Source organism: Nicotiana tabacum, chromosome 3 (genome assembly GCF_000715075.1).
Source record: "Nicotiana tabacum cultivar K326 chromosome 3, ASM71507v2, whole genome shotgun sequence".
Taxonomy (NCBI): Eukaryota; Viridiplantae; Streptophyta; class Magnoliopsida; order Solanales; family Solanaceae; genus Nicotiana; species Nicotiana tabacum.
This window is the reverse complement of record NC_134082.1, coordinates 50,142,869-50,214,957: the sequence shown is the minus strand read 5'-3', so window position 1 is coordinate 50,214,957 and position 72,089 is coordinate 50,142,869. Positions and strand designations below refer to the sequence as shown.

The window sequence follows — 72,089 nt, the reverse complement described above, 5'->3', positions numbered from 1 at the left end:
GATAATACTGAGGCGGATTATATGGAGCTCGGGGGCAGGCTTGGGCATGATGGTCTGAAAAGAGTGGCTCTGATGGTGGGTAGTAGGGTTGTGGAAGGTTGTATGGAGTGTGTGGATAATTTGGATGACTGGGCCTGGACTGGTAGTGAGGGGAAGGACCTCTGAATTTGGACACAGTACCTGCTTCGACTGATGCGACCTCAAGCGCACCTCCCGCGCCGCTCTGAATAGCCTGGGTCGTCGCCTTGAGCGCTGAGTAATTTAGGATTTTGTCAGACCTTAGGCCCTCCTCTATCATGACCCCTATCTTTACCACTTCATTGAAGGATTTCCCAACCGTTGTCACCAAGTAACCAAAGTAAGTTGGATCAAGCGTTTGCAAGAAGTAGTCCACCATCTCCCTCTTTCATGGGAGGATCAACTCTGGCCGCTTGTTCTCTCCAGTGGAAACCAAACTCACGAAAACTTTCCCCAGGCTTCTTTCCAGTCCTCAACAATGTGAGACGGTCCGGGACTATCTCGAGATTGTATTGAAAATGACTTGCGAAAGCCTGCGCCAGATCATCCCAAGTGTACCATCTGCTGGAATCCTGCCTGGTATACCATTCTAGTGCCGATCCACTCAGACTTTGGCCGAAATAAGCTATCAGCAGCTCATCTTTGCCACCTGCCCCTCTCATTTTGCTACAGAATCCCCGCAAATGCGCCATGGGATCACCGTGCCCTTCATATAAATCAAACTTAGGCATCTTGAACCCAACCGGGAGTTGGACATCCGGGAAAGGGCATAGATCCTTGTAGGCCATGCTGACCTGGTTGCCCAATCCGTGCAGGTTCCTGAAGGACTGCTCCAGGCTCTTGAACTTCCTCGTCATCTCATCTTGTTCGGGGATTTTAACCGGCTTTTCAATCTCTGCCGGTACCTCTAAGTGCGGGTTGTAGGTATGGGGTTCTGGTGCATGAAATGTGGGCTCAGGGGGATAGTATTGCGTATCAGGAGCCTGAAACAATGGCTCGATGGTCGTTCTTTGTAGGGTGACTGATGTGGGTCCCACAAAAGTGGGAACATTTGGTGTCGGGAGAGGTTGAAGGGATGGTGGAGCTTGGGAATCATGGAGGCTTCTCTCCTGAAGACAACGGTGATTTGGGAGGCTTGTTGAAGGGCCGGAGTGGGGGTATTCGGGCACGTGCCCTAGTGGCTCAGGGCTCCTTTGTGCTTTGGCTAGAGCTAGCTGCATTGCGTTCATCTCTAGTCCCATCCTTTCCATCTTTTCCATCGCTTCCTTTAACAACTGGCTCATCGGCCTTTCTTCCTCGGTACTATTCTGTGAAGTAGTCATGCTTGTTGTTATCGGTCCTTTGGGTCTAGTTTGGTAAGGGTGTGTTGCCAGAATTCTTTAACAACTAACTGTTTGAGATTCGGAAAACAACAAACTTGTTAGCGTTTAGAGTTTAACAGATTTGATAACAACACATTGAGGATGCAATGCTCCTAGGCAGTTAACCGTTTCTAACATGCTTTGCTTCAAACAACATGAAGTCATCCCGGCTTGCTTGTTTGCCCCTTTGAAGTACTTTGGGAACCCCTGTATTTTATTCTATTTTGTATTTTCTTTTTCTTTCGATTTTTCATTTTTTTTTCTCTTTCTTTTTTCAAAATTTTTTGTTGTGGTCGAATCTTATGGAGATTGCCTACGTATCATGACCCCGCATGAATCAGACCTTGCGTAGTTCGGCCCAATAAAGATAAACAATACTCAACATTTTTTTTATTTTCATATTAAAACAAACTGGGTTTCAAAGGTTTAAAGATGACCTACAAACTTGAAAATCAAACAACCCGCATATTCTAATCAAAAGATTTACAAACTCAAAAACAAACGCTAGCTTCCTTTCCCCGTTTGTCAAATGCAACCAAACGGCTATTTTTGCAAATGTGGCCCCTTCCAAATTTCACATGAATTTTGAGGCCGAGGAGGATTATTTTATGACACTTTACAAACTTGTCCGTTATTTTACGAAAATAGCCTTTCCACAACTGAAAGATACTCTAAGGCTATTTCGGCAAGAACGGTTTAAGACGCGGCTGAAGCTGGCTTGGCTTATTTTTGACAAAACCCAAAGGTATTCACCTGACCGCTGACTTTTTTCCAAACTACAATAAAAACGTGGTGTTGCAAACACGGCCCTTCAGCGCCTCGGGGACGAAGATTTATAAGGCTGTGTGGGTCGACTAGACCAAAAATACTAAACATGACCCAAAGGTGGCTATTTATGCAAAGTCGGCCTTCCGGCGTCCCTTTCGGGAACATTCGGCTATTTATGGCAAAACAACATCACCCGACTTATTTACGACAAAAATCAATATTTGACATATTATTTGTTTTTTTTTATTATTATTAATTAATTGTTTTTGGCTTTTTAGCAAAAGATGGGGTTGGAACCGATGAGGGTTGCCTACGTATCTCACATCCGGTGAGAATCAAACCCGCGTAGTTCGGGCTGATCATGAATAAGTAAATGAACTAACATTTTTTTTAATTGAAATTTGTGAAAGAACTGCTTCAAAAGAAGAAAGGAAGTATTTTTTTTTGATTGATTTTCTTTTTAAAGAAAGACTTGTAAAAATTCCTTTTCTTTTGATTTGAACTTTGAGAATTTCAAAAGTAAAAGGAAGATATTTGTTTTTCTGAATTTTCATTTGTTTTTATTCTAAAGAAAAAAGAAAATATTTTTGGAATTTTACTTTTAATAAAAGAAATGCTTCTAAAAGTATTTTTTGAATTTTGAATTTTCTTTTCAATTTTGAAAGAAGAATCAAAATATTTTCGGATTTTTTTTTAAAGAAATTTTTATTTTTTTTTAAAAAAAGAAAGCATTTTTATTATTTTTGTTTTATCAACAATGGAAAATAAAGATATTTATATTATTTTTGCAAGACATATCTTTTTGGAATTTTACTTTGAATTTTCTTGGCAAGACAAATACCCTTTGCAGCAAATAAAGATATATATATCTTTCGGAAATAAAAAAACTTTTCGGATTTATATATATATATATACTTTTCGGATTTATATATATATATATATATATATATATATTTGCGACAAATAATGAAAGACTCTTTTTCATTTTCATTTTCATGGCAAGACAAATTATTTTCCTTTTCTATTTTTTGAAAAACAAGACAGAACAACTACTTTTTTTTTTATTTTTCCTTTGCTTTTAATAAAACAAACTAATAAGACATTCTTATTTTCTCAAAATTTCGGCAGAGTTTTGACAGTATTGGGGTATTGTTTTTTTTTTCAAAAATAAACAATCAATTCCCTAACCGCTATTTTTCGATTCACAATATTCCTAATATTCAAAAACCGGTCAGCATGCGGGCGCGAGACAAATAAATGCACGAAAAACAAATAGGATGCATCAGGATGGTCTTTTCATATCAGGTTGCTAGTCCTAGACGGACCCAACCCCTGTGTTGAGTCCCCTAAGTCAAATGCAACGTGATGCAAATAAGCGTTCCTACTAGGGATCCGGCATGAAGTCACGTTATTCTATGTTCAAAACCTGGGTCGGTGTTCTAGACAGTGTACCCGAGCGGACAACTCGAGTTGAGGAAGGAGCTCCTTTCCGGGAACCAAAAGGCCAGCCGACTTAGAAACTTTCCGAGCCTCTTTTATTTAGGGTATGACACTAACAGAATAGGGAGTCTCAACCAGTGAGCACATCCCCGGAGGTAAGAAGAGAAAGGTTTCGGCACAATTTATATACAGTTCAGATAATATCAAAGCGGTAAAAGCAGCATTTAGCACATTAGGCTCAAAACATGTAAAAATCAGATAAAGCCAAATATAACAATTTATCTAAGCTCGAATTCTTAACCCTGAACCAGTGGTTCTGGGTTTTATCCCCAGCAGAGTCGCCAGAGCTGTCACACCTCCTTTTTACATACCCGCAAGGGTACAAGGGAGTTTTTTCCAATTAAAGGACAATCGAAACGGGATTCGTTTATTTATTTCAGAGTCGCCACTTGGGAGATTTAGGGTGTCCCAAGTCACCAATTTTAATCCCGAATCGAGGAAAAGAATGACTCCATATTACAGTCTGCGCACCAGAAATCCGGATAAGGAATTCTATTAACCCGGGAGAAGGTGTTAGGCATTTCCGAGTTCCGTGGTTCTAGCACGGTCGCTCAACTGTTATATTCCGCTTGATTATCTGATTTTATACAAATATGAACTTATGTGCAAAATTTTATCTTTTTACCGCTTTCTTACTTATTGTTATTATTTTACGAGAATTGCAACGTCGTGGAAACATATCTCGAACCACGTTACATCAATGCACCCGTAGTTGTTTGGCATATCTCGACTCGGTTGAGATTTGGATTTGGGTCACATAAATGTGCACCCGAGTTAAGGAAAATAAATTATTAAAGGCGCGCCTAAAGCAACTAGCGTCTTGTTATTTTGGGGAAGGCCGTAAAATTCGCTAAACGGCCTGTCCTCGAATTCTAAGTATTTTAATATATACATTTAGAGGGCCCCGCAGCTTGTGCATTTTTTGTTTGTCGAGGCTCGTCTCATTCATTATTAAAAAGAATTTGCAATGTCATGGAAATACATCTCAGACCACGTCACAATCAATGTACCCGTGATTAGAGACACATTTCGATTTCGTTGAGATTTGGATTTGGGTCACATAAATGTGCACCCGAATTTAAGGAGATAACATTATTAAATACGCGCCTAAAGCGACTAGCGCAGGGTTATTTTGAGAAAAGGTCGTGAAGTTCGCTAAGCGGCCGATCCCGAGTTCTAAGTAATTAACACATACATTTGTGAGGGCCCCGCAATCTATATATTTTACTAGGCGAGGCTCATCTCATTTATTTTAAATGGACAAATCCTAAAGTGACTACATCTTTTCTATTAAAATTAGTCTCTAAAATAAATAAAGAAAATCCTAATTAATTACGAGCTTTTTTTTATTTAAGAAAGCATGGCATACTAATTGCTATATTAATACAAATATTGATGAACAAAAATTTTACTAAAAAAAATTTCGAAATTATAAATAAAATAAAAATTTGACAACTAATATTCAAAAGAATCAAATATAGTTAGATTGAAGCTCGCATTGTTATATAAAAAAAAACTATTGGAATTAATTATTCACAACCATTTGAAACTGGATTTAACCATAATTACTAAAGCTTAATAGAAAGTTTATTAGACTTAAACGTTCTTCTAATTTTGTTTGAACTCAAATCATGCCTTAATACCTAATTCACGAAATTTAGTTCAAATTCATGCCTTAGCTAAATTTAAGTACTTGTTCACAATTAACCTACTGTTGATAATCTTAGAACCTTCATAGCTAGTGAATTAACCCGTTTTGCCAAGCCGATTCATTAAAGACTAACTTATGTTATTTTCTCTTATTCCAATTATTATTCAATAATACATAAAATAGCCTAAATACAATCAATAAAAAGGAACAGAGAAAAAGCGAAATTAAAACTTCAAAATTCGATTCTTCATATGTATTCATGCTTCCACATTTTTAGCTTGCAATAACTAGTATTACATTCGTGTACCTGGTATTGGAAAACAAGAGAAGATGAAGCTGAGAAGCAGCAACAGTAGTAACAATGTAGCACAACAACGACAGTCCAGCAACACAGGAATAGACCAGTAACAGTAGGAATAGTAGAAAACCCAGGAGACTATAAACGACTCCAAGTATAGAGAAGAAGTAAAAGGCAGGAAGGTTCTGACTATTTCAGATCTTAAGCGAGGCAATGAAACAGTAACTATTCTTTTTCAACTTCAAAACTCTCCAAAATGAATTCTGCCCCTGTATATTCAGTGTATCCAAAATGTATATCGGGTGTATACTTCTCACTCCGCCCCCTCTTTTTTTCTTCTCTCTATCTAGTTTTTCCTCTTTTTTTTCCACCCCTTCTTCCTAAATTTTCTCTTCTATTTATAGAAAAATTTTCGAAATTTTCAGATTTGTTTTTTTGTTATTTTATTATTTTTTTAATTAAAAGAAATCCCACTTACAAATTGCTTTTATTTTTTTAGAAAAAGAAATCCCACCTTTATTTACTTTTATTTTTAAAATTCCAACTTTAATTACTTTATCTTATTTAAAATCCCACTTTTTATTTTTTTAAAAGAGAATCTCACTTTATTTAACTTTTCTTTAAAAAACAAACCACTATCTTTTCTTTTTCTTTTAAAAATGCTACTTTCAATTACTTTAAATTTTTTAAATTTTCAGATACCTTTATATTTATTTTTTAATTCCAACCTTATTTTACTTTTAAATTTTTTAAAACTTTTTACTTTTTTTTAAATTTTCTACATTCTTTTACTTTTTTTATTTTTTTATTTTTTATTTTTTTAAAATCATTTCCGAAATTACTATATATATATATTTTTAAAAATAATAAATAAAATAAAATATTTTCGGATTTTTTTTATATATAAAAAAAACAAAAAATAAAACTATTAATAGTGATAATTCACTTTTTATTTTTTATTTTTTCGGTTTTGTTTTGTATTGGACAAAAATGAAGAAGGGGTGTTGGGTTAATGGAGCGGACCGGATCGACCCGGTTTGAAACGGACCGGGTCATGGGGAAAGTTGGGCAATTATTTGGGCCTGTGGTTTGAAATTGAAGAAGTGGCCCAATCCGATTTTTCTTTGTATTTTTGTTCTCTTTTCTTCTTTTATTTTTCTAAAACTAAATTATAAAAGTACTTAAATTATTATTAAGAACTAAATTAAGTTATAAAAGCGCAAATTAACTTCCAATAACAATTAACGCACAATTAAGTAATAATTAAGCATAAAATTGTTCATTTGGACATTAAATGCTAAAAATGCAAAAGATGCCTATTTTTGTATTTTTTATTAATTTAACAAATAAACATGCATAGACAAACATACAAATAGTTACACAAAATATCACAAAAATTGCACACCAAGAAAAATTATTTTATTTTTGAATTTTTTGGGAGTAATTCTCATATAGGGCAAAAATCACGTGCTTACAGTCGTAACATTTTCGGGTTGGTTGACACTATTATGGTTGTCGTGTTGTGTATGAAGTGATAGGGGTATGTTGGGCTGTTTGCTCGACTCGAGTTGTCCTCTCGGGTGCACAGTCTAGAACAAATACACATGTTATGAACCTAGAATAACTCAGATTCATGTCGGATCCCTAGTAGGAACATTTGTTTGCATCACGTGCATTTGACTTTGGAGGCTCAACATAGGGGTTGGGTTTGTCTAGGACAGGTGTACCCAAATGAAAAAGACCATCCTGATGCATCTTACGTGCTACTTGCGCATCTATTTGTTTCGGCTTGCATGTTGACCGACTTCTAGAACAGAGGAAGAAAATAAAAAAAAATCATAAATAAATAAATAATAATAATATAGGAGTGAGAGGTAGGTATTTAGAAAATTCTGAAACTCTGCCGAAATTCCGCAAAAAAAAAAAGTCATCTCCAAATGAGCCAAAGTTTTCAACTGCCATGTTATGTCAAAACAGACCGAACTACGCGGGTCTGATTCTCACCGGATGTGAGATACGTAGGCAAACCTCATCGGTTCCGACCCCAATTTTCAAAAAAAAAATCCAAAAATATTTTCTTCCAGTCCTTTCTTTGAAAATATTTACTTAATTTGTTTTTAAAAAAAAAGAAGTAGTTTTTAAACTCAAAAAAAAAATTGTTTCCGTCTTTCTAATATCTTTCATACAAAAAAAAAGAAAAATCAATAAAAATCAAAATCTAAAATACGGGTTTCCTTCATTCTGAAGTATTTTTTCAAAAAATCAAAAAAAAAAAAGCAGAAACAAAAATCCAAAAAATTCCTCTTTAGCTGTCTTTATTTTGTAAATATCCATAAAAACTTTGAAAATATGAGTCCAAAAAATATTTTCGCTTTTCTTTAGAAGTGCTTTTGTAAATAAATAAAAAACTCAAAAATCCAAAATATTTTCTTAAAAGTGCCTCTTTCGAAAATTAAGAGGCGACAGCCAAAATTCAAAGAAAATATTTTCTTTCTTATTTAGAAAAAGAGAGAACAAATGAAAATTCAAAAAAAAATATTTTTTTTTACTTCTAAAATTCTCAAAGTTCCAATCAAAAGAAAAGGAATTTTTAGAAGTCTTTCTTTCAAAAAATAAAAATAGAGTCAAATTCAAAAATCCAAAAATATCCTTTTCTTATTTTAAAGCATTTTTTTTAGAAAAATCCAAAAAGAAACAAAAATCCTAAAAAACCTTTATTCTTTTTAAAGCATTTTTTTTTAAAAAAATTCCTAAAAGAAAAAAAAGAGTTAGTTTACTTACTCCATTCACGATCTCCCGAACTACGCAAGATCTGATTCATGCGGGGTCATGATACGTAGGCAATCCCCATCGGATTCGATCATAGCTATAAAATAAATTGAGTGAAAAAAATAAACTGAAAAAAAAGAGAAAGAAAATTGAGTGAAAAAAGAGGAAAAGAAAAAATAGTAAAAAAAGAAAAAAAGAACAAAAAATAAAAGAGTAAAAAAAAAAAGAAAAAAAGAGTGCAAAAAATAAAGTAGCGGCAAAAACAAGAGTGATTAAAGAGAGACAGAAATGAAGAAAAGAGGTACAGAGTGAAAAGGCTAGTTAAGGCCGGGATGAAACATGCAACCGTTCAAACACACGGTAGAAGCGTTTAACTATTAGGTGCATTGCATCCCAACGTGCGATTTTCTCTATGTTAAATGTTTCAAAACTAACAAGGTTGTTGGATGTGCAAGCATTTAGCCAGGTTTTGGTGGTTGGTTTTGTTGGTAGTCTAGTCTCCCCTCCTCACAAAGGCACATATGGCCTCCGCTGGAAATCTACCAATCATCGGTCTTGTGGATAGCCCAGCATCGACTATTCTACATCTAGAATCAGTAGCTGTTGAAGAGAACAAGATGTTGCGTCTCCGCATATTGGAAATGTGTGACGCCTAGTCTAATGGTAGGGAACCGCCAAGTGCAATCCGTGGGTTCCCTGAATTGATCCCCAGGTCAGGTGAGGTTACCAATGCCCTTGTGGCCAACCCGCTCATCCCATGTGGGCACCCTCTATCCTGGTATGCCTTCTGTGGTTCGCCCCCAAACATCGGCTTCAAAGGCACCACCTCCAATGTTCATCTTTCAGGGTCCACAACTTCAACCAGAAATGACATATGTGACCCCATGCTCGGGCCATGTTGAGAATCCCGAGCAAGAGGAAATGGCTCGGAAGATGAAGAGCCTAGAACAAATCCTGAAAAAAACATGCAAGGTCTGAGTGGCCAAAAGAGTGTATCATACTCTGACCTCTTTATGTTTCCCTATGTCCACGTGCCAGCTGGCTTCAAGATACCAAAATTTGAAAAGTACGATGGGTACTGAGACTCGGTCGCTCATCTGAAACGATACTATAACCAATTGAGGGGTTTTGGTGGGAAAGAGGAACTGCTAATGGTCTAGTTCGGGAAAAGCCTCACCGGAATCGTTTCTGAGTGGTATATAGATCAAGAAACTACTCATTGGCACGTGTGGGACGATATGGCTCGAGATTTGTTCGCCAGTTCCAGTATAATATGGACATCGCTCCCAACAGAAACACTTTGTCCAATTTGAAAAAGAATATCACGGAAATCTTCCGCGAATATGTTGTCAAATGGCCTGAGCAAGCTGCGAGGGTAAAGCCTTCGATGGACAAAGTTGAAATGGTCACGGTCTTTCTACAGGCCCAAGAGGCTGACTACTTCCAGAACATGATGGCCGTTATGGGTAGGCCGTTCGCTGAGGCTATCAAAATTGGGGAAATGGTTGAAAACGGTTTAAAAACGGGCCGAATCTTGAGTCATACTGCCTTTAAGGCCACATCACAGGTTGCTCAGAATGGTTTGTTGGAGGGTTTGATGAACAGAAATGGGTTCGAAGAGGGAGCCATGATGGTGTCAAGGTCGAGGGAGCCCGCAGGTCATTCAGCCAATCATATGTGCCTCCTATCGTCCCACCACATTATTATCCCCTTCAAGATGATGCTTATGTCGTGGCACCGCCTCCCTATGAGGTGATAAGTGCGCAATCTTACACGCAGCGACAACATTATACACAAAATCGAGCTCCAACTCCCATAAATGCCCATCCTTACCAAGCTCCATATAATCCCCAACCAGATCTTCCCCAGTACAATCCTCATCCCAAGAGAGCCTTTCAAAAAGAATCAGTTCACCCCTATTGGTGAATCATATTCAAGCTTGTTCCAAAAGCTAATCAGGCTAAATCTATTGCAGCCAGTGGCCCCAAACCGACCTAACTCCGAGTCCCCCTCGCACCGAGCTGATGCTATATGTGAATACCATTCTGGAGCAGTGGGACACAGTACAGATGACTGTTGGACCCTCAAAAAGGCAGTTGAGGGTTTGATTGAAGTTGAAAGAATTATTTTTCGGGATGAAGAAGCTCCTGATGTGATGAACAATCTGTGGCCTGCCTACAACATCGGGCCAATAGTCGGAATGATTTGTGAAGCTGAGGAATTTGATCCGGCATTGAAGGCCATTGGAGCCATTGCTGAGGCAGGAAAAAAGCCAGAAAATGATCGCCAAGCATGAAAGTTCCCCATTAGACGGGAGTCTCGGTAGCCAGTCTTGCTATCCTTTCTGCGTCCGGATTATCTTAGGGTGTGATCCGGATGTTTTACTTTATTTTCTTACTTTCTGATGTAAGCCCTTCTATCTTCAAAAATTAAAACAAAAAATCAAAATCAAAACAATCAAACAAAAAATTAATTTCATTGTCTAGGAATGTTTCTTTTTTTTTTAAATCTTGTCATTTTCTTTCTTATTCTCTTTTTAGTTCTGTTAAATGCAGATTTCAAAAACATGACATGCTTGCGGACTTCATGCCCAGATCCTGAAAGCTGTCAAACCTCGAAATAATGAATCAATGATTAGATCGCAATGAAGATAAAGTTTAAGGAAATAAGACAAAGAGTTGGAACATCTGAAGGAAAATTGGTTCTAGATCGGAAAGGTCCATACATTTTAACAAGAGTACTGCCAAAAGAGTGCGTTGTACTTGGGACACGTCAAAGGAAATGTCCCTAAAACAACTGTCAATGCAAATGCAGTCAAAGGGGTTCAGTCACACCAAAACAAAAATCCAATTTTCCCTGAAGTTGAAACTGGGGCAGATACTATAATGGTTCAACCACGGGCACACCAAATGGTTCCAAAGTTGCAATTTCATCCACATTTCTTTTTACCAAAAAAACCAAGTACAAGTCCTTCGGATCAATTGCCAAAGGCGGGGGAAACCAAGAAATATCAGGGTTGGAAGCTGATGCATTCTAAAATTGAGAGAAATAAAATGAGAGAGTCTTGTCGGTGAAAACCTTCGGGCACCACGAGGTGACGAGAGTAGAGAAACCAAGAATGAGAGAGTCCGTTCAGTGAAAACCCTCAAAAGGTACTATCGGGCGATGGTGAGAAGAGAAATAAGAGAGGTCGACTAGCGAAAACCCGCAAAGGGCGCTGTCGGCCGAAAAAATGATTTCACCACAGAAGTTCTGGCAAGGTTCCCTGGTTGGGAAACATAGATCCGTTTTGGTTCATGAGGAAATGCAAGTTCGTAAGGTTCGGGCATCCAGTCCAAAAAGCATGTCATGTCAGTTTGAAGCCAACATGCACCTCAGATAAGTCCTTCTTTTCCCCCGAAAGGGACGCTTCTCTTTTAAAATCGTTTTTTTTCGCTCTTTGTTTACCTTTCCTTGAATCCCTTTCGGCTTAACCCTAAATTCCAAAATGTTTTAGAAAGAAAAGGTGGCAGGACCGGTTTCACAGAGCTCCATCTGGCAAGAGGTGAAGAAAATACCCAGCCTCAGTGGTGCGTCAGTCCAATCCCGACTGATCATGATGTTTGATTACCTCCAAAGTAAAGGCATTGAAAAAAAAGAGAAGAAAGTCAAAGGCAAAGGTCTGGAAATCGGAATGAGAACCAAAGCCTTACACAGGCGAGTCATCATGAAATCTTGAAATCTGAGTCTTATCAGTTGAAAGGGGGTCGCCTTTGAAGCCAATCAATGGTGAAGCTTCTCAACAGAAATGAGGCCGGGACCAAGCAATTGGAATGATCAAGGCCACCGAACCAACCACCATTTTTCAAACTCACAATTGTTCTTTGTTTGGAAAATTGAAACTGGTGAAATCCAAAGCAACCGTGCAAGAAGCAGGTATAACCAAGAGGGAAAAGAAATGCACAAGTGCAAGAAACAGCTTTGCAGCAAGGAATCAACCCAAAAGGGAAGTTTCCTCCAAATTCTTTCCTGCATTTTTACTGAACAAAAAATAATTAAAAAAAACGAAACGAGAAATAAGAAGAAAATTCCAAAAAGGGTTAGTGTAGAATCCCCAATATCAACCTATTTTTCGCCAACATTAGGGCTCCAATCCCTGAGTTGAGATTTTAGACATAGGGCCTCCATTCCCTAGTCGCCTTTTGCCAACATTGGGGCTCCAATCCCTAATTTGAGATTTTAGACATAGGGCCTCTATTCCATAGTCGCCTTTACTAATATTAGGGCTCTAATCCCTGAGTTGAGCGAATTTTCTTTTAGCCGACATTAGGGCTCCAATTCCTGAGTTGAGCGATTTTCTTTAGCCGACATTAGGGATCCAATCCCTGAGTTGAGCAATTTTTTTTAGCCGACATTAGGGCTCCAATCCCTGAGTTGAGCAATTTTCCTTTAGCCGACATTAGGGCTCCAATCCCTGAGTTGAGCGATTTTCTTTTAGCCAACATTAGGGCTCCAATCCCTGAGTTGAGCAATTTTCTTTAGCCGACATTAGGGCTTCAATCTCTGAGTTGAGCAATTTTCTTTAGCCGACATTAGGGCTCCAATCTCTGAATTGAGCAATTTACTCTTAGCCGACATTAGGGCTCCAATCCCTGAGTTGAGCGAATTTTCTTTTAGCCGACATTAGGGCTCCAATCCCTGAGTTGAGCGAATTTTCTTTTAGCCGACATTAGGGCTCCAATCCCTGAGTTGAGCAGTTTTCTTTTAGCCGACATTAGGGCTCCAATCCCTGAGTCGAGCAAGTTTCCTTTAGCCGACATTAGGGCTCCAATCCCTGAGTTGAGAAATTTTATTTTAGCCAACATTAGGGCTCCAATCCCTGAGTTGAGCGATTCTCTTTTAGCCGACATTAGGGCTCCAATCCCTGAGTTGAGCGATTTTTCTTTTAGCCGACATTAGGGCTCCAATCCCTGAGTTGAGCAATTTTGTTTTAGCCGACATTAGGGCTCCAATCCCTGAGTTGAGAGAATTTTAATTTAGCCGACATTAGGGCTCCAATCCCTGAGTTGAGCGATTTTCTTTTAGCCGACATTAGGGCTCTAATCTCTGAGTTAAACAGTTTTCTTTAGCCGACATTAGGGCTCCAATCCCTGAGTTGAGCAGTTTTCTTTAGCCGACATTAGGGCTCCAATCCCTGAGTTGAGCAGTTTCCTTTAGCCGACATTAGGGCTCCAATCCCTGAGTTGAGCGTTTTTTCTTTTAGCCGACATTAGGGCTTCAATCCCTGAGTTGAGCGATTTTCTTTAGCCGACATTAGGGCTCCAATCCCTGAGTTGATTGATTTTCTTTTAGCCGACATTAGGGCTCCAATCTCTGAGTTGAGCAATTTCCTGTTAGCTGACATTAGGGCTCCAATCCCTGAGTTGAGCGATTTTCTTTTAGCCGACATTAGGGCTCCAATCCTTGAGTTGAGCGATTTTCTTTTAGCCGACATTAGGGCTCCAATCCCTGAGTTGAGCGATTTTCTTTTAGCCGACATTAGGGTTCCAATCCCTGAGTTGAGCGATTTTCTTTTAGCCGACATTAGGGCTCCAATCCCTGAGTTGAGCAATTTTCTTTTAGCCGACATTAGGGCTCCAATCCCTGAGTTGAGCAATTTTCCTTTAGCCGACATTAGGGCTCCAATCCCTGAGTTGAGCAAGTTTTCTTTTAGCCGACATTAGGGCTCCAATCCCTGAGTTGAGCAATTTTCCTTTAGCCGACATTAGGGCTCCAATCCCTGAGTTGAGCAATTTTCCTTTAGCCGACATTAGGGCTCCAATCCCTGAGTTGAGCAATTTTCCTTTAGCCGACATTAGGGCTCCAATCCCTGAGTTGAGCAATTTTCCTTTAGCCGACATTAGGGCTCCAATCCCTGAGTTGAGCGAATTTTCTTTTAGCCGACATTAGGGCTCCAATCCCTGAGTTGAGCGATTTTCTTTAGCTGACATTAGGGGTCCAATCCCTGAGTTGAGCAAGACTTCCTTTAGCCGACATTAGGGCTCCAATCCCTGAGTTGACCGATTTTCTTTAGCCGACATTAGGGCTCCAATCCCTGAGTTGAGAAAGGTTTCCTTTAGCCGACATTAGGGCTCCAATCCCTGAGTTGAGCGATTTTTCTTTAGCCGACATTAGGGATCCAATCCCAGAGTTGAGCGGTTTTCCCTTTTTAGCCAATATTAGGGCTCCAATCCCTGAGTTGAGCGTTTTGCCTTTTGCAAACATTAGGGCTCCAATCCCTGAGTTGCGCCTTTTAAGACTTGAGGTTTCCAATCCCCTCATCAATTCTGTAGATTTTTATGGCAATTAACTCACGAAATTTTCCTAGTGAAACTGGGGCAGAAAAATTTCGTTCGTTTGTTTGTTTTGTTGTCTGAGCAGGTTTGACCTCGAGGCTCAGGGATCGAGATGACCTACGGAGTGAGTCTCAATCCAGAATAAAGAAAGGAAGAAAAGAACAAAAAGAAGATGTTCCCAAATATTGGAGCAAACAAAGTGCAGATCGCTCAAAATCTGATTGAAGTCACGAGCTCCACCAATCCCGCTTCACTCAATGCCGCAGAAATAAACAAGCGCCTACAACTTGCGAGCATTAAGATTCAGATCGAAGTCTACAAGCAGAATCAGCTAAGACTCAAGATCAAGTTGCGAAAGAATTATAGATAGGAATCTTGTAACTAGTAGTTGATAGGCATAGCTAGCTTAGCTTTGATTTTTCTTTTAATGAAATAAGGAGGTCAGTGAGCAGTAGCAGCAGCAGCAACATCAGTAACAGTAAAGTCGCAGCGTCATGGTAGTCCAGCTACCAAAACTTCTCGAACTACATTGACCTGATTTCTGTTTAGCCCAGGATATGTAGGAAACCTCTGAAGCAAAGGTTCGGTCAAATCTTTTGAAAAATGTTTCACACGGAGTATTCCAACGGGCAAAAATCGCTCGTATCCGCTCACTTTATCTTTGCATGAAAACTCTTCTTGTCTTCGGACAAAGAGGGGCAGCTGTAAGCACGTGATTTTTGCCCTATATGAGAATTACTCCCAAAAATTCCAAAAATAAAATAATTTTTTGTTTGTTTGCAATTGTTGTAAATTTTGTGTTATTTTTCTTGTATTTTTTGCTTTTGTCTGTGCATGTTTATTTGCTAATTTAATAAAAATACAAAAATATGTCGTATTTGCATTTAGGATTTAAGATTGCAATTATGAGTAATTAAGTTTGTTTTACAAGAATGAAAATTAAAAAAAAATAGGCATCTTTTGCATTTTTAGCCTTTAATGTCCAAATTGTGTGATTGTATTTTAATTGTCATTTCATTTTGTATGATAATTGTTGCTAGGAATTAATTAGTATTTTTAATAAGTTAATTTAGTTTGTAACTTAATTTAGAATTTTAGTTTTATAAAATAAAAGAAAAGAAGCAATAAAAGAGGAAGAAAATCGGATTTGGCCACCTTCTAATTTAAATCAACCATGGCCCAAACCAAATAACTCCCCACCGGGTCGACCTGACCCAGTCTGCCCCATAACCCAAACAAATCCCAACCCACCCCCAATATTCATTTTTTCAACCCTAAAAAAAAACCCTAAACTGTCCGCCCCCCTCTCTTCTCTCTTCTTCTCCTTCTCCAAACCAAGCTCCCTCCCATGGCTACCCCTTCCCCTTCACGTCCCAACAGCCCTCTCACCCCCATGGCAGCTACTGCCCAAGCTCCTTCGTCTTCTTCGTCGTCGAGCCCCCCTCGTCGACCTCCAGCCATGCAACCACCACCAGTTTCGTCCAAACGACCACCTCCCTACCACCTCCCTTCACATAGCCCAGCCTCACCGTCGACCCATCTCCAGCAGCCATTGTTGTTGCTTCATCTTCTCTTCGCCCTCTCCAGTCGCGAAGCTCCATATCCAGCAGCCACTACTGCTGCTTCACCTCAACACACACACACAGCCTCACGTCCAAACAACCATAAAACCAAACGTAGCTGTTTCTTCTTCAGCCCATCGCACGAGCAAATAACCAGTCCGTCTCCCGTCTCCATGCCAGTTTTGATTTCTATCTCATCATGGAGTTCGTGTGTGCTTTCATTGGTTCGAGCCTGACTAAAAGCTGCCATCCGCTCAAGGGCTCGTTTGGTTTTGTTTGAGTCCATCGTTGTTTGTCGTTCACTGAGGTTCAGTCGTGTTCATCGTTGATCCGATCCAGTTAGTTGGTTTAAGTTTCATTTCTGTCCGTATTTTGTTTGATATTATCAAATTTGAAATCAGTATATGTTTGATTCTTTTCTTGTTCGTTGTTTGTCGTTTCTTGATTATTTCTTCAGTTTGTTTTTATGCATTTGTTCTTGTTTAGTTTTAATATAGAAGTGTGTTAGTTTAATCACTTGAGTCCTTTATCTTGGTTGTAATGTTGTTAGATTTAATTTGAAGTTCAATTGATTTTTGAGTTTAGTGATTTGAATCTACTTGTTTGTTATTGTTGTTGAATCTGAAAGTAGGTTTGTTGTTAAAAGAAAAAATAAAAAAATATTGTTCAGTCAAAATAATTCCAGTTTGTTTCTTTGCTGTTCATCATTTAGTTTGAATTTGTTGTTTAAATTTGTTTAGGAATTGGTTATAGTTGTTGTATTTTGGTTAGAATTGATTAGGCGAATTGGTTATAGCTGATGGGGGTAGAATGGTAAATTGCAGTATTTTCAGGGTTAAAATGGTAATTTCAGTAAGTTCGGAGGGGTATTTTTGGAATTGAAAATTTGAACAATTATTTAATCTGAGTGCTCCGTCCATTAGGCATTAATAATATTACAATAGTACATGGTGGGGGACAAGACATAATGGAGTGAGAATAATGTATTTGTTTAATATAGTGGGGGACAAAACATAATGGAGTGGGAATAATGTATTTGTTTAATATAGTGGGGGACAAAACATGTAGGCATGGGGAACAAGGGAAATAAATAAGAAAAACATTAAGTAGTAAGGGCAAGGCATGCAATTATGGGAATATTTCGGGTTAGTGGTTCGAGACAAGAGTTTTGGTTATAAATAGAGTCATTTTTGCACATTGTAAGAGAAAAAAAGATGAAAGACTGATAGAAAAAAAAATTGAGAGAGTTGACTGAATTTTGAGAAATCATAATTTGAGAGCAAAAAGAGAAAAACAAGCTGAAACTTTACTTGAATAATTTCAGGCTGCTTTTCCTTGAGTGTCATTTAAAAATCAGTAAACTACTGCGTCTTGTATCTATCTCTCTTCTGCTTTGACTGCGATTGCATTCTGGTACTGCTGGTTTTTCAATCTGTTACTGGATTATTCTACTGGTCGTTACTTTGCTGTGTTGCTGAACCTGTTTGTTGCTGTGTATTTACATTATTGCTGCTTCTATTGATCTTCATCTTCTTTCCTTGCTTTCCAAATACTAGGTACACAAACCGATACACTGGTTCATCTTGTAAGCTACTCGAAACATGAATGCAAAAATGGGAAAGATTTGAAGCTGTCGTTTAATGTAGTCTTTTCTTTCTTTTACTGTCTGTACTTAGAACATTCTATGCGTTGCCCATGTAAACTCTGGTTATATACTGAATCTCGGTTGTATATATGTTAGCTAGTTGCCTTCACTAGAATCAGGTAGTTGTTGGTTATGTATAACATTGGCACTATCCTATAGCAGTTTAAGTTGTAAACTTCTTCCCCGTAGGTTTTTAGTTTAAAAGGACTAATAGTGTAGTTGTAACATTCTGCTAGTTCAATTTGTTCGATTAAACAGCATGTTCCAAATACACATTGTAAGCACGTGATTTTTGCCCTAAGAGAGAATTACTCCCAAAAAATCCAAAATAAAACAATTTTCCTTTGTGTGCAATTTTAGAATTTTTGTGGCATTTTTGATAATTATTTGTATTTCTGTTTGTGCGTGTTTATTGATTAAATTAATAAAAAATTACAAAAATATGTTGCATTTGCATTTAGTATTTATTTAAGTTTATTTTACAAAATCATAAAAATAATGTACGTTGCATTTTTAGTATTTAACGTCTAAATTGTGTGATTTTTATAGTTAATTGCTATTTAAATGTGCGATAATTGTTATTTGGACAGATTTTTGAAGGTATAACAGATTTTGAATCAGGGCAGTAATAGTAGTTTTAGGGGTAATACAGGAATTAACCAATTGTAGATTATTTAATTATGGTGGGGGACAAGACGTAATGATAAAAGCAAAAAGGAAAAGGTGGATAATGATGTCTTCTTTTCAAAAAGAGAGGACAAGGGGGCCCATTTTGACAACTTTTCAAAAAGAGGAAACATGAGAGCCCACTTTGACTACTTTTCAAAAAGAGGGAACACGGGGGGCCCACGTTGACTACTTTTACTAAAGTAAAAGTGTGGGTAATGATAAAAGTTAAAGGGGAAAGGGGTAAAAGGGGGTCTTGCTATGTATAAAAGAGGTAAAAGGAGGTCTTGCTTTGTATATAAAAGGAGGAGATTTTGGAAGAATTTTGAGAGATAAAAATTGGAGAAATTTCAAAACTAAAGGAGAGAACAAAAACTGAAAAAAAAATCTTCTACTTTCCTTCATTGTTTGAAATCAGCATTAATTGTTGTTGTTTCATCGAAGCTTGAAGCTTCTTTTTTGGGATTACTACTCCACCGGTTTGCAAACTCTGTTCCTGGGTTATTACTGTTGCTGGGCTGTTGTTGTTGGGCTGTATTGTTACTACTGCTGCTGATTCTCATCTTCATCTTCTTTTGTTTCCAATACCAGGTACACGACTGTAATACTAGCTATTGCAAGCTGAAAAATGTGAAAGCATGAATACATGAAGAATGGAACTTTGAAGTTTTAATTTCACTTTTTCTTCGTTTCTTTTACTGATTGTATTTAGGCTATTTCATGTATTACTGTTTAATAATTGGAATAAGAGAAAAATAACATAAGTTGGTCTTTAGTGAATCAGCTTGGCAAAAATGGGTTAACTCACTAGCTAAGAAAGTTTTAATACGGTCAACAGTAGGTCAATCATGAATGGATAGTTAAATTTAGTTAAAGCCAAACAAGACTAGATAATGTTTAAGTTTAATAATCTTTCTAATAAGCTTAGTAATTGTGGTTAAATCTAGTTTCAAATGGTTATGAATAATTAATTCCAATAGTTGTTTTTTTATAAAACAATGCGAGTTTCAATCTAGCTATATTTGATTTCTTTTGAATATTAGTTGTCGAATTTCTTATTTTATTTATAATTTCGAATTTTTTCTTTAAAATTCTTTCATTTAATATTGGTCCTAATCTAGCAATTAGAATGTTACATGTTCTTAATTTTTTCTAACTCCTAATTAATTAGGATTTTCTTTCTTTATTTTAGAGACTAAACTTAATAGAAAAAATGTAGTCATTCTAAGATTATCTTTTTTTTAAAAAAAATATAAAAAACATAATGAGGCGAGCCTCGCCAAATAAAAAATGCAAATTGTGGGGCCCTTACAAAATGTATGTGTTAATTACTTAGAACTCGGGATAGGCCGCTTAGCGAACTCCACGGCCTTACCCAAAATAACAACACGCTAGTTTCTTTAGGACGCGTCTTAATTAATCTTACTTTCCTAAACTCGGGTGCACATTTATGTGAACCAAATCCAAATCTCAGCGGAGTCGAAATGTGTCTCTAATCACGGGTACATTGATTGTGATGTGGTTCGAGATGCGTATCCATGACGTTGCAAATTCCTTTTAAAAAAAATAAGAATGAGATGAGCCTCGCCGAATAAAAAATACAAATTTGCGGGGCCCTCAGTAAATATTTGCTTTAAAATTGCTTAGACTTCGGGATGGACCGTTTAGCAAAATTTCACGGCCCTACCCAAAGTAAATGATACGCTAGTCACTTTAGGCGCGCCTTTAATAATTTAATCTTCTTAAACTTGGGTGCACATTTATGTGACCCAAATCCAAATCTCAACGGAGTCAAAGTGTGTCGACGATCACGGGTACATTGATTGTGACGCGGTTCGAAATATATTTTCACAACGTTGCAATTCCCTGTAAAATAATAATAATAATAATGAAAGCGGTAAAGAGTTAAAATCTGCACATAAGCTCATAATTGTATAAAAAATCAGATAAACAAGCCGAATATGACAGTTGAGCGACCGTGCTAGAACCACGGAACTCGAGAATGCCTAACACCTTCTCCCGGGTTAACAGAATTCCTTATCCGGATTTCTGGTTCGCAGACTGTAATACATAGTCATTCTTTTCCTCAATTCGGGATTAAATTGGTGACTTGGGACACCCTAAAATCTCCCAAGTGGCGACTCTGAAATAAATAAACAAATCCTGTTTCGATTGTCCTTTAATTGGAAAAACTCCTACGCCCCCGCGGGGGCGGAAAAAGGAGGTGTGACAGCTCTGACGACTCTGCTGGGGATTATTAACCCAGAACCACTGGTTCAGGGTTAGAAATTCGAGCTTAGATAAATTGTTATATTTGGCTTTATCTGATTTTTACATGTTTGAGCCTAATGTGCTAAATGCTGCTTTTACCGCTTTGATATTATCTGAACTGTATATAAATTGTGCCGAAACCTTTCTCTTCTTACCTCTGGGGATGTGCTTACTGATTGAGACTCCCTATTCTGTTAGTGTCATACCTTGAAATAAGAAAGAGGCCGGACAAGTTACTAAGCCGGATGGCCCTTTGGTTCCCGGAAAGTTGCCCCCTCCTCGATTCGAGTTGTCCGCTCGGGTACACAGTCTAGAACACAGACTCAGGTTTTGAACATAGAATAACATGACTTCATGCCGGATCCCTAGTAGGAACGATTATTTGCATCATGTTGCATTTTGACTTAGGGGACTCAACACAGGGGTTGAGTCCGTCTAGGACTAGCAACCTGAAATGAAAAGATCATCCTGATGCATCCTATTTGTGCTGTGCATTTATTTGTTCCGAACCCGCATGTTGACTAGTTTTTGAATCTCGGGAACGTTGGAAAAAAAAAAGAAAAGAAAAAAAGAAGAGAAATAGCGGTTAGGGAATTAATTATTTATTTTTGAAAAAAACCAATGCCCAAATACTGTCAAAACTCTGCCGAAATTTTGAGAAAAAAAAATGTTTTATTAATTTGTTTTACTAAAAGCAAAGGAAAAATAGAAAAAAAAGAGTCGTTATTCTGTCTTGTTTTCAAAAAATAGAAAAGGAAAATAGTTTATCTTGCCATGAAAAGGAGACTTGTTTTTAAAATGGTTTTTTTAATTTATTTGTTTATGAAAATGCCAAATTTAAAAATAAAAAGAGTCGTACATTGAACGTGGTTTTGTTATTTGTTGCAAAATATATATATATATATAAATCCAAAAAGTTTTTCTTTATTTCCAAAATATATATATATATATCTTTATTTGTTGCAAAAAGTATTTGTCTTGCCAAAAAGTCTAGAAAAGTTTTTTTTAGACCTCCAATTTTCAAAAAAAAAAAAGAAATCCAAAAATATTTTCCATTATTGATTTCTTTAGAAAGTCTTTTTAATTGTTTTAAGAAAAAAAATAATAAAAATAAAAAAATATTATAATAATAAAAATAAAAAATATTTTCTTTTAATTTCTTCCAAAAAAGTCAGAAAATATTTTCATTCTTCTATCAAAATTGAAAAGAAAATTCAAAATTCAAAAATATTTTAGAAGCATTTCTTTCATTGAAAATAAAATTCGAAAAATATTTTCTTTCTTCTTTAGAAGTTTTTCTTTCGAAATTCAAAAAAAAAATTAAATCTTTTTTTTTAGAAATCCTTCTTTGCAAAAATGCTCCCTTTCTTCTTTATAAGCCTTTCCTTCAAAACAAAATATAAAAAAAAAGTTAGTTTATTTACTTTATTCACGATCGCCCGAACTACGCGGGTTTGATTCTCACCGGATGTGAGATACGTAGGCAACCCTCATCGGGTCCAACCTCCCCTTTTTGCTAAAATAACAAAAAACAAACAAATAAATAAAAAAAAACATGTCAAAATTTTAATTTTGTCATAAAGAAGTCGGGTGACGCTGTTTTGTCAAAACATAGCCGAATGTTCCCGAAAGGGACGCTGGAGGGCTGACTTTGCATAAACAGCCACCTTTGGGTCATTTTCTTTAGTATTTTTTGTCCAGTTGGCCCACACAGCCTTAAAAATCTTCGTCCCCGAGGCGCTGAAGGGTCGTGTTTGCAACACCAGGTTTTTATTATAATTTGAAAAAAATAAAAATAAAGAGTCAGCGGTCAGATGAATACCGTTTGGGTTTTTGGTCAAAATAAGCCGAGCCAGCTTTGGCAGCGTCTTAAGCCGTTCTTGCCGAAATAGCCTTAGAGTATCTTTCAGTTGTCGAAAGGCTATTTTCGTAAAAGAACGGACAAGTTTGTAAAGTGTCATAAAATAATCCTCCTCGGCCTCAAAATTCATGTAAAATTTGGAAGGGGCCACATTTGCAAAAAATAACCGTTTGGTTGCATTTGTCAAACGGAGAACGGAGCTGGCCTTTTGTTTTGAGGTTGTAAAACTTTTGACTAGAATATGTGGGTTGTTTGATTTTTGAGTTTGTTGGTCATCTTTCAACCTTTGAAATCCAGTTTGTTTTATTATGAAAATCGATAAAAAAAATGTCTCATTGTTGTTACCTTTCATTTTGTCCGAACTACGTAAGGTCTGATTCATGCGGGGTCATGATACGTAGGCAATCTCCATAAGATTCGACCACAACAAAAAAAAAATAAAAAAAATCAAAAAAAAATCAAAAAAAGAGAAAGAAAAAAGGAAAAAAGGATGTTGTTAATAATGAGGACCGACTGAGTCCATTCTAACTTGTTTTGTCTTGAATAGCAAGAAACGTTAAGGTGGTTGGTTTGTTGTAGGCCGGACAATGACACCCAGAATATCGCGCAGAATCCTTTACCTGCACCTCATGATACACACTCTGCGGGGATCAGGCCTGATAACAGAAGCACTCGAATCCTATTGGGGACTTGTTGACGGAGGTTGATGATATTGAAGCTGGTAATGGTCTTGGCAGTATTGACGCGAAGCTCAGTGGCTAAGATGTCAGTTTTGATAAAGTGGGAGGACGCTCCGTTCCTTGGTTAGCAAGAGAGAAGCTTGTGGTGGCTTATTTTGTTGTCATTTCTGTTGACCGGATTATTCTTAGGGTTGTAGTCCGGATATTGTCTTGTGTCAAACTTTCTTATCTTTCCATTTGTCATAGCGGTTTGTTTAAGTTTTGTCCAGTTTGTTTTAGGATTTTATTCTGGTTTGTTTTGTTTGTCTTGTTATTCAAACCATTCCACCGGTAGTCTAAAGCAAATCCGGTCTTTTATTATTTCCAGTCATCTTTTTGTTTAGTCCTTTTATCATTTTTGTTCAGCGCCGATTCTCGTGACATGACATGCGCACACAGTTTGGGCCTAATCTTAAAAGTTAATCATAAAACCCCGGAAAGGTGATCAGAACGTTTAAAGGAAATAAGGACGGTTTGAGATTATTCGGAGCTCGAGTCATGTGGAACTAGGGCAAGTAAAACACAAAGAAAACCGTTAAAAGCAAGATTCGCCAAATTGGCATGAGGGTCGTTCATGATAATGAGGGTGAGAGTGTCGCCCGACAGTGCTTAAATGACAAATGAAAAAGGAAATGTGTGAATATAATTGTCAAGTCCAGCACCCTCAGAAGAGGCTACAAATCTTTGTGTTGTTTACACTTGGCATGTTTTGAAGACTGGAATGATGAAGGCATTTTGTTGTGCTACCTAAACACTTTATCCTTCGTTACCCCTTTTGAGCCTTATTTGTTTTTCTTTCGTACCCCTCTTTCAGAATCAGTAGCAACGACTAGAAAATACGAGCATGGAAGGTAAAGAAAAAGAAAAGAAAAAAAAAGAAAGAAAAGAAAACAACAAAACAACAAAAGAGAAAGGAGAAATGAGAAAAAAAAAGAGAAAAAAGAAAAGGAAATAATAGGTAAATGAAAGAGAGGAATTGGGAACTACGTTTGACCTGATTCCTCAAAAAGGATACGTAGGCGCTTCACGGCTCGGTCATAATGGCCATAATGGTCATAGTGTGCATAGTGTAACATAGTATAACAAAAATAAAAATCCCTAAGCAAGAAACTGGGGCAAGAGTTGCGCTTGTTGTAAGCAAATATGGTTCCGAAGGTTGTAATTTTGAACCCCAAATTTATTTTTGAGCCTTTAATACCCTTTCTTTATAGCCTATCCAAAACCCACATTACGGTCCAAAGAAAGACCTTGTGATCAGTCTTCAAAAGATGCCAAGTCAGACAAATGAGAGTCTTACCGGTGAACGTAACATTCTGTTCCACAGCAGAAAAGACTCTAATCCCCAGCAGAAAGAGTCATACCGGCAACACTCCAAATCCCCAGCTGTAAAGTGATACAACTGAGAGAGTCTTATTGGTAAAAATCTTTATGGACGCCATAAGACGATGAAAGCTGAGAGAAGAAAAAAAAACAAAATGAGAGAGGCTTGATAGTGAAAACCCTTTGGGCACTACAAGCCGAATAAGATTAAGAATCAGATGGGGAATCTCCAAGTGAAGATCTGGAAAGACGATTGACGGCGGAGGATAGGCAACATGTGCATGTCACGACCATTAGAGTCGGTATCGGCGTTTGATAGGTTTTTATTTATAATTTCTTTTGTTAAAGAGTCATCTTTTTCCTTTGTCCTTTATTCAGTTCCCCTTTTGTTTATCTTTCTCCTTTCATAGAAACATTCCCCAGTAGAGTCTGTTTGGTCAGAACCAGTGGGAAATGACTTCAAAATCTGCCATCAGCTTTCCTATTAGGCAAAACCGAATCCGATTAGAACATCCAAATGGTCTAAGTCAGTAAGGAACAAGCGCGAGGCTAGTGTCAAAAAGATATCCCCACCAAAAGGGAATTGACCAAAGGATTGACGAGTGTCAAGAGGGATATCCTTGCCAAAATCAAAGGTTATAAACCTCAAGGCCGAGGCCCGTGGACAAAGCAAGGAGAACAATAAGCATGATTTGGGAAATTCATACGAGACTAAAAGGTCGGGAAAATGACAGTTTTCGAACTATGCCACAAAAGAAGAGGGATATCCCCAGCAGAAAGGGATCATTCCCAGCAAATAATATCATCCCCGCAAGTTTTGGGAATGCAGAACAGGGAAGGAGAAAGGGAAAAGCCCTCCCAGTAGGAGTATCATGACCAACCACCGCGTTTTAAACTAACAAATTTTATTTGATTTGAAACAGGTAAAGGAAATGGCATTGATGACAGAAATGCATGCCACAAGGGATATTATCAAACTGGGGCAGAAAATTTTCCTTTCATTTAGAAAATTTTCTGAAAGTCAGATACCCAGTTGGGGAAGAATAAAGATAGAACCAGTCTCAAAGGAAGTGGTCTTTGAACCAGTTTTACCCCCAGCATAACAAGTTTTAATAAAGGAAGTTGTTCCCCAGCGGACAGAACAAAAAGATGAAACTTGTGCTCGGAAAAAGCAAAAAGGCCAGTATCATTCCTAGCAGCCTTCAGAAGAATGAAGCACTAGTTTTGAAGGAATCAAAATCTCCCAACAATGTTATCCTCAACAGCGTTATCCCCGGCGGATAACATTTTATCCCCAGCAATGTTGAAAGAGAAAAGATTTGAAGGAAGTGGCTTTGGAGAAAAGGGGAAGAAAGGAGACTCCCTAATAATATTATTCCCCAACAGGTAAGTAAATAATTTCCCAGCAGTGTTATCCCCAGCAGTCTCGGGGAAAGATAACACGAGCTTTTCAAAGGAGATAACCATCCCCTAGCAAGGCCACAAATCGGCCACCATTTTAAAAACTGATAAAATTTTCTTTGCTTGAGAGTTCAAACAGGAACAAAGCAGCGCAAGGGAAAAAGAAAAGAAAAAAAAGGAATTACAAAGGTAAGTTTCTCAAACCTTTGATCTTTACATTTTCCTCCTAGGATAAAAGTCCTAGTCTGATGAAATTTTCTCCTGAGATATCAAATCTTAGTCCGATGAATCTTTCTCCAAAGCTCGAAAGGAGCTTGATTTATTTTTAAAACTATTAGAGTTGAAGTCAAGAGCCCGCCTGGAGAATGGAGGCGTTAAAATTTAAGAAATTGTTGAGGTCAGGAGCCCCGCCTGGAGAATGGAGGCTGAATATATTTTGAAAAGTTCAAGAAGTCAGGAGCCCGCCTGGAGAATGGAGGCGTTAAAATTTAAGTTGTTGTTGAAGTCAGGAGCCCGCCTGGAGAATGGAGGTGTTAAAATTTAAGTTGTTGTTGAAGTCAGGAGCCCGCCTGAAGAGAGGAAAGGCGTTTTATTTTTAAAAGTTGTTGAAATCTCGCCAGCCTAAATAAAGGAATGACATTTTATTTTCAAAGTTGTTGTTGAAGTCAGGAGCCCGCCTGAAGAGAGGAAAGGCGTTTATTTTTCAAAGTTGTTGTTGAAATCAGGAGCCCGCCTGAAGAGAGGAAAGACGTTTATTTTTCAAAGTTGTTGAAGTCAGGAGCCCGCTTGAAGAGAGGAAAGACGTTTTATTTTTAAAAGTCGTTGAAATCTCGCCAGCCTAAAGAAAGGAATGACATTTTATTTTCAAAGTTGTTGTTGAAATTAGGCACCCATCTGTATAACAAGGGAATACATTTCATGTCTTTACCATTAGGCGCCCACCTGTATAACAAGGGAATACATTTCATGTCTTTACCATTAGGCGCCCACCTGTATAACAAGGGAATACATTTCTGTTTTTCATTTCATGTCCTAGGTCGCCCACCAGTATAATGCGGGTATACATTTCTGTTTTCATTTCATGTCCTAGGTCGCCCACCAATAATGCGGGTATACATTTCTGTTTTCATTTCATGTTCTCAGTCGCCCACCAGTATAATGCGGGCATACCTTTTAGTTTTTCATTTCATGTCCTAGGCGCCCACCAGTATAATGCGGGAATACATTTCTGTCTTTTCATTTCATGTCCTCGGTTGCCCACCAGTATAATGCGGGAATACATTTATGTCTTTTCATTTCATGTCCTCGGTCGCCCACCAGTATAATGCGGGCATACCTTTGAGTTTTTCATTTCATGTCCTAGGCGCCCACCAGTATAATGCGGGAATACATTTCTGTCTTTTCATTTTATGTCCTCGGTCGCCCACTAGTATAATGCGGGCATACCTTTCAGTTTTTCATTTCATGTCCTAGGCGCCCACCAGTATAATGCGGGAATACATTTCTGTCTTTTCATTTCATGTCCTCAGTCGCCCACCAGTATAATGCGGGCATACCTTTCAGTTTTTCATTTCATGTCCTAGGCGCCCACCAGTATAATGCGGGAATACATTTCTGTCTTTTCATTTCATGTCCTCGGTCGCCCACCAGTATAATGCGGGCATACCTTTCAGTTTTTCATTTCATGTCCTAGGCGCCCACCAGTATAATGCGGGAATACATTTCTGTCTTTTCATTTCATGTCCTCGGTCGCCCACCAGTATAATGCGGGCATACATTTCATATTTTGCACTCAGGTGCCCACCTGTATAACGAGAGGAATACTTTTCAGTTTTATACTTCAGATTTTGAAATCAGTAACCCCACCGGAAGGCGGAAGGTTACAACAGGAATCCCCAGCAGGAAACAATAAAAATCCCCAGCACCAGAAAGCAAAAGGTGGCAACAAGAGGTCCCAGCACAAATTCAAGCGCATGAGTCAAAAGGAAGAAAAGACGCGTCTTGAAAGAAGCGGCCTGTGAACATTAAATTATGCCCAGCATAACAAATCTGATGAAGAAAGCCGTATCCCCAGAGGAACCGCCGAAAAGCTTAATGAAGAAAGCCATATCCCCGGCGGACCAAGCAAAATGATGAAACTGGTATTCAGAAAGGCAAAAGTCCAGTGTCATCCCCAAATTCACGGAAGAAAAGCACCGGAGGAAACACAAGCCGACAAGAAAGAAAGGCAACAAGAACAAGTTGCAGATAGATGAGATCTTATGATCCGTAATCTAGCCTAGCTTCTTGTTTTCTTTTAAGCATGGTGTAATAAGGAGGTCAGCAAACAAGTGAAAGTAGCATGCAACAACGGCAACATTGCAGTCCCACGGTAGTCCCAGCAACCAAAACTTCCCGAACTACATTAACCTGATTCAACTTTAGCCAGGGATATGTAGGAAACCTTTGAAGCAAAGGTTCGGTTAAATCTTTTTCAAATAATGCTTCACACGGAGTACTCGGATGGGCAAAAATCGCTCACTTTATCTTTGCACGAAAACCCTTCGTGTCTTCGGGCAAAGAGGGGCAGCTGTAAGCACGTGATTTTTGCCCTATGAGAGAATTACTCCCAAAAAATCCAAAATAAAATAATTTTCCTTTGTGTGCAATTTAGAATTTTTGTGGCATTTTTGATAATTATTTGTATTTCTGTCTGTGCGTGTTTATTGATTAAATTAATAAAAAATTACAAAAATATGTCGCATTTGAATTTAGTATTTATTTAAGTTTGTTTTACAAAATCATAAAAATAATGTACGTTGCATTTTTAGTATTTAACGTCTAAATTGTGTGATTTTTATAGTTAATTGCTATTTAAATGTGCGATAATTGTTATTTGGACAGATTTTTGAAGTTATAACAGATTTTGAATCAGGGCAGTAACAGTAGTTTTAGGGGTAATACGGGAATTAATCAATTGTAGATTATTTAATTATGGTGGGGGACAAGACGTAATGATAAAAGCAAAAAGTAAAAGGTGGATAATGATGTCTTCTTTTCAAAAAGAGGGGACAAGGGGGCCCACTTTGACTACTTTTCAAAAAGAGGAAACATGAGAGCCCACTTTGACTACTTTTCAAAAAGAGGGAACACGGGGGGCCCACGTTGACTACTTTTACTAAAATAAAAGTGTGGGTAATAATAAAAGTTAAAGGGGAAAGAGGTAAAAGGGGGTCTTGCTTTGTATGGGGATGAGTGGATTGAATTTGGAGATTTTGGAAGAATTTTGAGAGATACAAATTGGAGAAATTTCAAAACTAAAGGAGAGAACAAAAACTGGAAAAAAAATCTTCTACTTTCCTTCATTGTTTGAAATCAGTATTAATTGTTGTTGTTTCATCGAAGCTTGAAGCTTCTTTTTTGGGATTACTACTCCACCGTTTGCAAACTCTGTTCCTGGGTTATTACTGTTGCTGGGCTGTTGTTGCTGGGCTGTATTGTTACTACTGCTGCCGATTCTCATCTTCATCTTCTTTTGTTTCCAATACCAGGTACACGACTGTAATACTAGCTATTGCAAGCTGAAAAATGTGAAAGCATGAATATATGAAGAATGGAACTTTGAAGTTTTAATTTCGCTTTTTCTTCGTTTCTTTTGTTGATTGTATTTAGGCTATTTTATGTATTACTGTTTAATAATTGGAATAAGAGAAAAATAACATAAGTTGGTCTTTAGTGAATCAGCTTGGCAAAAATGGGTTAACTCACTAGCTAAGAAAGTTTTAATACGGTTAACAGTAGGTCAATCATGAATGGATAGTTAAATTTAGTTAAAGCCAAACAAGACTAGATAATGTTTAAGTTTAATAATCTTTCTAATAAGCTTAGTAATTGTGGTTAAATCTAGTTTCAAATGGTTATGAATAATTAATTCCAATAGTTGTTTTTTTATAAAACAATGCGAGTTTCAATCTAGCTATATTTGATTTCTTTTGAATATTAGTTGTCGAATTTCTTATTTTATTTATAATTTCGAATTTTTTCTTTAAAATTCTTTCATTTAATATTGGTCCTAATCTAGCAATTAGTATGTTACAAGTTCTTAATTTTTTCTAACTCCTAATTAATTAGGATTTTCTTTCTTTATTTTAGAGACTAAACTTAATAGAAAAAATGTAGTCATTCTAAGATTATCTTTTTTTTAAAAAAAATAAAAAAAAAATAATGAGGCGAGCCTCGCCAAATAAAAATGCAAATTGCGGGGCCCTCACAAAATGTATGTGTTAATTACTTAGAACTCGGGATAGACCGCTTAGCGAACTCCACGGCCTTACCCAAAATAACAACACGCTAGTTTCTTTAGGACGCGTCTTAATTAATCTTACTTTCCTAAACTCGGATGCACATTTATGTGACCCAAATCCAAATCTCAGCAAAGTCAAAATGTGTCTCTAATCACGGGTACATTGATTGTGACGTGGTTCGAGATGCGTGTCCATAACGTTGCAAATTCCTTTTAAAAAAAAAATAAGAATGAGATGAGCCTCGCCGAATAAAAAATACAAATTTGTGGGGCCCTCAGTAAATATTTGTTTTAAAATTGCTTAGACTTCGGGATGGACCGTTTAGCAAAATTTCACGGCCCTACCCAAAGTAAATGATACGCTAGTCACTTTAGGCGCGCCTTTAATAATTTAATCTTCTTAAACTCGGGTGCACATTTATGTGACCCAAATCCAAATCTCAACGGAGTCAAAGTGTGTCGACGATCACGAGTACATTGATTGTGACGCGGTTCGAAATACATTTTCACAACGTTGCAATTCCCTGTAAAATAATAATAATAATAATGAAAGCGGTAAAGAGTTAAAATCTGCACATAAGCTCATAATTGTATAAAAAATCAGATAAACAAGCCGAATATGACAGTTGAGTGACCGTGCTAGAACCACGGAACTCGGGAATGCCTAACACCTTCTCCCAAGTTAACAGAATTCCTTATCCGGATTTCTGGTTCGCGGACTGTAATACAAAGTCATTCTTTTCCTCAATTCGGATTAAATTGGTGACTTGAGACACCCTAAAATCTCCCAAGTGGCGACTCTGAAATAAATAAACAAATTCCGTTTCGATTGTCCTTTAATTGGAAAAATTCCTACGCCCCCGCGGGGGCGGAAAAAGGAGGTATGACACACATCAGGCCTTAGATTGATTACTCAATAGTTCAAACTATTTTAGTTAACAACTTGCTCATCTAAATTCGTTAAAAAACGGGTTTCATTAGGTATCACTTTCATTTCGGATTCTTAAAGTTTGAACAAGTGTAGAATCATTTAGCTAAGCCCAACGTCTGAATAAGGATGGCACAGGTCCAGTTTTACCCCTTATACATCGGACTTGGACCCATAATTGTTGACCAACTGCTCTTATTGTATCGTTTTCAGATTTAACGACTCACTTTCGAAACTCAACTATAATAACTCGTGAGCATGTAAATAAGTTAGAACTCTTTTTCTTTCATTATAGAGACGAACGAAATATAAAATATAGTCACTATAGGTCAATTCTTTTTGATAATGAGACGAGCCTCGCCAAATAAAAATGCAAATTGCGGGGCCCTCAATAATTGGTCATAATAAATACTTAGAATTTGGGATGAGCCGTTTAGCGAATTTCACTGCCTTCCTTAAAGATAATAACGCGTTAGACTCTTTAGGCGCGATTTTTAATTAAATTACATTCTTCAATTCGGGTGCGCATTTATGCGACCCAAATCCAAATCTCAACGGTGTCGGAATGTATCAACAACCACGGGTGCATTGATTGCAACGTGGTTCGAAGATCCATTTCCACGACGTTGCAATTCTATAAAAATAATAATAAAGCGGTTTTAAACTTAATAAAAGCACACAGTTCATAACATGTATAAAAATCAGATATTTAGCCATTACAACAATTTAAGCGACCGTGCTAGAACCACGGGATTCGGGGGTGCCTAACACCTTCCCTCGGGTCAACAGAATTCCTTACTTAGAATTTCTGGTTCGCAGACTTCATTTGGAAAGTCAAATATTTTCCTCGAATTGGGATTCAAGATAAACCAGTGACTTGGGACACCAAAAGCCAAACCTTTCCCAAGTGGCGACTATGAATTAAATAAATAATCCCATTTTCGAATATTGTCACTTAAATTGGAAAAACTCCCTCACGCATTTATCATTCGGGGTAGGCGCGTAAAAAGGAGGTGTGACAGTGGTTCTGGTGTTCCGCACCTGCGACAAGTATTGCGCAGGTGCGATGGCCACAGAAGCGAGCAAACATTGCAGAAGTGGGATTTCGCTGAGGGGGTAGAAGTCTGCTAATGCATAGGTAATTACGCAGAAGTGCGACCACAGGTGCGGTCATGGCCATCGCATAAGCGGCTGTCTCGCAAATGCGAGTCCTTTTCCACATTTGCGAGAGTCGCAGATGCGACCTATTGTCTGAATTGCGGAAATTGCTGGGCAGAAGCTATAAATCGAGGTTTTAGTTCTTTCTTCATATTTTGAGATATGAGACTCGGATTGAGGCGATTTTGGAGAAAATTTTATAACAAGGATTAGGGTAAGTGTTCTCTACTCATTTTTGATTATATTTCACGAATCCATCTTTTTTTTTAGCAATTGGTTGATGAATTGAAAGAGACAATTGGGGGTTATGGCCTAAAGTTTCATAATATGAATTTTGAGTTTTGAACACCGATTTGGAGTCGTATTTGAGTGAAACTAGTATGGTTGTTCTCATAATTGAATGAGTTGTTGGATTTTGTGATTTTTGTCGAATTTCGAGGTGCGGGACCGAGCGTATTTTTGATTGGATTTGGGATTTGACTTAGGATTCGATCCTTATCATTTGTAATTGTTTCCTTGGGCTTTATCTGATGTATTTGGGTTGCTTTTGGCTAGTTTTGAGCCGTTCGGAGGTTGCTACGCGCGGGATGGCATTCTTAGAGCATCGCTTGGCTTGCTTGGCGTCTAGAATTGGCTTGTTTAAGATAAGTAACTCTTTTAAACTTAGTACCGAGGGTATGAAACCCCGAATTATGTGCTATGTGATTTGTGTTGAGGTGACACACATGCTATGTGACTGGCGTGTGGGTGTGCACCTTGTGAATTGTGACTCCGTTGTTTTCATGGCACTGTTTAGTGGCCCTACTTTATTGATATCTGTGTTTTTCACCATATGATAAAGTAATTGAGCTATACATCATGTTATATATCATGCTTAGGCTTTATGCCGATATTGTTGGGACCCATAGTGGTCGTCTCTTGCTATCATCTCATTGATTTTATTGATATTTCGTACTCAGTCACATTCATGCATTCATATCATATCTTAGTCTCAGTTGTTACTTATTGATACATCATATCATTGTTCTGGGTCAGTTTTCATGACACTATGAGCCCGTGGATGAGATTGGAGAGATTGATGACCGAGTGAAGCCGAAAGCCCGATTATGAGTAACAATTATGGGATCGGGCTGCATGCCGCAGCGGTTATATTGATGATTATGATAACACTTAGACTGAAGGATCCCCTCCGAAGTCTGTAACACACCCCCAGTGAGCGCGGATGATATTATTGAGGGATGGATTTTTTCGGACATATATTTGTCTGAAGTATTTAATATCTGGATATGGATTTCTCCACAGAGTTGGATTGCCCTTTTTTCTTGGTACTAGGTGACTTATAGTTAGTATTGTATATGTCCCAGGATGGATTTTCCCTAGGTTTCATGGGCCATATACAGTACCGAGTGGTTGAGTATTTATGTATACCTAGATATGGATCTTCTCCATGGGGCCGGAATGGCCTTCCTCGGTACTGAGTGACTGATGATCAGTGATGTATATATTCCGGGATGGATCTTCCCTAGGCCGTATGGGCCATATACAGTACCGAGTGGTTGAGCATGATGAGTGGAAAGTGTGAGTACATGTCTCATCTCTTGGATACATGGTATTGGCATGCATACATGACATACATGCATAGAGATGTACTCTTCCTTATACTAGGTATCATGTCGTTCATGATTTTCTTTATACACATTGATATGTGGGCATAGGAAAGTATTTCAGACCTACTATTTTGAAAGAAAATGAAACATCTTATTTGTTGTGGAAAGGATTTTGGGAAAAATTTCAATTTTCAACTATCTCATATTTTGTTTCGAAGATTTCGGTAAAGGATTTGGGTTTTTCACTAATATTCTTGAAAAGCGAGACTATTTTTTGGAAAAACTATGAAAAGGCTAAACGTTCTACCTCTGACCTACTTATTTGTTCACTCGCTTTACATTGTTATGAACTGCTATTGGTTATTGGTGTTGGACCCGACCTTTTTTCAGCTCATCACTGCTTTCAACCTAAGGTTAGGTTTGTTACTTATTGAGTACATATGGTCGGTTGTACTCATACTACACTTCATGCACATTGCGTGTAGATTCTGGATGCCGATGTTGCTGTGTTCGATGAATGATGGATTTGAAGGCGTACTTGCATTCCTGCTGTAGCTTCCTCTTGTTCACGGTAGCCTTAGATTATAAAACTCTATTTATGTACTTTCCAAACAGAAGATGTATTTTCTTCATATCAGCTTCGTAAACTCTATTTTTAGAAGCTCGTGATTTGTACTACTAGTCCTTGGAAAATGTAAAAGATTCAGAAAAATTCCTTTGTTTAATTGTTTAATTAATATTATTGAACTTGATAGTTATTAGTTGGCTTACCTAGCGGGTTGGGTTATGTGCCATCACGACTACTAATTTTGGGTTGTGACAGGTTTTTTACGGTTTGTCTATATTAAAAACTTGTAAAATAAAGTTCGGAGGTGTTTTTCAGTATATAGTGTTATCTCTCTCCGTTGTTGTTTGTTGCTTAGTACTTCCATACTTTGCCAGAGTGTCAGATACAGAGTTACCTTCCCAATATATGTGGGTTATTTCTTTCACTCCAACAACATTAAGAAGAAAACTGCAATCATGAAGAAGATGTGAGTAGCAGGGTTCTTCATCTTTAAATAAGTGACATAATACCTGTGAATCTGTTTTCACTATAGTGGGTAAGAGATTTTTTGTGATGGAAAGTTCTAGCCCTGTTATTAGTGCCAGCAGTTCAGCATGAAGAGCGGATATTGCAGTTATCTTCTGCACAAAACACACTATCCAATAGCTACTATAGTCTCTGATGAGTCTACTAGTGCCACTGGTTTTTATGTCATAAGCTCCATCAACGTTTATCTTGTAGTGGCTAGGAGGTGGGAACCATCTTATTTGTATGTGAAGCCTAGGATTTGATGTCACAATAATCTGCGCGAGTGAAATGAATTCAGCAACTTGTGTCATGATATTTTTGTGGCATGTGAGGGAGGAAGTGTGGTTGAAGAGGTTTGAGTTCTTATTAATCCAAATATTCCAAAGGATCAAAGGCGGTAGGGTAGAGTTTGGAGTTTTAAAAAAGGCAATTGATGTGTGGATGATAGTATATCCAATTCAGAAACTGAATAATACAGGGGCTATAAGTATATATTCAGCAGATTGTATAATTATGTATTCAACATATTATATTAAATGAATATATAACTGTATTCAGATGTATTGTAGTTGGATGTATATATTCAAGTCAGGCACTGTGTATAACAGATTGTCTAAGTATGTATTAAACAGGTTGTATTCGAATGTATTCAACACAATAATACAACTAACTATATCCAGAATCTATTCACGAAAAAGTGCAAAATGTATTATTTCACAATGTCATCGGAATCTATGACACACCATTAGAGCACTAATACATGTCAGAATGTTAACTAAGTTCTACGTGGAGCATTTCTACACGTTCTCTTATATGTTCTCCCTGCCCACATATGCTACATGAATGTTGATTTTTCGGCTGCAACAATTCACTGAAAAGCTTATCGCGCTTCTTCTTTGGCCTTCCAGGAGGTCTTTTCCATTTGGGTAGTAATATAACTTCCTTTGCAATATGTGCTGGTATATTCCATTCATTTCGGTCCGGTATCGAGTACACAGGCACATTGTATGTCATTACAACAGAATTTGGTTTGTAATAGTCAGAGCAATAATCTTCTAGCATTAGAAACTTGCTCTTCAATTTAGCCCAAGCATGTGGGCATGGTAATTCATCAACTTGGAACCTCCCACAAACGTATTTTCTCTCTAACAGGCAGACAGTGCAATGCCTCCCTTCATCGTTAACCGTATGTAAGTATTCAGTCGATGGTACCACCTACATTTAAACATAGACCTATAAGTTTTAAGCATATATAAATAAAAAAATTCATTTATATACCAAAGAATGGACGTATTAAATATACAGCAGTATGAATTAAATCAAATATCTATTGAATACAAACATATTTCTGTATTTAGAATACAAAATTATTCAGTTGAATACAAAGGAAATGTTTAAATACAGAATAATACATCATATATATAGACTGGCAGAATATTAAATATAATTACATATTAGCTTATGATTACATTGTTATACATCTAACGTCTGCTTAAAAAATGCGTATGGATAGAAAATAAACACATTAAATTCAACTAACAATACACTAAACATGTGGACAGTATTCCAAATAGTATAAATTGTTTCAGAAAAAAGTTAGCTATCTAAAACAAAGGCTAAATATATAATACAATGACATAAAATAAAACTTACAATCATGCGTGTAGACATTGCCTCATTCAAAGTAAGCATCTCCTGGTATTTGTTTTCCAAGCGTTGTGTATGTCTGTGTAGCTTCTTTGCGGTTACTGCAATTCTAACGTCCAAACATCTTTCTAACTTCTTCGAGGAAGTCGTATATTGGCAAATTCCCTTGTTGACACTAGTGCAGCATTGATTGACCCAGCAATATTTGACGTCATGGTCCTTCCCCTATTAACAAGTGCATACAACCTAGCCCACTTTTCGTATCCAGCTAACTCCAAGTATTCTTTCACTCTAATATCTACCTTCTCCACCTTCTCCATTAGACTGTCAAATTCAGCCTGTGTGTATTGCCATCGAGAAGTATATCTCGCTCAACTTTGCATGGCTCTTTTTGAATTTCTTATATACGTTGTTCCATAGATGCCATATACAAGCAAAATGCGGTACATCTGGATACACTCTCGATACAGATTTAATGATACTCCCATTTCCATCTGAAACGATGCACATGTTTTTCCTGTCACCGTATGCTATCTTGAATTGCTCAAAGAACCACGACCAAGCATCATCGTTCTCTGAATCAATAACACCATATGGTAGTGGCAATATATGACCTGTAAAGACAATTGCATACATTTTTTTAAAATATGCATTTCAATCTTTAAAATGGAACTCATTTTATATGACATAGCAATTAATATTAACAAAATTTATTATAATTCACATACTCACCTGCACCATCCAATGTGTTGGCCGAGACGAATGTCCCGGTGTAGTAAAGTTTTTGGTGACTTCCATACACAACCACAATGGCTCTACAATGATCAAACCCCTTTATAAAGGCATACAAAGATATACAAACATACATGAACTCATTTTTGGGCGATTTTACCATTCTAATGTGTGAACCAGGATATGTCATATCCATTGTATATAAGTATCCTGGTAATTCTTTGTATGAATCAGCCGGTTCACCTCTCAAAAAATTTATTGCCTTTTCTTTAGCCCGCCACGCCAACATGTAGCAAACATCTACACCTAAATCTGATTTCACATCATCAATAATATTCTTTGGAGTGTATTTCCTCTTATGATTAGTAAGCTTGGGCCTAATCATACCACCTATAAGGTTGCTACTTGCCTGTCGTTGCTCATACACCTTGTCCTTCAACGGACATGTATACTTATCAATGAACTCTCTCACTTTGAATAGTTCTGATTTGTTAATGCTCGAAGCCTTAAACCTCCATTCACAATCTTCTAACATACATAATAATCTATAGCTGCAAAGAATTTATCATTATACATATGATCAGTATAAATGCTTTCAAAAAATACACTCATATATACATGAATACATTATTACATCTATATATATAAATTATTTTACAACAGAAATATATACAATGGTATATAATTAAATATGTCTGAATACGCCTATAGTTATATGCATACATTTAAATACAACTAATAAACCAAAAAGAAAAATAGTGGCTCTCACTGTAATAAGTTTATACAAGTAAAATACACAAGAATACATGTATTTGAAATGCATAAAAAAAATAGTGAATCACAGCAGTGAAGATGAAGTGAAAATTCCCAACTACGCCTAAATACATCAATATATAAATTACAACTCCTACCATGAATACAATATACAAAAAAATAATGAATAATTAAGAACACTCAAACCTGACAGCATTAGACCTATCAACCCGGAATTGAAACCTTTGCGATATAGCATAATGCTCCATCACCTCTTTTAATGTAGCCTTATCCTTATATACTTGTCCAGCCATAACCTCCCTTTGATTAGTTTTTTAAATTATCAAATCCTTGTCCAGTTCGAACACCCCAATTGCTTCTCCAGAATTGACAAAATCTAGAGCAAATGTATCATCTGTATCGGAATCATACCTTTGAACTGCTTCGTCTATTTGCACAATGTCTTCTTGAATTAAACTACCTCCGGATACAACTTCTTTTTCAATCGTTGTTATGCACAAAGGATACATCCCGAATTCTCTATTCTTTTTTTTCAACTCTACATACACCCTGTAACCCATATCATTGTGTATTTCCATTGACATACAATTTCCTTCTACTTTTTATTGAATTTTAATGGACTTTGAGCTCAAATCTATGTCCAGTTGATTAGAAATTGATGCAACCAAATCACTATACGACGCATACTCCTTTATCAATATTCTCTCAATTGAATAATTGACGTAATTGCTATCACTGTTCCATTTTCCCGAATGACGCAATAACACTATTAAACTTGCCATATGTATAATTGAATTATACCTTATTTCTGTATACAATTATATCAATTGCAATTTTTCGTCGTTGAAAAGAGAACTAGGTACGCACTAGAACAACAGAAAAAAGGGAGAACTGAAATCTAGAGGTATCTCTACTTTTGCCTATTTTTCTGATTGGAAATCTTTCGTGAATGAATACAGATTTATGGGCGATAGTTTGTGTTAGTTGAGTTATATTAGGAGAATATCTAGTAAATTGATTTCCTTTCCGTTTTAAACCAGTTAAAAGGTGTGACGACCCGGCCGGTCGTATTAAGAATTAACGCGTAGATCCCCTATTAACTGCTTTCCACGTGTTTGTTTCTGTTATTGTGAGTTGCCGAGAGGAATTATTTGGAGTTTCGGAGAGTTTTGGGAAACTTAGTCCCTAAATGAGAGCTTAAGTTTTGCAAATTTGACCGTAGTCGGAATAGTGTGAAGACGGCCTTAGAATGGAATTCCGATAGTTCTGTTAGCTCTGTTGGCTGATTTCAGATTTAGGAGCATGTTCAGATTTTGTTTTGGAGGTCCGTAGCTAATTTAGGCTTGAAATGCCGAAAGTCAAATTTTTGAAGTTTCTGGTTCGATAGTGAGATTTTGATCCGAGGGTCGGAATGGAATACCGGAAGTTGGAGTAGCTCCATAGGGTTGAATGTGATGTGTGTGCAAAATTTCAGGTGATTCAGACGAGGTTTGGTAGACTTTTTGATCGAAAGCGTATTTTGAGAGTTTTAGAAGTTCTTAGGCTTGAATCCGATGCTAATTGGTTGATTCAATGTTGTTTGAGGTATTTTGGAGATTTGTATAAGTTTGGATAGTGGTATATGACTTGTCCGTGCTTTTGGTTGAGGTCCCGGGGGCTTCGGGATGATTTCGGGTGGTTAACGGGAAATTGGAAACTTGGAGTTTACAGTTGATGTTCTTTGGGGTGCTGTCATAACCGCATATGTGGTTGAGAGGCCGCAGATACGGAATTAAGCCGCAAAAGCGGCCAGCTGAGGAAAATCAGGGAACCGCTGAAGCGGATGATGAACTGCACCTGCGTGATCGCAGATGCGAATTCTGGGTCGCAGGTGCGGCGAAGAGGTTTTAAGTGGAAATCGTAGGAGCGGTCTCCTTGACCGCAGAATCGGTACCGCAGATGCGGAAGGTGGACCGCAGATGCGGTTTTGCTGGGCAGAAAATCAGAGTTTCGAGAGTTTAGTTTCAGAAAGTTAGAAATTGATTTGGGAGCTCGGGATTGGCAATTTTGAGAGGAATTTTCACCTGGGTGTTTTGGGTAAGCAATTATTACTCGATTTTGATTGTTGTCCACGAATCTATGCTTAGATTCATCCTTTAAATTCGAATTTTGGGTGGAAAAATTGAAGAAAAGTTGGAAAAGTTCTTGGACTTAACATTTGAATTTGGATCACGATTTTGATGTCGGATTGTGATAATTTTGATATCAATGAACTCGTGAGAGTATGAGGATTCTTAAAATGTAGATTTTACCCGATTTCGAGACGTAAGCCCGGAGGGCATTTTGGTCATTTTACCTAATTTTGCGTATTAGCTTAGAATGTATTTGTAGAATCAGTTACTTGAAGTGTTATTTACATTATGGAATTGAATTTAATAGATTCGGGCCATTTGGAGTCGAGTACTCGTGGCAAGAGCGTGGTTTCGGGTTGATTTTGAGTTGGTTCGAGGTAACTGGCTTGTCTAACCTTGTGTGGGGGACCTTCCCCTTAGGATTTGGTATTATTGATAATTGAGATGCCTTGTACGTGTGGTGACGAGTGCGTACTTGTGCAAATTGTTGAAAATCCGATTTTCATTAAGTAATTACTAGTATGTTTCCTTTCCTTTTTATATTACTTGCAATTTAAGCATGTTGTTAGCTTAGGAAAACATGTCTAATTGACTTAATTGTCTTACTTGCTCAACCTGCTTTATTTGGATTTCGTGCAGCATGCTAGGTTAGAAATACCTATTTTACCTTGGTACGGAACTTGATTTGAACTGTGTACTCTTCTTGTTGTTGTTGTGTGTTTACTTTGGGACTACGAGACGGTATCCCGGGAGATCCCCCTGTATGTTTACTTTGGGACTACGGAATGGTATTCCTGGAGATCCCCCTGCACATTTACATTGGAACTATGGGACTACACCCGATAGATTCCCCCTGTACTGAGTATTTACATTTGGGACTACGGATCGGTATTCCGGGAGATCCTCTCGCTTGATGAGTTGGACTACGGGACGGTATCCCCGGAGATCCACTGGATATTTATATTTGGGACTACGGGACGGTATCCTGGGAGATCCTCGATTGTTATCTTTGTACTGAGCTGTATTTCTTTCTGTGTTTACTTTGCCGCTGTAGTAGTTGTTGTTGTCCTTTATATCCTGTGTTACTTTTACTGTTGTACTTACTTATACTATTTTGTTCTACACTGTTGAATCTTATATTTTATTTAACCTCAGTAAGGCCCTGACCTTCCTCGTCACTACTCGACTGAGCTTAAGTTTGGCACTTATTGAGTACCGCCGTGGTGTACTCATGCCTTTTCTGTGCATGTTTTTCATGTGCAGATCCAGGTACCTCCACTCAGACTTATCACGCTTGAGACGAGGCGTTCGTAGAGACTCCGAGGTATATCTCCCGCGTTCGCAGATCGAAGAGTCCCTTTCTACTCCCCCATTTTGTATTAGCCCTTATGTACTTTCGTTTCTTTGTTAGATATTCTGGAGTTAGATGCTTGTAGACATTCAAAGGCTTGTGATCATGAGATTCCGGGTTTTGGGAAATGTATTAGTTTTTGAGAGTTGATATTGTTTATGCCAAGCGGCACTTTAAAATACTGTTTTATTTTACTATTTCGGTTTTTAATAATTTATTCCGCAAGTTGGTTTATTTTTCCGCATTGTTAGGCTTACCTAGTCGTAGAGACTAGGTGCCGTCACGATGGTTCACGAAGGGCGAACCGGGGTCGTGACAAAAGGTCCATATTTTACGCATTATACGTTATTGTATTCACGAATACAGCTCGTCAATACAGTTGAATATAACAACTGATTAGCTGGACTTCCCTGATTCACGCTTATTTTTGCTACTGTATTCATGAATACAGTAGCTTAAATACATCAAATACATCTTATAACATTAGAAAGGTATCTACAATCCGTAATATAGCAAATGGTATCTATAGATAGCTAATTACTACTAAAAGATAGTGTTTTATGAAAATTTCTCTTTTAATTCATTTGTCAGCCATGCACGTGTGGCTCGTATATGGTATGGTATATTCCATATACCTCCTGTGTAAATGTCCTACATTCTATCTTGTTGAAATTCAAACACATACACAGAGTCACCGCAGCGCAAATTGAACAAGGAACGTACCTTCAGCCATAGTTATTCATGCTTTGCAGGGGATCACCTTTGAAACCTTTAGCAGAAAAAATAGGGAGTCTTCTAGCCTGTGCCTATCGTTGGATGCCAGACTAATGGAGTCACAGAAGTATTTAGGGACTCTTAGGCAAATACTTTAGCCCTAGGGACTTGTAATAAAATTGTTTCTTTTCATCAAAGAAACTACTATATACGCATAACTACATAATATTATTTGATATATTATTTCCTTTGGGAAACAATATAAATAATGTATTACTTTATATGTGAGTCACACTAGAAGTTTCTAGAAGAGACTGGTAAATTTCTATCATAACTATCTCTAATGGCCAGTTGGTTCACCAGTACGGTTTGGATCTAAGTCTTAATTTTTTATTGATCCATATGCGGATGGGGATAAGGAGGGGGGAGTTTTTTAAATCTATATTTAATTCATTTGATGGATATATCACTGACCTTTTACACAATTAATGAAATTCAACATATTATAAAGAGTTACTTACCATTTATTCAACGTTATTAATTAATCAATGCTATTAAATGGTGTTAGACAAGCACGATACCAGGAAGCACTAGAAAGATCACAGAGATAGACCTGAATAATCAAGGCTGGACAATTGTCCACCAAACCTTTCTAAGTTCATTGTGTGGATGTATAGAATATTACGACAAAGTCCTGTTTGTTCAGAGATGATTATCATCTTGTTCTATGAAAGAGTGAAATGAGAAAGGCCGAAAGGATATATGTTGGTTTTATATTTTAGGGTCAAACTGTAGATAAAATCTCAACAAACAAAAGGGGAAAAGAGGTTCCAATTGCTGGATGCAACTATCATGTTTCCATTGTAGTTTCAAGGACCAAATTTAAATAGTTTCTGGCACGGGCTAAACGTGAAAAAAGCCCTATAAAGGCTCCTATTGGTAGATCGACCAAATCTCGATCACAAGAAACTCATTTCAATATCCAGTTCAATATATAAGATGGAATGGAATATATCATCTACTACTATATTTACTAGCTAGTTATTTAAACTTAAATTACTTTTTAGCAAGTGTAGGAAAATGGATCATAGATGTAACATATATTAGGTTAATATTAGAATGGTACAAAGTAATTCAATCTTTTATGTATTTGAATTCTTGAAAATGGTACTCAAGTTACAGTTGGAGTCGACAATTTTTCATCCCAAATACTTCTCCTGTAGCATTTCCATTAATTCTAAATTTTTTTAAAGTACTTCTCAACCCTTATGTGCTAGAACATCATCATTTCTAAGTTCTAAGCAAAAGTTATGTTGAAGCCAGAACATCAATCTATTTTTGGTTAGCTACATCCTTCTACTTCAACCACTACTAAAATAGACAAGTTTTAAGAAGGAAATAATAGAATTCAGAAGGTGGAGTAGGTTATAACAGGTAAGTTTAGTTATTTTGAAGAATAAAGTAATGATGCCAACAAACTTTGCTTCAGAAGAAGGTAAGTTGTGAGCTGGCTAGTCTTTTTAAAAAGGAATAGACAAGTTTGAGAGACAGCCTATCCACATGCAGCCTTTAGCATATTACAACTATATATATCTTTCCTTAGTTCCTCCTTTACTCCAAAGTATCAGTTCCAAGAAACTCAACCTCTGTTAATTCCCTAAAGAGGCAACTCCCAAGCCCTTTTGTCTTTCTTCCTTCTTCATAAACATTTTTGTGAAATTCATATGCAGATGCAGGATTTAAATTTGATGTATTCAAGAACTTATTGTACTTTTGAGATTATGAGTTCCAAATTTTATTCTTATTGAAAGTTTAGTAATTTTTAGATATATCTATATTCGTGCTGAAAATACTGAATTCAGTTAGCGAACGCAAAACAAAGGCTCCGTCTGTGTTTAGTGAAATTTGAATTTGTGGTTATACTCACATTTTTTTCTTTTTTATTGAAGGATATTTTCTTGGTAGGTGGAAACACATTTGAAGCTTAGTATAAGAGGAAACCAAGATTTGATAGGATTGATGGCAACTGAGGCACCAAGTTGGGCAGATCAATGGGGGTCAGGAGGATTTGGTGCAATGGATGAAGAGGAGAGTCACAAAAGCAACAAAGAGAATGATAGCAACAAGAAAGGCAGTTCATCAGCAGGACTTGGCAAAGCAAAAGCAGTGGCAGTGGCTGGTGCTCAAAAGGTGAAGAATGGCACTTCAATGGGCATCAAATGGGTTAAAAGCAAATGTCAAAAGAAAAACTCCTCTTCTACTTGATGATATATCAGATTCTCTTATATAGATTTCTGTAAGAACAGTCAAGAACCAGATCTATTGTTTAGATTAGAAATGTTTTAACCAGTTGTTCTCCTATTCATCAAGGAAAGAGTTTACGCAAGTCCTTCTAGTATTTTTGGCAAGATATTAGTTGATTGTTGTGCAACATCTATCGATATTCTTATGACAAATAATACGTGATTTTTTAATTCTTGACCACTGTAGGGTCCATCCTATTCAACAATAGGCAAGTGCCTTTGAAATAAAACTTAGGTGGCAACTCTTTCTTGGAGCCAAAGTTTGGAAATAAGTAGAGGAGATTAATACATCTCTTATTGTATTCTTGAAGGCTATGTATTTCGCTCCTATAAAAGGAGGAGCTCTCTCACTTCTTCAAACACACCAACAAAGAGAGAAAGAAAGAGTGAGGCATCACAGATCGGGTATAAGAAAATAGTCAGTGAGAAAATAGAGAGGGTTAACGATATTGTAGTGAGGTGGGAATATCAAAAGAGGTTATTTCTTTTGAGAGTTGTAGTTGTCTTTGGAGTATTTTACATAGACCTCTAAAGTGTAAAATTCCTTGCTATAGTGATATAAGTTGCTCCTCTTGGGATCGTGGTTTTTCCCCTTATTCAGAAGGATTTTCCACGTAAAAATCTTGGTGTCGTTACCACTCTTTTATTATTGTTGATTACGATATCTCGGTGCTACGTTATTATTTCGCTTTTTTTACCATTAATATTATTTATGTGGAGGATTTATTCCCAACAACTGATATTAGAGTACAAGTTCTGCTCATTTACAAAAATACCATTCACGATCGATAGTACTATACTCAGTGAAAAATATCCGGTGTAAAGTACGAGGTAGAAAAATTCAACGGAGATAGCGGTTTCTCAATATGACAAAGAAGGATGAGGGCTCTGCTCATTCAGCATGGACTACACAAGGTACTAGATGTTGATGCCAAAAAGTCCGATACCATAAAAGCTGAGGATTGGACTGACTTGGATAAAAAGATTGTAGTGCAATCAGCTTACACTTATCAGATGATGTGGTAAATAACATCATTGATGAAGATATCGCATGTTGGACAAGGTTGAAAATCCTATACATGTTCAAAACGCTAACAAATAAATTGTACTTGAAGAAGCAGTTATACACCGTACACATGGGTGAATGTACGAACTTTTTGTCACATTTAAATATATTTAACAGACTAATCACATAGCTAGCCAACCTCGGAGTAAAGATCGAGGAAGAAGATAAAGCCATCTTGCTCTTGAACTCGTTTCCATTTTCGTACGATAATTTGGCAACAACCATCCTGCACGGTAAGACCACCATTGAGTTGAAAGACATTATATCGGCTCTTCTACTCAATGAGAAGATGAGAAAGAAGCCTGAAAATCAAGGACATGCTCTCATCATAGAAGGTAGAGGCGGGAGTTACCAAAGGAGTTCGAGCAACTATGGTAAATCCGAAGGTCGTGGGAAGTCCAAGAACCGATCCAAATCAAAAGTCAAAAATTGCTACAATTGCGATCAACCGGGTCACTTCAAAAGAGATTGCCCAAATCTAAGGAAGGGAAAAGATGAAAGCAGTGGCCAGAAAAAGATGGAAACACAACCGCCACGATGCAAAACAATGATAATGTTGTTCTCTTCATGAATGAGGAAGAGGAATACATGCACGTGGCAGGCCCAGAGTCGGAATAGGTGGTTGGCACAACAATATCTTACCATGCCATACCCACAAGAGATCTTTTTGTAGATATGTAGCATGTGATTTCAACACTATGAGAATGGATAACACAAGTTACTCAAAGATTGTAGGGATTGGTGATGTTTGTATCAAGAAGTTCTAATGGACGTGCGACATGTACTTGATTTGCAGATGAACTTGATCTCGAGAATTGCTTTGGACCGAGATCGGTACGAGAACTATTTTGCAAATCAAAAGTGAAGACTCACTAAGGGATCATTGGTAATTGCAAAGGGAGTTGCTCAGGGCACGTTGTACAGGACAAATGCAGAAATATGCCAAGGTGAATTGAATGAAGCAAAAATATGAGATTTCTGTAGATTTGTGGCACAAAAGAATGAGTCATATAAGCGATAAGGGCTTGCAGATTCTTTCCAGAAATCATTCATCTCTTTTGCCAAAGTTACAATGGTAAAACCTTGTGACTACTGTTTACTTGGTAAGCAACATAGAGTCTCATTTCCGACAACGTCTAAAAGAAAATTGAATATGCTTGATTTAGTATATTCTAATATTTGTGGTCCAATAAAAATTGAGTCGATGGGTGGTGACAAATATTTTGTTACTTTTATTAATGATGCTTTCCGTAAATTATGGGTCTATATCTTGAAAACCAAAGATCAAGTGTTTTAAGTTTCCAAAAGTTTCATGTCCTGGTGGAAAGGGAGACGGGTCGAAAGCTAAAGCGTCTCCGAACTGACAATGAAGGTGAGTACACTTCAAGAAAATTTGAAGAGTATTGTTCGAGCCATTGGATCATACATGAAAAGACAGTTCCTGGAACCGCATAACACAATGGTGTAGCTGAGAGGATGAACTGCACCATTGTTGAGAAGGTGAGAAGCATGTTCAGTATGGCTAAATTGCCAAGTCATTCTGGGGTGAAGCAGTTTAGTCAGCCTGTTACCTGATCAATACGAGTCCATAAGTTCTATTGGAGTTTGACATTTCGGAAACATTTTGGACCAACAAGGAGGATTCCTACTCGCATTTGAAGGTGTTCGGTTGCAGAGCTTTTGCATATGTACCAAAGAACCAGAGAAAAAAATTGGATGATAAATATGTTCCCTGCATATTTATCGGATATGTAGATGAAGAGTTCGAATACATATTATGGGATCCTGTAAAGAAGAAGGTCATCAGAAGCAGAGATGTAGTCTTTCCAGAAAGTGAATTTGGAACTGCAGATGACCAGTCAGAAAAGTCCAAGAATGGTATAATCCTTATCATTGTTACCATTCATTTTACTTCTAACTATCCCACAAGTGCAAAAAGTATTACTAGCAAGGTTTTCGAGCAGGGGGGTTGATAACTAGGGATTTTGCTATATTTTATACTCCTTCTTGCTTAAGTTTTGATTAGGAATTTATACAAAATAGTCCCAAAAGGCTCACAAGTTGTGCTTGATTGCAGGTTTGATCAACAAAGTGACAAGATGTCAAAAATCAGCTCAAAAAGGAGTGAAACTTGCACAAGTACCAAGACAAGACAAAGCTCAGGCAAAACAGGCTCAATGCAGTCGCACACCATTCTATGCGGTCTGCATGAGTGAGGTTCAGAGAGCATGACATTCAGGAAAACAGGCAATGTAGCTGTACTAGGTTTTGTGCGGTCCGCACTGGGATTAACGCGACCGCACTCGATTTAGTGCGGTCCGTAGTGAGAAAGATCAGAAAGCTGCCAAGTCCAAGTTTCAAGCCAATGCGGTCCGCGCTCCATTTCATGCGGACCGCACCAGAAGCCTCCGCGGTCGTACTCCATTATGTGCGGTCCGCATTGCCAGAGTTCAGAGACATGAATTTTCAAGTTCAGAGCCTTAGTACGGCCGCACCCCATTTTGTAGGGTCCGCACTAGCCCCGCAGGGGTATTTTTATCTAGATTTTTCAGCTTAGTATAAATAGCTTCTTTTCCCATTTTTAGTGCATCAGATAGTTTTAGCTGAGAGTTGCGCTCGTGGGTTTGAATATTTTAGCTATTTTGGGCAATTTAATATACATTTCAATATTGAATCTTCTTGTTTATCTTAGTAATTAATTAATATGAGTTTTTCTTAATCTATTTCTTGTTTTTATTCTTTAAGTATGAGTAGCTAAACCCATAAGTTAGGGTTGTGGCTCAACCCTAGTGTGGGTAATTGATGGGTCTTGTGTTTTAGGGCTAGATTGACTATGGGCGTTTGATATTTGGGCTAATTTCATGTTTAATGGCTGAATTAGTGGTTGCAAACACTAGTTTGTGTTTAGTTGACTTGAGCTCTTCTTGAGAAAGAGAGCCCAAGTCTCCGAAATTTGTCCAACAAGGAATTAGGGCATACTCGAGAGATTGACAGCCCCAATTAAAGGGTTAAACCTCGAGAGAGTAATACCCGACTTGAACCTTGATTGTTTGTTCAAATTTGCATACCCAATTGGTCTTGAGAAAGTCAATTCGGGCAAAATCACTCGAACCACTGAGAGGTGTAGAGTGGGTAAAATCGTGCAACGGTTATATCATACTCCCCAAACATGTCAATCATGCCTTAGACTCAAGTATCCATCAATTGACCACCTAGGCGAAAGTCACTACCCTAGTGCCTTTTAAACCATTTGAACAACCCGTTTTAGTTTAACTCTTAGTTTAATCTAGTTTCATTTACCATTGTAGTTTGATAAAAGTAGAAGTAAAACAAAAATCCCAAAAATGTATAGAAGTGTAATTTGGAACACATATGCAGCTCTAAACTAGATAGATACCCGACTCCAAATTCTAGCTCTCTGTGAAAATCGATCCCGACCCTAAATCGGGTAAAAGCTCTTCGACCCTCTCTTGCTACTTAATAGTAGTGCAGAGTAGGCCTCAATCACTTTTTGGCACCGTTGTCGGGGAGCTAACGATTTTGGCTATCTATTTAACTAGTTTTGTGTATTGTTCTTCTTTCCTTATTTGTTACTAATTCGTTTGTGTCACAACTCAGGTACCAAATGGCAGCGAACAATGCAAATGACCCTCTTGGAAATGTGATTGCAGGGGAGGAGGTAGATGATGTCGGAGATGATGAGGTGCCTCTTGTACCTCAAGGACAACGTAGAGACCGCCGGGCTAATGCTAATGTTAATGACAATATTCCAGACCCTCCTCCGCCACCTCCAAGAGTGGCTCCTAGAGTGCTTCCGAACCAAGGCTATGCAAGTGCTATTGTCCCACCCCGAATTCGGGCGGGTAATTTTCAAATAACCAATGTGATGCTGACCTTACTTGAGTAGCGTGGGTATTTCACGGGCGCTGCAAATCAAAATGCTTACAAATATCTCAAGGGGTTCGTGGATACATGTTGGGGGAGCAAGCAGACTAATGTGTCCGAGGATGCTCTTAGGTTGAGACTCTTCTCATACTAGAGGAAAGGTATTAGATTGGCTCGAGTGACTTCCCAACCATTCCATCACTACTTGGGATGAGTTGGTGGATAAGTTCATTGCAAAATTCTTCTCACCGGGGCATATGGCGGCACTGCGAGATGAGATATTAGCTTTCAACCAAGAGCCCATGGAACCTTTGCATGAGATTTGGAAACATTATAGAACAATGGTGAAGGAATGCCCCAACAATGATATGACTGAGGCGATGATCCAACAAACCTTCTACCGAGGCATTAATACAACAAACCAATGCATAGTGAACCAACTTGCTGGGGGCAACTTCATGAAGCTGTCGTATGATGAGGCTTGTGACATTCTTGACGAGATGCTGACACTTATTCTGCTTGGCAAAGTAGAGCCAATGTGCCTCAGGGTGACCCCACGGTTATTCATTTACACAAGAAGTTACATGATCATGGGCATGCTATAGCTGAGTTGACAACTACGATGAACCAACTAGCAAAGGCACAATTGCAACAAGGTCAAAATCCTCGCCAAGTGAATGCCATGGAGGGTGTCAACATGCTTGTCAACAAAAGAAGACAAAGAGGGCAACAAAATCAAGGGAATTCGGAGCAATTTGATAATGATTGTGGTGGATTTAAAAATAATGGTTATGATGAACAAAGTGAAAAGGTGCAATACATTAATAATTATCAAGGCCAAAGAGGCAATCCTTCCAACCAACAACAATAGAGACCCTAAGGAAATTGGGGAAATCAACAACAACACAATGGTAATTGGAGGAACAACAACCAAAACAACAACTAGGGCAATCAGAACAACAATCAAAACAACCAAGGAAATTGGAATGGTAACAACAACGATTGGGGTAGTAATAACAATCAAGGTGGATAGAACAATGGAAACCAAAGAAACCGGGGGCAAGGCTTTCAAAGGCCCCCAATGTACCAAAAACCGAACAATCCATCTCTATTTCCATCTCAAGGTCCTAGTTCTTCTAATAATGATATGGGCAGAATTGAAATGATGTTCGAACAGATGATGAAGAAGAATTTGGATTCTGATGCGTAGTTAGCTTCCCACAATACCTCAATTAGAAACTTGGAGGTATAATTAGACCAAATCTCACAGTCTTGCTCTACCAAGTGATACAGTAGTGAACCCGAAGGGTGGGAACAATCATGTTATGGCGGTAACAACAAGATGTGGGAGAGGCGGTGATGTGCATGCCTCCAACCAAAAGCAAATTGTGGATGACGATGTTGAGTTGCAAGAAGATGAAGTTCCTTTGGTGGTTGAAAATGTGATTGATGAAAATGTGAATGAAGAAGTGAGGATTGATATTGATGTCGAGGTGGAAACTCAAAATGATGTGAACCCGTCTAGGGATCACATAATAGACATGCCAGAGCCGGTTGTGCCTAAAGCCAAGGCTCATTTGCCAAGGCCACCTCCGCCTTATCCTCAAAAGCTCGCAAAGCAATAAAATAAAAATCAGTTTAAAAAGTTCATTGACATGATGAAGAGCTTATCCATCAATGTGTCTTTGGTGGAGGCTCTTGAACAAATGCTATGCTAAATTCTTGAAGGACTTGGTAACAAAGAAGCGGTCTATGGATTGTGAAACTATAAAGATGACTTACCAAGTTAGTGCAATAGTGTATTCAATGGCCCCGAAGCTTAAAGATCCCAGTGCTTTCACCATTCCTTGCACCATTGGGAGTGCGGATTTTGCTAAAGCTCTATGTGATTTGGGGGCTACTATCAATTTGATGCCCTATTCCGTTTTCAAGACTTTGGGTATTGGGCAGCCGAGGCTGACTTCCATGAGATTAAAAATGGCAGATAGAATGATGAAGAGACCATTGGGTATTATTGATAATGTGCTTGTCCGGGTGGACAAATTTATCTTGCCAGCTGACTTTGTGAACTTGGATTGTGAGGTAGATTATGAAGTCCTATCATTTTAGGGAGACCTTTCCTTGCTACGGGGAAGGCCTTAGTTGATGTGAAAGCACGGGAACTCACCTTCCGGGTGGGTGACGAGAAAGTGATCTTTCATGTGTGCAAATCAATAAAGCAGCCCAATACTACCGAGGTGTGCTCTTTTGTGGACCTCGTTACAGCAGTGATAATTGATGACACTAGTGCAATGATCAATGTGGAGGACCCATTGGAGGCCGTATTATTGAATCTTGATGTCAATGAGGATGCATGCCGAGTGGAGTGCATGAATGTTTTACATGGAATGGGCTCTTACTCTTATGAGCCTAGGAAATTATCTTTGGACATCGAGAATAGAAAGACTCCACCAACAAAACCTTCAATTGAGGAGCCTCCGGTGTTAGAGTTGAAACCGCTGCCTCCACACCTCAGGTATGAGTTCTTAGGCTCAAATTCTACTTTGCCAGTTATTCTTTCTTCTTGCCTTACTAACATGCAGGTTGAGGCCACATTGGCGGTGCTTCAAAAGCAGAAAAAGGCAATTGGATAGACTTTAGCTGATATTCGGGGAATAAGTCCCGCATTTGGTATGCACAAGATTATTCTGGAAGATGATGCAAGCCCTCCTTGGAGCATCAAAGGAGGTTGAGTGAGGTAATGCAAGAAGTTGTGAAAAAGGAGGTGATCAAGCGGTTGGATTTCGGGGTTGTGTACCACATCTCTGATAGCTCTTGGACTTCACCGATGCAATATGTACCGAAGAAGGGTGGCATGACCGTGGTTACAAATTCACAAAATGAGTTGATTCCTACAAGAACTGTTACCGGTTGGAGGGTATGCATGGACTACCGCAAGTTGAATAAAGTGACCCGCAAGGATCTCTTTACTTTGCCTTTTCTTGATCAGATGTTGGATCGACTTGCTGGGCGTGCCTTCTACTATTTCTTGGATGGGTATTCTGGGTATAACCAAGTCTTGATTGCTCTGGAAGATCAGGAGAAGACCACATTCATTTGTCCATATGGCACCTTTGCCTTTTCTAGGATGCCTTTTGGGTTGTGTAATGCACGACTACATTTCAGCGGTGTATGATGGCCATTTTCACCGATATGGTGGAAGACATTTTGGAGGTGTTCATAGATGACTTTAGTATTGTGGGGGATTCATTTGATGGGTGCTTGAAGAATCTTGATAGAGTTTTTGCTCGTTGTGAAGAAACCAATCTTGTCCTCAATTGGGAGAAATGTCACTTTGTGGTGGAAGAAGGAATAGTTCTTGAGCATAAAATTTCGAAGCACGGTATTGAGGTAGATAAAACAAAGATCGATGTAATTTCAAGGCTCCCTCCCCCTACATCCGTCAAGGGAGTTCGAAGTTTTCTTGGGCACGCGGGGTTCTACCGGAGATTTATCAAAGACTTTTTGAAGGTAGTGAATCCCTTGTGCAAGTTGTTGGAAAAAGATGCTAAATTCGTGTTTGATGAAAAGTGTATGTAAGCCATTGAACTTCTCAAGCATAAATTGACCACCACTTTTATCATTACCGTGCCTAATTGGAGCTTACCCTTTGAGCTCATGTGTGATGCGAGCGATGTTGCGGTTGGGGCAGTTTTGGGTCAAAGAGTGAATAAAATGTTTCATCTGGTGTACTATGCGATCAAGACAATGAATGATGCTCAAGTGAACTACACGGTGACCGAGAAAAAACTTTTGGCTATTGTGTTCGCAATGGAAAAATTCCGGCCATATCTTATGGGTTCCAAGGTTATTATTCATACCGACCATGTTGCACTCTGGTACTTGATGACGAAGAAGGATTCCAAAGCTAGACTGATGCGATGGGTCTTGTTACTTCAAGAGTTTGATTTGGAGATTGTAGACCGGAAAGGTAGTGAGAACCAAGTTGCGGACCACTTGCCCCTCTTGGAGGAGGAGGGGAGGCCTCGTGACGGCCTAGAGATCAATGATTCATTTCCCGACGAACAACTCCTTTCGGTGTCGATGAATGATATGCCATGGTTTGCCGATGTTGCTAATTTCCTTGTGACTGGTATAATCCCATGTGAGCTCTCTTCTAACCAAAGGAAGAAGCTCAAGCGGGATAGTTTGGATTTTTATTGGGATGAGCCATACTTGTTCAAGATTTGCACGGATGGTGTGATCCGAATGTGTGTCCCGGAGGAGGAGCAATTGAGTATCTTGGAGGCTTGTCATTCCTCTCCCTATGGTGGCCATCATGGCGGGGTGAGGAAGGCTTCTAAAGTTCTTAGTTGTGGGTTTTATTGGCCAATTTTGTACAAAGATACAAGTGAACTTGTAAGGAGGTGTGATGAAAGTCAAAGAGCGGGTGGAATTTCGAAGAAAGATAACATGCCTCTCAATACCATTCTTGAGGTTGATATTTTTTATGTGTGGGGCATTAACTTTATGGGCCCGTTTGTTAGCTCGTGTGAGAACACATACATTCTTGTGGCGGTGAACTATGTTTCAAAGTGGGTTGAAGCCATGGCTTTACCCAACAAGGAGGCCCGGAGTGTTGTTGCATTTCTCAAGAAAAGCATCTTTAAAAGGTTTGGTACTCCTCGTGCAATCATAAGTGATGGGGGGTCTCATTTTTGCAAAAGAGCTTTTGACACTTTGCTTTCAAATTATGGTGTCAATAGCAAAGTTTCTACTCCCTATCATCCTCAAGCAAATGGTCAAGCTAAAGTCTCCAACAGGGAAATCAAAAGCATATTGTCAAAGACGGTCAATGAAAATAGGACCGATTGGTCAAAGAAGTTGGATGACGCTCTATGGGCTTATAGGACTGCTTACAAGACTCCGATTGGTATGTCTCCATATCGGTTGGTGTTTGGGAAAGTTTATCATCTATCGGTTGAGTTAGAGCACAAGGCCATGTGGGCTTTGAGGAAGCTAAATCTTGAATGGGATATCGCAGCCAATCTTCGTGTGGACCAGCTTAATGAACTTGATGAATTCTGATTTCATGCCTACTCCAATTCGTCTCTGTACAAGGACAAAATGAAGTACCTTTATGATAAATATACTCATAGTAAGGAGTTCAAAGTGGGCGATTTGGTTCTCTTGTTCAACTCCCGGCTACATCTGTTTCCGGGAAAGCTCAAGTCAAAATGAAGTGGTCCTTTTGAAGTGGTGTGTGTGACCCCATTTGGCGCTCTTGATTTAAAGAACAAAAATGGTGAAGTTTTCAGAGTGAATGGGAATAGGGTCAAGCACTACTTGGGAAATATTGATGAGAGCCACGTGGTGGCACTTCTTCATCTCAAATGATGTGATAGTAACCTACGTCGTGCCGCGACATTAAATCAAGCGCTTCTTTGGAGGCAACCCATGTGTTTTTCTTCTTGTTTTTATTTGATTTTTATTGTAGTATAGGATTGATTTTTGGGCTAACTGGTTGTGATATGCTATAGGGTTGTGTTGATGCAGTGCATGACATAGTGGAAAAAGTGTTTAGGTCTCTGAAGTTGTCAATGCAGCCGCACTACATTCAGTGCGGACCGCACTGATAAAGGGTGAAATGCCCAACTCTCTGAAGTTTGCCACTGCGGTCGCACTACATTTTGTGCGGTCCGCAGTGGACCACTGCGGCCGCATGACATTTTGTGCGGACCGCAGTAGGTTGCCTTCTCAATCTTCAAAAGTATTGTGTGATGCGGACCGCAGTCCATTTTGTGCGGTCCGCATTGGGGTAGGTAAGCTGGGCCCCAGGACTTTTTCTATAAATAGTACCTAAGGCCCAACGTCTAAACTTTTCGATCCTCTAACTCTCAAACCTCATAAATAACATTGTTCATCATATCTTCTGCTCGTAACTAGCTGCTAGGACTCATTAATCATATGTAAATCTCACATCTGGTAACTCTACTTCTTTTTAATTGCTTTAATTTCATTATTTTCTTTTCCTTTTTTATTTTAATTGTCTATTACTCTTTTCTTCCTTTAATTTCTTCCATTGGTTAGGTTAGGGTAGTTAATCTTTTGATTAGAATAGACTTAGATAGTTAAAAACTCTGGGCAAACATGTAGGGACACTACTTAGGTGAAAAATTGGGTTTAGAATCAAATTATCATGAACCCTAAGTTAGTGCTGCAACTGGGCACTTAGTGTGAACCGCGGTTGATTCTATGCGGTCCGCTGTGCCCTTGTGCGGTCCGCAGTAACATTCTGTGTGGACCGTATTATTGAAAGTCCTGAAAGCTGAACTTTGGGGACTGCGACCGCACTACATTTTGTGCGATCCACACTTCCTGGATACAGAGAGTGGGTAGTCTGAACCCCACCTCTGTGCGGACCGCATTGCTATTTTGTGCGGTCCGCACTGACCTTAGTGCGGCCGCACACCATTCTATGCGGTCCGCACTGCATATCTTCTGCAACTGTCTCCAATTCTTTCTGCAACTCTACTTTTAATTGTTTCTAATGATACTAACAAGCTTATTGGATTGTGTTTGCAGACAATGGTGAAACAACGAGGTAAATGCTCTAAACAACCAGGTAGAGGAGAATCCTCCCGGGGAGGAAAATAGAAAATGGTAAGATTGACTGTTCAAGCCCGGCAAAACATTAAAAACATGAGCAAGATGATTAAAGCTATTGATAGGGCCATTGACATGTCTGGGAGTGAGTACGATCCCTCCCGAGAGATATCTTCAGACTCAATCCCAGAGTACATCCCTAACTGACCGGAGAGAAACAGACTAAGAGACACTCCTCTCAATTCCCCCGCTGCCCAAGCGTTAGTAAATGTATTTTTTAGGTCGTCTGAGGGCTCAGCTGAAGGCGGTGGGGATGAATACTCCACCTCTCCCACAACCTCATTATCCGGAGAGGGTACAGTAGGAGATGAGGAGGAAGTATAAGGAGAAGAAGTAGTTGGAAAAGGGGTGAACCTCAAGTGGGGGGTGTTTCTAGAACTAGGAAACTGGAGGCGTGACAAGAGTGAGGTAGTGTATCATAAATTCTGGGAATGGTGGCAGGTGAGGAAGTTGATCCCGGAGAGGAGTTTTGTGGATAGAGACTTGCTACCTCATAACCCCAATGTGAGAAGGCAGTTTAAGGAGATAATTAACTAGGAATACTTTTTGGGTGAATCTGTAGATGCCAACTTTCACTTGGTCAAGGAATTCTACACCAACGTTGCCCACATAAAAAGGGGCACAAAAGTGACCAAGGTGCGAAATCTGAAGGCGTTGTTTGATGGGAAAATAATAAATGACTACCTTGGCTTTGATGAGGAGGATGAGACCCTATATATGGCGAAGATGGAAATGGGTGAGGAGGTTCGTCCCTGGTTGGCACAGTATCTGGCAATCCGAGGTACCACCCCCGATTGGTTGAATGTGGGCGTCAAGATTCTGAGAAGAAGTTTGAACTTCTAGGCAAGGGGGTGAGAAACACTTGTGTGCAGCAGACTGGACCCCACTACTCATGACAACTCCCTCCCTCTGCACTGGGCAGTTTTGGTGGCTTCAATCATGGCAGGGTACCCAATAAATGTGGGAAATGTAATGTCTAGGGTAATCACACTTGTGGGCAGTGAGAATGACAGAAACTACCCTTTTCCCAGCTTCTTGACTATGTACTTGCAGGACCTCAAAGTTGAAAATAGGTCGTTTGATATTAAGGTCAAGGCGAAGGCCCCATTCTCGTGGTATAGCATGCAAGGGGATGACAACCCAAAGAGCAAGAACTTCAAGGGAACAGCTACTGCTCCAACTGGCCAGTCTAAAGAGCCAGTTGTGGTAGTGGCTCCTGCTCAGCCTGCCTCTACCTCCACAGATATTCCTCCTGGCCCATCCACCTCAGCATATCCGGAGATACCCTCTTATCGAGCTTACCCAGTGACTGCCTACCGACTGAGCCAGGCTCTTCTCAGTATCAACAACTGGATGCAGACAGCATCATCCAAGTTGTGTATCCTCACTACTACAGTAGAGGCTCAGTCAGCTCCTCCACCTCCACAGATCCCACAGTCCATAGAGGATGCCCTCAAGGAGATTCTGGCCAACTAAAAGAAGATCCTCGATACTCAGAAGGTGCTCATAGATGAAGTTGATTCACACAGCAAGGCTCTAAAGGAGCTTGCTAAGGAGCACAAGAAGTTGAGGAAAACGCGGGCTTCCAAGGAGTCCGTAAAGGCGCTGAGGGTTGATGTTTATAGGATAAAGGTAGATCATCTGCCTTTAGACTTATTGCTACAAGACCCAGTACCATCAGCTCATCCCCAGCCCGAGCAGTCCTAGAGGCCTCCTAAGAGGATGATTCCCTGAGCGGACGATGCATTCATCCAGTTGGCAGACCCACCGGAGGCCTCCTCCAATCAGCCATAGGATGTACCTCAGGAGCCTGTCCAGGTCCAGGCCTAGGTCCCAGCAGTAGAGCAGCAGGCCATAGGGAACCAGTCTGAGGTTCCCGAGCACAGTGAGGACCCAGGGACCACTCAGGAGCCCATGCAGGAAGACGGGCCATAGGGAGTCTCTATATCCTTTTCCCTTTTCTTTTTGGTGCTTATTTAGTTTAGTTGGCATCGAGGACAATGTCAGCTTTCATTTGATGGGGTAGGCTCTACTTTTATGGATTTGGATTACTGTATATATTTGACAATTTTTTATGTTTTCTTTATTTTTCATCTTTGGGTGATATATAATTTTAACATTTCGTTACATTTATCATACTTTTATTTTACTTTGGGTCTGTATATAAAGTTATGTTACATTGTACATATTCATCCCATCTATTGTATATTCGACAAAATCCCCTCTTGTATATATTCATTTTACTTTCCGCAATTTTTCGTTCTTAGCTTCTTATTGATGTTCGTAGCTTCATGTTTTGAAAGTTTACAATAAGCCTTTGGTTTTCTTAATGCCACGGTTCTTTCCAAAGGTGGAGTTTGTGTGAACCGGGTGGCTCTTCCCAATGATGGATGACGTGACAACCTTCTTAAGGGTTTGAGTCCGTTTTTTTTTGTTTTTAGTAGTTAGTGGTTAAGGGTGCTTCAAGCAAAGCTTCACTTGGGCCTAGCACATTTGCCTTTGATCTTATGGTCAAAAACAAATTGTTGTGTTTAGGATGGTGAAAGTCGTGACTTTGAGACTCTTGTGTTGACCGATAATCATCAAGTGGTTTTTCGGGACCATTGTGTGCTCTAATCTTATCTAAGGTCGTTGTGGGCCCCCGACTCTGTGTCTTTAGCAATCCTATAGCTTGTGTGGCGAGAAATTGCATTGCAAGTCCAAGTCCCAAGCCATTGGTCTAGAACTTGCCCCGAATGTTTGTTGAGGCGAAATCCTAAGCGAATTTTGACTTGAGACATGATTATAGGCTCTCCTTGGTCCAAATGATAGCTTGAACACTTTCATAACCTACCAATGATAAGATCCCTAGTCAAGCCTTAGACCTTTTTTCTTCAAGAACCATGATACAAGCCTATACCCGTTCTAAAAGAGACCCTCTCTTGGCACCCGATCTTTTCTTTAGCACATGGCAAAAGTATAAGTTTGGGGGAGAGACGATGATTGCAACAAAGTGGTAAAAAGGCACAAAAATGAAGAAAAGGAAAGGCAATGAAAAAGAAAGAAAATCAAAAAGACAAAAAGAATGTTCAATGAAAAAGAATAAAAATTCAAGAAAAGCAAAGAATGAAAGGTGTGGAAAGTTGAAAAAGGAGAAAAGGTTTAAAATGTATAAGAAAGAGTGGCAGTGTGTCTCTCTAACCCCTTAGAAAGAAATGAAATGACTGAAAGAGTCAAGGGAATGTATGCCAAATGAAACAAAAGAAGTGCTTAAGGGAAGATGGAACCTACTTAGAACAAACATTACCTACCCTAAACCAAAAGCCTTCACTATGTCTCCACAAAAGTCCTATAGTTGAATGAAACTTACATTAGTGGTGACTCACATAAGGGGCAAGCATATGGTACTTAGAGCCGGACTCGTGACTTTTCCTTGAGAGAGATGAGTGATTTTCCATTGACCTCGTTCTGAGTGCCACTATTCTCAAGGTGAGGTTTGCTTGGGGAGAGCTGAGGATGTATGAGTTTGGGTTCCACAATGACCAAAATAATATAAAGAGTTCTTTGATGTGTTGAGTCAACTCTTGATGCTCTTGTGTCGCATGTAATCCATGGTGTATCAAGGAGTAAATATTGTTAATGATTCATTTGTATTGAGGGCAATTGTTAGTCCCAATTGATACTAGATGAGGCTACTTTAGGACAGCTGAATTTTCTGGGATTTTCACTTGAGGGGTGGGTCTTATTTTGTTGCTTGAGGACAAGCAAAAGCTTAAGTTTGGGGGAGTTGATAACAAGGGATTTTGCTACATTTTATACTCCTTCTTGCTTAAGTTTTGATTAGGAATTTATACAAAATAGTCCCAAAAGGCTCACAAGTTGTGCTTGATTGAAGGTTTGATCAATAAAGTGACAAGATGTCAAAGATCAACTCAAAAAGGAGTGAAACTTGCACAAGTACCAAGACAAGACAAAGCTCAGGCAAAACAGGCTCAATGCAGCCGCACACCATTCTGTGCGGTCCGCATGAGTGAGGTTCAGAAAGCATGACATTCAGGAAAACAGGCAATGTGGCCGCACTAGGTTTTGTGCGGTCCGCACTGGGATCAATGCGGCCGCACTCGATTTAGTGCGGTCCGCAGTGAGAAAGATCAGAGAGCTGCCAAGTCCAAGTTTCAAGCCAATGCGGTACACGCTCCATTTCATGTGGACCGCACCAGAAGCCTCCACGGCCGCACTCCATTATGTGCGGTCCACATTACCAGAGTTCAGAGACATGAATTTTCAAGTTCAGAGCCTTAGTGTGGCCTCACACCATTTTGTGCGATCCGCACTAGCCCCGCAGGGGTATTTTTGTCCAGATTTTTCAGCTTAGTAAAAATAGCTTCTTTTCCCATTTTTTGGGCGTTAGATAGTTTTAGCTGAGAGCTGCGCTCGTGGGTTCGAATATTTTAGCTATTTTGGGAAATTTTATCTACATTTCAACATTGAATCTTATTGTTTATCTTAGTAATTAATTAATATGAGTTTTTCTTCATCTATTTCTTTCTTTTCTTCTTTAATTATGAGTAGCTAAACCGATCCATGTGTATATTTCAAAAGACTTTTTGATAACAACTTTATTATATTATTGTTGTATGTGGATGACATGTTGATTGTAGGATAAGACAAGGAGCTGATTGTAAAGTTGAAGAGTGATCGGTCCAAGCCAGTTGATATGAATTACTTGGGCCCAGCACAACAAATTCTAGGTATGAATATAGTTCGAGAGTAAACAAGCAGAGAGTTGTGGCTATCTCAGGAGAAGTATATTGAACGTGTTGTAGAACGCTTCAACATGAAAAGTGCTAAACCATTTATCACACCTCTTGCTAGTCATCTGAAGGTGAGCAAGAAGATGTGTCCTACAACAATGGAGGAGAGAGAGAACATGGTTAGAGTTCCTTATTCTTTAGTAGTCGAAAGCTTGATGTACGCAATGGTATGCACTAGACTAGATATTGCGCATTAAGTTGGTGTTGTAGGTTCCTTGAAAATTCTGGAAGAGAACACTAGGAAGCAGTCAAGTGGATACTCAGGTACCTGAGAGGTACCTCTGAAGACTGTTTGTATTTTGGAGGATCTAATCCTATCTTGAAGGGTGACACAGATGATGGTATGGTAGGTGATCTTGATAAACGTAAATCTACTACTAGGTACTTCTTCACATTTTCAAGGGGAGTTATATCATGGCAGTCGAAGTTGCATAAGTGTGTCGCACTCTCTACAATTGAAGTAGAGTATATTGTCGCTACTGAAGCTGGTAAGGAGATGGTATGGCTGAACTGGTTCCTTTGAGAGCTTGGATTGCATCAAAAGGAGTATGTAGTCTATCGTGACAATCAAAATGCAATAAACCTAAACAAAAACACTATGTGTCATGCAAAGACAAAGAATATCGACATGAGATATCACTGGATTCGGAAAAAGATAAAGGATAGATCTATGCAGGTCAAGAAGATCCATACAAGTGAGAATCCTTCATATATTCTATGTTGACCAAGATGGTACCGAGAAACAAGTTCAATCTATGCAAAGAACTTGTCAGCATGCACTCAAACTAGCAACCCCAGTGTTACCTCCTTCACATGAATAGGACTGGAGGAAAAATTTGTAGGGTCCATCTTATTTAATAATAGGCATGTGCCTATGAAATAAAACTTGGCTGGCAACTCTTTCTTGGAGCCAAAGTTTGAAAATAAGTGGAGGAGATTAATACATCTCCTATAGCATTCTTGGAGGCTACGTATTTTTCTCGTATAAAAGGAGGAGCTCTCTCGCTTCTTCAAACACATCAACAAAGAGTGAGGCGTCACAGACAGGGTATAAGAAAATAAATTGTGAGAAAAATAGAGAGTGTGACCGATATTATAGTGAGGTGGGAATATCAAAAGAGAATTATTTCTTTTGAGTGTTGTAGTAGTCTTTGGAGTATTTTACTCCATTCTACAAAGTATAAAATTACTTATTATAGTGATATTAGTTGCTCCTCTCAAAGCCCGGTATTTTCCCTTATTCAGAAGGGTTTTCCAAGTACAAATCTTGGTTTCATTGTCACTCTTTCATTATTGTTAATTATCGCATCTTAATGCTACGTTATTATTCCGCTTTTACTACCGTGAATATTATTTCTGTGGGGGCTTTATTCCCAACAACCACTCCCAGAAATTCAAAGAGAAACTACTAACCAATGCATAAGAGGAGGTGCAAAGTATACGTGGCAACAAGTACATTGCAACAAGTTATGTACAACATATTAGTGTATATATATATGTCAAAAACCAGGGTCAACACTTTGTTAAACCATCCAGGACAAGATCACTCGAATATAGGTATTTACAGCTGAGATATTTATTTCCCAGCTCAAGCATATCAAGTGTGTTTCACTGCTATTCGTCATGTAAAGGGTTCCATTTTCATCCTTGTTTTACTGGTAATATGCAAACATCATATCAGCTGTAATGAAAGAAGGTATGGATAGAGGTATTACTTAGGAAAGCGTATGAGTTGAGCTTAATTAAAGGAAGAACTAGGAATTCATATAGGTGACGTGAACTAATTTGGAAGTGAGACTCAATTATTGTTGTTGTTGTTGTTGTTGTTGTTTGAGAGAGGAAAGTTCTACAAAATCTCTACTTGCCTGTTGGGGGCAAAATGTTCTCAATAAAGAAAAATATGGTCTCCTCAGCAATGTGCTCGATCCTCTTTCGAACCACATAAATTAATAATAGTCAAATGATGTAACGACCCTGCCAGTCGTTTTATGAATTTTAGCCCCGTTTCCCCAGTTTCTACTTCTTTATGTCTTGTCCAGCTATATTATGTGGTATCGGGTTGGTTGGTTTGGGTTCGGAGAGGTTTTAGAAAGGTATGAGACACTTAGTCTCTTTTGAATAAGCTTAAGTTGGAAAAGTCAATCGGATATTGACTTATATGTAGAAGGTCTCGGATGTGAATTTTGATGGTTCGGATAGCTCCATTAGGTGATTTTGGGCTTAGGAGCGTGTTCGGAATATGGTTTGGAAGTCTGTGGTTGATTTAGGTGTAAATTCGCGAAATTGGAAATTTGGTGTTTTCCGGTCGGCAATGAAAATCTTGATATCAGAGTCGGAATGGAATTCCAGAAATTAGATAGGTTTGTAGTGTCATTTGTGACATGTGTGCAAAATTTCAGGTCATTCGGAGGTGATTTAATAGGTTTCGACGCCATTTGTGGAATTTGAAAGTTTATAAGTTCTTAGGTTTGAATCTGAGGTTGATTTGGTATTTTGGTGTTGTTTTGAGTGATTCGAAGGATCAACTAAGTTTGAATGATGTTATGGGATGTGTTGGCATGTTTGTTTAAGGTCCCAAGGGCCTCAGGTGAGTTTCGGGTGGTTAACGAACAAATTCTTGATTTTAAGTGTTGCAGATTTTGCTGGTTCTGTTGCAGAAAAATGTGTTCTTCGCATTCGCGAAGGTTGTCCCGGGTTCACAAAGAAGAGTTTGGTCTAGGGGAAAAAATGTTCTTCGTGTTCACTTAGGTTTGGATTCCATTGAATCGCGAACGCGTGAGAGGAGTCGCATTTGCATAGGGAAGTTGGAGCAGTTGGGGGCCCTGGTAGTTGTTCATCACGTTCGCGTTGGAGGTGTCGTGTTCGCGAAGGCCTGGGCAACTGAAACTTCACGTTCGCGAAGGAGGATTTTGAGCAGTGGAATTTTTGTGCTTCGCGAACGCGAGGCTTTGACCGCGTTCGCGAAGAAGAAAATAAAACCTGGGCAAAATGTTTAAATAGCCATCTTCGCGATTTTTAGGCCATTTCTCACCATTGTTGGCCAGATTTGAGGCGTTTTGAGAGGGATTGAAGAGGGATTCAAAGGGAAATACTTGGAGGTAAGATTTTTAAACTCAATACTCGATTCTACAATGATTTCTAACTAATTAAACATGAAATTAGTGGGATTTAAAACCTAAAATTGGGGAATTAGGGCTTGAGATTAGAGAGTGTAATTTGGGGATTTGAGGGACCATTTGAGGTTCGATTTTGATGTTCTTGGTATGCACAGACTCGTGGGAGGATAAAAATTCTATTTATGTGATTTTTGTCAGATTCCGAGATGTGGGCCTGGGGGTCGGATTTGACCAATTTCGGGATTTTTGATGTAATTTGATTATTTTCGCGTGGGCTTTGTTCCCTTAGCATATATTGATGTTATGGTTTTGATTTTGGCTAGAGACGGAGCATTTGGAGGCCGAATCGAGAGGCAGGGGCATCGCGGGCTAGAATTTGGCTTGGCTTGAGGTAAGTAACGCTTCCAAACTTGGTTCTGAGGGTTCGAAACCCCGAACTATGTATTCTATGATTACTATTGAGATGACGCAAATGCCAAGTGACGGGCGTGTGGGCGTGTACCGTGAGAATTTCGGCCTGGATCATTCCTTGGCACCACTTAGCGGCTCTTTTTTGCTGATATTTGTGTTGTAATTATGTGATTAAGTTAATGAGGTGCAAATCATGCTAATTATCATGTTAAGACTTCACGCCAATACTGTTGAGACCCGAGAGGTCATTTCTTATTGTCATATCATTAGCTTAATTGGTATTCTGTACTCGGTCCTGTTCATGCATATTATATTATGCCTCAGTCTCGATTATTATTATTTGACACATCATATCATTGTTTGGGCTAGTATCAGGATATTTTGAGCCTGTGTGTGTCTGAGATTGGAGAGTGATGACTGAGTAAGGCCGAGAGCCTGATATTGAGTAACAGTATGGGATCGGGCTACATGCCGCAGCGAGATATTGAACATGTCTTCGTTGGCTTGTTATAGCACTTGGGCTAAGAGAAGCCCCTCCGGAGTCTTTACACCCCTAGTGAGCGCAGTTGGTATTATTGAGGGATGGATCTTCCCTAGACATGGATCTTGTCCGAAGTATTTATACTTGGAGATGGATCTTCTCCATAGGCTGGAATGGCCTTCCTCAATACTGAGTGAATGCTGTCAGAGATGTATATATTCTAGGATGGATCTTCCCTGGGCCGTATGAGCCATATACAGTACTGAGTGGACGAGCATTTGAGATTGTGGGCACATGAGGCACTCAGCACGGTGCATTTCATATGGCATGTGCATTGACATATAGATGTAGCAGAGTCTAATTTCTTTACCATGTTCATATTTGCTCTATTTTCTGTTTTGAACTGTTTATTCAACTGAAAGCATGCCTACGTTTCTGTACATTATTTCTGTTATCCTTGAGGAGGTTGAGTTCGTCACTACATATCAGTCTAAAGGTTGGACTTGTTACTTACTGAGTTGGTGTACTCACGTTACCCCCTGCACCTCGTGTGCAGATTCAGGCATTTTGGATCCAGTGGCGGTGGTTGATCGAGGCTTCTGACTTAGGATATTATTGAGGTACCTGCGCGGTGTTCGCAGGCCTTGGCTCTCTACCTTACTTTCCAGTTGTATTTCAGTTGTTCCCTTAGACATTATATTAGACTATGTATTTTCATTAGATGCTCATGCACTTAGTGACACCCCGGTTTTGGGCTGGATTGTATTTATTCTTGGAATTTCTTATGTTTCAAATAATCCTTTAACTGTCAAAAGCTTCCATAAATGTTTTCAAACTTATTATTATTTATGGATTGTTGAGTTGAGGCTGACCTAGTTTCACGATAGGCGTCATCACGACGGGTCGGATTTTAGGGTCGTGACAAATGAGTTGGGACAACAAGAACAATTAGGGATATAGTAGATATGCCCTAGATCTAATATCATATTTGATGATTTGAATATATTTTTGTGAACGTTATTTGATATAAAAATATATGGCATTTGATATTCTTTTATCATAGTTATTTTTAATTGTTTGATTAACTTGATAAGGTCCTTGATTAAATTTTGAGACTTGTCATCGTGATGGAGATCATGATAATGAGAGTAAGGTTTCTTATAATTTAATCTAAATTTATTCTTGATCGTAGGATTATTAATTTGGACATTAGTAATCTAGTTAGATCAATATTTATGTGATCGTCTTTATGTGATAAAGATTAGTTGATCTCATTAACTAAATCACATAGATAGATGATGCATATAGAGATATAATCATTGGACCGACTCATTGGATAATTCCTAATGGTTAGAATTACCATAAACTGTCAATAGGATATTCTCTTGAAGAATGTGATGTAAGATTTTTCTTTGACCTGAGATCGTCATAGTAATTGACAAGTTATTTGTTGTGTTTTAATACTAGATACCTATGGCCCTATGGCGATAGTTGAAAAGATATTGGGTATGATTGAATACTTGTAGAATTAGTGATTGATAAAGATGGAATCTGTCAACTCTTGGTAATGAGTTTAAACTCCATGTTGTCATGAATTATAAACAACCAAATTAAGACCTTGGCCAGGGTAATTGAATGAAAAGAAGAAAAGCGTTTCTTAGGTCATTCAATGGTCGATTATATTTTGACATGGACACATAGTTGGTCGCCTATTAGGATTTGACAGTTGAACCATATCCTAGGGTGACCCCGAGCTATAAGGACAGAAGAAATTACTACATTATTCTTCTACTGGTTCTTGAGAGTAAATTGTATACTTCATGTTATCCGGTCGTTAAGGAGTGTTGCTAGACGTCACCCTTGATTAGTATATTGATGTGGTCAATTTACTACCGGTTTAGTATTGAACCTATGAGGCCGCACACTAACGAGTGTTCTGATCTTTGCTAAAGGATTAATTATTTTATTGTTTGATAATTAAATTAAAGAATTTAGTTAGTCAAACAAATTTAGTTATTAGTCCAAGTGAAATATTATTATATTCTTTGCTAGCACAGTGAATATAATTAATATTATGAACAAATTAAAGTTTTCTATTTGGAATAGGAAGGATCTATATCCTTTTACCCAAGCAAGGGGCCTGTCTAAGCCCGATACATACTCTTACTGAGCCCATGTGTCTAGCAGTTCTAACTGTGAAAGAGGTAGCCCTTTTGACAACTTCAGCGGGCTTTAATGTCACAGCTGGCTAGACGTAGCCACTAAGGCAAAGCCAATAGGAGTAGTACCAGAACCGACTGTACCACCATCTTGGAACCAAATCAAGAAACTATATTAAAATTTCTTTATATTTTGAAAGAGTCTGGATTCTTCATGGTTAATATGCAAGAGAAATTAGTTCTTCAACATAGATATGAATCTGTTTAGCCGGACATAGTCACGGCTAGGGAGAGAGACTAAAAATACTGGTATTACTTTCACTGCCTTTCAAAAATTTATTGATGATAATGTGGCAGCTATTAGTATTGCAGAAATTAATAAATTGATTTCTCAAAACAATTATTTGGGTTTATATGTTAAAATTTTAGGAGAACATATTGGTTCTCTTGATAAAAAACTTGATGATTTGACTATTTTAATAAAAGAAATGGGTACTAAGAAAGGACCAACTGATATTGCCTCCACTTCAGGAAGTAAAACAGTTGATCAAAACATTCTTACTCATATTCAAAGACCTCCTGAGATTCAGGATTTTAAATTTAAATCTCTTGATGACTTAGCTCAGCTTTTAGATAAAAAGCTTTCTGGTTTAAATATTAGACCTATTGATTTATCAAAAAATTTTGCTGATAAAATGGAGACTATTTCTGATTATAAAACTGAGACTTGGTCAGAGTTTAATAAACTCAAAGGGATTGTTAAACAAAATCATAGGTATGCTGATAAACCAAGAATGCAGACCTATTATTATCCTCGTCCTACTCCTCAAGATGTGTTGATTGAGGAACGAGACTGGAATCAGACTAATACGTCTTATAACGGTTCCGAAATTTATGAATGGAATCTTGATGGTCTAACTGATAGACAATTAACCATTCTCGTACACAGAATGCTTATGTATACGACTATCTGTAAAAGTGTTAAAAATACAGATAGAACTATTTGCAAAATGATTATTGCAGGATTTACTGGCCAACTTCGTGGCTGGTGGGATAATCATTTATCTGTAGAGGAAAAGGCTTTCGTCATAAATGCTACTGCAACCGACGAAGGTGTTGATAACATAGGAATGACTCTAGTAGTGGGTAGAGAAGATGCAGTTTATACCCTTATACTTACAATTTTAGAGCATTTCAATGGTAGATTTACCTCAAATCATCAGACCGTCCGAACTTTACTTAATGGACTTAGATGTAAGACCCTTAGTGAATTTAGATGGTATAAAGATACTTTTATGAGTAGAGTTATGGAACTACCCGAGAATAGATATGAACACTGGAAAGCCAAGTTTATAGACGGCCTCCCTTCCTTATTTGCTGAAAGAGTAAGGAATGTGTTAAAGGGTACTTGCGGAGAGATTCTGTATAATAATTATACCTATGGTAAGCTTATAGGTGTTTGTACAGAAGAAGGTCTTAAATTATGTAATGAGCTAAGACTTTCTAGACAGCTTAAGATAGATAAGCTTAAAGAAAGGTCCCAAGTAGGTGACTTTTGTACCCAGTTTGGTTTACCCGGAACTTCCACTCAAAATAGGAAGAAGAAAACCAAATATCATAGGTACCCTAACCCGGATAGCCCGTATAAGAAAAAGAGGTCTAGATATAGGCCTAAGGAAGAACGTGATACTAGAAAAGCGAACAGGAAATCTACTCGATTTGCGAAGAATAGATCCAAACGTGATCTCGCTGATATTAAGTGTTATAAGTGTGGAAAGTTTGGTCATATTTCTCCAAACTGCAAGCTACAAAAGCTAAAAACCTTAGAACTCGATGATGAGTTACACGATAAGGTTTATGGCTTGTTATACACTTCGGGATCAGAATCTGACTATTACTCAAAGACTGAATCTGAAGCTGAAGTTGAGTTAATTGATTTTTCTGATAATAATAAAAATGTAGATATTTCTTGCACTACATGCAAAAATGATATTTGTGCTTGTGATAGTGATGAATTTTATAAATTGAAATCACAATTTGATGATCTTAATATAAAAACTATTACATCTGACAATGTAATAGAACTTTTAAAAGAAGTTACTGATGAAAAACTTCGTGAAAAAATTATTACTTTAGCTGCAAGTTCAAGTTCTAGTAGTTCAAAATCTGTTGAAAAATACAAAAACGAATTTGAACACTTTGCACCATATTCTTTATCTGAAATAAATAGAAGACTTCAAAAGTCCACTACTCCTAGTCGAGATACTTCTTTTGATGATTTAAAAGAAGAAATAGAAAATTTGAAAAGAGATATTAAGTCTCTTAAGCAAAATCAAATGATTTGTGATCACCGTATTACTCAAATTGAGACGAATAATTCTCTACCTGAATCTTCGACTAAAGGATTTTCTGATTTTTCTAATGATAAAGGAAAAGAAATTTCTGATGAAAAATCTGATTTATTTTTAGGTATGATGCAAATTATTACTGCACACAAATGGTATATTAAATGTACTATTTTGATTGATAATAATTTTTCTATAACTGATATAGCTATGATTGATAGTGGTGCAGATGTAAGCTGCATTCAGGAAGGATTGATTCCTACTAGATATTTTCAAAAGACTACTCATTTGGTGAAATCCGCTTCTGGTCATGCTTTAGATATAGAATACAAATTGCCTAATACTCGTATTTGCCAGAGTAAAGTCTGTATTCCACATTTCTTCTTTTTGGTAAAAAACCAGTTATACCCTCCAATCATACTTGGAACACCTTTTATTAATGCTATTTATCCGTTTAATAATATAGATGAACATGGTTTTTCTGCTAATTATCAAGATAAAAAGATAAGTTATTCCTTTGTTACAGATCCCGTAACTAGAGATATTAATGCCTTGATTAATATGAAACAAAGGCATGTTGATTCATTACAATTAGAAATTCTTAGTATGAATATATTCGATACTATACAATCTGCAAAAGTTCAGCAGAAGATTAAATTGATTGCTGAAAAAATGGCCGTTGATGTTTGCGCCGATCACCCTAGTGCCTTTTGGAACAGGAAAAGGCATATTGTAACTCTTCCATACGAAGAAACCTTCTCTGAGGATGATATTCCTACTAAATCTCGACTTTGCCAGATGAATGCTGAACTAGTTGAATTCTGCAAAAACGAGATTAGTTTGTTACAAAAGGGTTTGATAAAACCCTCAAAATCTCCTTGGTCATGTTCTGCCTTTTATGTTAATAATGCGGCAGAAAAGGAACGAGGTATTCCTCGCTTAGTTATAAATTATAAACCATTAAATAAACATCTAAAATGGATTAGGTATCCTATCCCTAATAAAAGGGACTTGCTATCTAGGTTATATGACGCCAATATATTTTCAAATTTTGATTTAAAATCTGGTTATTGGCAAATTCAAATATTTAAAGAGCATACTTATAGAACTGCTTTCAATGTTCCATTTGGACAATATGAATGGAATGTTATGCCATTTGGTTTAAAAAATGCCCCTTCTGAATTTCAAAAAATTATGAATGATATTTTTAACCCATATTTGAATTTTATCATCGTTTATATTGACGACATATTAGTGTTTTCCAAAACTTTGGAGATGCATATCAAGCATCTTGATATTTTCAAGAAAATTGTTATACAAAACGGTTTAGTAATTTCTAAATCTAAGATGAGTCTATTCCAAACAAATGTTCGTTTTCTAGGTCATAATATTTGCCAGGGAAAAATTACCCCAATACAAAGATCTATTGATTTTGCCTCAAAATTTCCTGATGTTATCACTGACAGGACTCAATTACAAAGATTTTTGGGAAGTCTGAATTATATATCCCCTTTTTATAAAAGTTTGTCACGAGATCTAGCCCCTCTATACGATCGGCTGAAGAAAGATCATAAACACCCTTGGACTAACCAACATACTGAGTTAGTCAAAAGTATTAAAGGGCGTGTTAAATCTTTACCTTGTTTAACCCTTGCCAATCCTACTTGGCAAAAGATTATCGAGACAGATGCGTCTAATGTTGGATATGGAGGGATTTTGAAACAAGTAAATCCCAATAATAAGAGTGAATACTTAATAAGATTTCACTCTGGTAAATGGACCGAAGCCCAGAAGAAATACGCTACTGTGGCGCATGAAATGTTAACAATTGTTAAGTGTGTATTAAAATTTCAAGACGACTTATACAACCAAAAGTTTTTGATAAAAACTGATGCTCAATCTGTTAAATACATGTTTGACAAAGATTTTAAGCACGATGCTTCAAAATTAATATTTGCTAGATGGCAAGCTCAGCTAGCACCTTTCGATTTTGAAATACAATACAAAAAAGGAATTGATAATTCCCTTCCGGATTTTCTATCCCGGGAATATTTAGAATAGATTATGAATTATTATACCATGTTTTTTGATGATAAGGTACTGATCACTATTCTTAAAGTGATTAAATTAAGTAGAGACTTACAAGAAGTTATACTTGATATTATTATGGCTGACATTATTAAAACAAGGGAAGAAGAACACTCTAATTTTCAAGAAGTTATTGATATTCTTCAGTTAATTGAAAATGTGTGTCCCTTCGGTCAAGATGATATCAGCACTAGAATTATGCTATCCTTTTTAATTAATAATGATTTGCAATCACTTTTTAATTAATAATGATTTGCAATTTCCGCAGAATGGACCCTTCATGGGTCACCAGGG

General features: G+C 38.1%; 1 protein-coding gene and 1 long non-coding RNA gene across 2 annotated transcripts; one reads left to right on the top strand and one right to left on the bottom strand.

Annotated features, from left to right (window-relative positions):
- Positions 1-35,945: 35,945 nt before the first annotated feature.
- On the bottom strand, positions 35,946-38,620 carry LOC107799981 (uncharacterized). The gene is made up of 6 exons (XM_075243391.1): positions 38,514-38,620; positions 37,714-38,104; positions 37,554-37,653; positions 37,269-37,435; positions 36,998-37,159; positions 35,946-36,389 (listed from the first exon to the last, which is right to left on the bottom strand). Exons 1-6 carry the CDS (start codon positions 38,618-38,620, stop codon positions 35,946-35,948), a joined length of 1,371 nt encoding a protein of 456 aa, XP_075099492.1.
- A 5,362-nt stretch (positions 38,621-43,982) lies between these two features.
- Positions 43,983-44,933, top strand: LOC142179427 (uncharacterized). The gene is made up of 2 exons (XR_012707510.1): positions 43,983-44,168; positions 44,453-44,933. It is a non-coding gene; the product is annotated as an uncharacterized LOC142179427 (long non-coding RNA).
- The last annotated feature ends 27,156 nt before the right edge of the window (positions 44,934-72,089 follow it).

Coding starts and splice junctions, on each gene's coding strand:
- LOC107799981 (XM_075243391.1), bottom strand. CDS start 38,620: ATGGCTGGACAAGTATATAAGGATAAGGCTACATTAAAAGAGGTGATG. Junction 37,436..37,553: donor CAACACATTGGATGGTGCAG/GTGAGTATGTGA, acceptor TTGTCTTTACAG/GTCATATATTGCCACTACCA. Junction 36,390..36,997: donor GGTCAATCAATGCTGCACTA/GTGTCAACAAGG, acceptor GTTTAAATGTAG/GTGGTACCATCGACTGAATA.